We start from the raw sequence: 72089 nt of genomic DNA on the forward strand, positions 1-72089 counted from the left end.
TCATGGCCTGACGGCTAAAGTCCTCAACTTGAACATGCTGGGATCCTATATGAGTGCCAATTCTAATCCAGCAGCTCCATTTCCCATCCAGCTCCCTGCATGTGGTCTGGGAAAGCAGTTGAGGACCGCCCAATGCTTTGGGACCCTGAACCTGTGTAGGAGACCTGCAAGAAATGCCTGGCTCCTGGCTCCAGATCGACACAGCACCAGCCATTGCAGTCACTTGGGGAGTGAATCATCAGACGGAAGATCTTCCCCTCTGTCTCTGTGTATATATCTGACTTTGTAATAAAAATAAATAAATCTTTAAATAAAAAAGGAATAGAAGTTTAGAGTGACAGGCACATGTTTTGCACAGTCTTGTGCTAAAATAATTTTCTATGAAAATAAAAAATAGTAACTAGAGGAGCAATGGAACACTAAGTGACTTGTGCTGAGTGGGTTTCGTGACTGGCTGTCAAGGAGTTGGCTTGTTGACAAGGTCACCGTGTGCCTGCAGAACCACACTAGAGATAAGATGGGGGGAGGAAATTTAATCAGAGAGATGCAAGGGCTGAATGTGAGAGACAGGGGAGGAGCAGGATGCACAGTGTGTCACTCCAGGAACCAGTGGACCAGTGCTTCTCTTCTTTTCAGGTGAGATTGGGTGCATTCAGGGTGGTATGGCCATAGACAGTCCTCTTCTTTTCAAGGTCTTAGGCAATAGCTAGTTTTATATGTAGCTGAATATATATGTTTGTATATACATATGTATATACATACATATATATGCATATATATATACCACACCTTATGTAGCAAGAACTGAATGGAAAGCTTCAATTTAGGAAGAAGTCTGTGTATGTCAGGCTGGCTTCCAGGGGAAGAATGGAATGGTCTTTGGTGGGGTTCTGAAAATATCAGTGATGGAGAACTGAAGGACCTGGGGCACCTGTCCTGGAATATGTTGATTTGTTGATGTCTTCATACTTTGTGTACCTGTTACATCGTAATCACTGGAATCTCTTCAACATCACCTTCAGAATCTTGTGCTTCTATAACAGAGTTTCCCTGTCCTGTCTGTGTGTCCCAGGCTGTTTTGTGCCTTCACACCTTTATTCATGCTTGTGCTTGGGCTTCCTTTTTCTTTGCTTGTTTTTCTTGGAACAAGCATCTCTTTCCATGCTCTTCACCTGATTAACATCAAACTGTATCTGAACCTTACTTTATGGTCATATCCTTTTCTGTTCTTTAAGATTTATTTATTTATTTATTTATTTATTTATTTTGGAAAGGTAGATAAACAGAGAGAAGGAGATACGGAGGAAAAGGTCTTCCCTCAGCTGGTTCACTCCCCTGTGGTCACAACGAAGCAAGGTGCCAGGAGCTTTCATGCAGATCTGCCACACAGCTGCAGGGCCTACCCAAGGCTTTGGGCCTTCCTTGTCTGCTTTCCCAAGCCAAGGCCAGCTAGCTGTTTGGGAAGTTAAGCAGCTGGGATTAAGTCGTGCCCATATGGGCTCACAGCACGTGCAAAGTAAAAACTTAAGCCACTATGCTTTTGTGATGAGTCCCAAGGCCATATTTTTGAGGGAAAATTTTCTTTTTCATTAACTCTATTCATTCTTGCTACTAGTTGGTTGAATTGAAATGCAAGGAATAGCCATCTGGGTTTTCCTAATTATAGATTATTCAAAAAGCAGTATCATTAAATGAACTCTAGTTTCATGTGGTCAGTCTTTCTAGAGCTCTGAGGAGCCAGAAAGTCCCATCCCCATGGCCGAGCATTTAACCCTCCCCTTTCTCAGGTTCCTTGTTTGTCCTATAACCAGATGGCTTCCTTTCTTTCCTACAGCAAACCTAAAGTGTAGTCGGGATATAACATCTAACAACTTTGAAATACAGTGCAGCGTAAGATTATCAGCATATCAGAGATTCTTTCTTTTTTTGACTTTTCTTCCGTGTGTATTTTGTTGTTGCTAATGTTTGCTTTTCTGTAAAATGCCCCAGTTCTTCTATACCTTATAAACATAATTTATACTGAGGGATAGATGGGGGAGGGGGGCTGGGCAGGGAGGACTGATCAGGGACAGGAAAGCTCCTCTTGGTGCCCCCTGGGGTGGCCCAGCCAGGGTCTTCAGGGGACATTGCGTTGGTCAGGCAGCTGCTCCCCAAAGTGATGTCCAGGCTGCCGGTTCCTCCAGCGCTTGCCTCCAAAATCCCCTCTGGGATCACAGGCCAACTGAGTATACTACCCCACGGTCAGACCACCTACATAGCTGCCATTTATAAAGTCCCCTCTTCAGCAGCCAGCCTGGGCTAAGGGCACCTCCTTGCTGCAGCTGCCGACCCCAGGAGTGCAGGAAGAGAGCAGGCAGAGGTGGGGTCCAGTGCGTTCAGCCAGTGGTGAGGCCAAAGCTGCACTGCAACTTGTTCTTGTGCTGTTTCAGGAAGGCGCCCAGGGCCAGTGTCAGGGGCAATGGCGGGAGCTTCTTTTCCAGTGTGGCACCCACGATTCGGTTGCTGCTCACGGAGCCTCGGAAGACCAGGCCTTGGGCAGGTCCAGCTGGTATCCGAAGGAGACACCGGTTTCCTGCAGCTGTGGGCTGGCTTCAAACTCCACGCCCACCTGCAGCTGCTCGCTGGTTTTGTGGAATTGTGTTGTGTGCATGCCTGCCTGGTCCAGTGTGACTGTTGCCAAACAGTTATTCAGTGTGTATTTGCCGACCAGGGACATGATGGTGCCCCCCTCCCAAAGCTGCCTGTGGTAAACCAGTTCTCTGCCCAGGGCCAAAATCAGCGTGATGCTCTGCGGGTAGTGGGCACCGTGGATTCCTGAGACCGCCAAGACATCAGGGGGTACCTAAGGTCATACTCTGGTGGATTCAGACCCCCCGGTATTCCCCGTCTAATTGTCAATTCACAAACTTGGAGTGCTGGGTCTGGATGACCAACTTGGACCTGAGCCCCGGGCCCATCTGATGGATGACCTGAGCGTTGAGGCTGCCACTGTTGCCCATGTACCCTACTAGCACGGGGAACGCCTCCGTGGGCTCAGCTGCTTGGTCCCTGCGTACATGACCCCGAAGTGGCAGTTGCACTCCCCAAGTGTACTGAGAGCGACTGTGTGATTGACCTGGAAGTAGTTACCCAAACCTTTGTTGACTGAGCTTGACCCTCCAATCTGAATTGGAAACAGCTCATTGCACTTCCGGTGGCACTCTTTTAACATGCCGGGGTTGGGCAGGCAGCCGCAGGACCTGTCATCCTCAGCCCCAGGGTAGTGAGCTGGTGGCCAACACGTTGCCCATGGCGGCCTGCAAGGGGCGAGGGCAGACATCAGGGCTCAGCAGTCGGCCACATGCTCATTGACAGCTCAGCGCTCACCCCGTGTACACAATCATAGAAATTCTTTAAAAGTTTAACAAAATACCATATGTCAATTTTTGGATATTTACATTGGCTAGAATGTAGAGAGTAGCTTGATGAATGGAGGCAGGAAGTTCATTTCTTTCCTCTTCATATTCTTTAGTTGTGCATCCAACCACACACCCATTTATCCATCCAGTGTTTCTTCTATCTTCTTTGAAAATGTGCAGTTTTAAAAACAAACTCTAAAATCATGGTTGTAGTTTTAAATCCTATCCTAGCGTCCTGGCACAATAGCCTAGCAGCTAATGTCCTGGTCTTGATTGCACCAGGATCTCATGTGGGCATTGATTCTAATCCCAGGAGCCTCACTTCCTATCCAGCTAACTGCTTGTGGCCTGGGGTAGCAGTGGAGGAAGGCACAAACACATGGGACCCTGCACCCATGTGGGAGACCTGGAAGAAGCTCCTGGCTTCTGGCTTTGGATCAGCTTAGCTCCAGACATTGCAGCTGGTTGGTGAATGAATCAAGGGACAGAAGATATTCCTCTCTGTCTCTCCTCCTCTCTGTATTGCTATCTGCTTTTCCAAAATAAACAAACAAATAAGTAAATCCCACCATGTCACTCACACTGTTGACTAAAATCTCTCAATAATATAATTTAGTGATGTGAAAATAAGACACATATTCAAATTAATAAAGTGTTTGGAGAGGGTAAAGGCAATAATGCTTAATTACATGCTTAGCATCATGCCAATAGCTCAGAAACACTCAATAACTTGAAGCTATTTTTATAACTATTAACAGGTTAAAAGTTCAGTTTGGAGACCTGTGCTAATAATCCCTAGGAGATGAAACCGTGTGAGACCATTGCTTCCACATTCTCTCTCTCTTTCTCTCTCTTTCTCTCTCTCTCCATTTAAGTTAAAAGTGTAATTTACTGAAAGATATGTATCTTCACATAGGACAATAGCAAATAATCCAATAAAAGTTTAAATGAATGTAGATACTAGCCATAGATTTATGAAGTCACTGCTTTTTCATACACTGAATCCAATATTTTACATAGGACATTCATTCTTAAGGCAGAAAATGTGAATTTCTCATGGAATGACTTAGTTTTGACATCCAAGGGTCAAACTGGGAGTAGACTCAGGCAGACAGATTTTTTGCTAATGAGGATTTATCTGTGATGACAACTTCAAGAATCTTAGAGTATGCTGTGTAAGATACATATGTTTGGAAGAATATAAAAGATGGAATTTTTAAGGCATAATAGAATTTCCAAACAAAAGTCAATGAGACTAGCCATTCTCTTATGAGGTCAAACTACTTCCATAATAAAATAATCACCCTAAGCAAACACTTTCTGATATGGGACATAAAGGGCATGAAATATCAAAAAATAATCTTTTGGGGATATGATAGGTTAAGTTTCAAGGTCTAGTATAAAAGGTAGCCTGGGGCCTGGTGCAATAGCATAGCAGCTAAAGTGCTTGCCTTAAAATTGCCAGGATTCCATATGGACACCAGTTCTAATCCTGGCTGCTTCACTTCCCATCCAGCTCTCTGCTTGTGGCCTGGGAATGTAGTCGAGGATGCCCCAAAGCTTTGGGACCCTACACCCATGCGGGAGACCCAGAGGAAGTTCCTGGCTACTGGCATCAGATTGACTCAGCTCCAGCCATTGTGGGCACTTGGGAAGTGAGCCATAGGACAGAAGATCTTCCTCTCTATCTCTCCTCCTCTCTGTCTCTCTACCTTTCCAGCAAAAATAAACAATTTTTTTTTAATGTAGCCTTATAGTTAAAAGCAGTTGAATATCTACTCACACTGCTACTCAAAAGGCTACACTTGGGATATTCTACCCCATCAGCAGGGAAGAAAGAAGTGTGGATACAATTGAAGCTCCTCCATGCAAACATGTGCAAAAAACACTTGTCAGGGGCCCGGCGCGGTGGCACAAGTGGTTAAGGTCCTCGCCTTGCACGCCCGGGATCCCATATGGGCGCCGGTTCTAATCCCAGCAGCCCTGCTTCCCTTCCAGCTCCCTGCCTGTGGCCTGGGAAAGCAGTCAAGGACGGCCCAAAGCTTTGGGACCCTCCACCCGCATGGGAGACCGGGAAGAGGCTCCTGGCTTTGGATCGGCATAGTATTGGCCGTTGCACTCACTTGGGGAGTGAATCATCGGACAGAAGATCTTCCTCTCTGTCTCTCCTCTCTGTATATCTGCCTTTCCAATAAAAAAATAATAAAAATAAATCTTTAAAAAAAGACAAAAAACAAAAACACTTGTCAGTTACTGTAAGAACATCTTTAACAAAGAACAAATGAAGTATAGAATCTGTGGCACCTAAGCCACGCAGGCTACCCTAGCCTGCCTGTGTGGATGGACACTGGGGTGAAAGCAATCATTCTGCGTGCACCTCAGGAATGTGCTACTCTGAGGGGACAAAGTGCCTGGGGCACCAGGCTCAGGCTGCCAAGCTGTGCCCCCTCACCTCTGGCCGGTATGGTTCTCATCATCCTGGTGCCCACAATGTTAGGAAAATAAACAGACCTAACACACTCCATGAGCAGGGAACAAGGACTCTGACCACATGCATGAAAGATGCCTATTAAGTTTGCCATGGCTCTGGCAATTGTCAGAAGTGTGCCATGATCACCTGCCTAATTTTTGAAGACATGAAAAGTTTTATCTTTGTACTGTGGCAGGAGTCTACATAAGATTTATAAACAGTGATACAAAATACTGTAAATATAATTTAACAGAACTTGCGTAAAATGGAAATAAGTCCAAATTTACAAGTGGGTAAAAAACAAGCTAAAACAGACGTCAGCTTCATACAGAGATCTCCCTCCTGTGCCAAGTGTTTTATTATTATTATTATTATTATTATTATTACAAACATAATCCTGAGCTGAAAAACCAGGATTTGGGGACGAGCTACCTTTGCATATAAAATATCCAAAGGACACTTACTCTGCTAACTTCTCTAGAGATATTCATTTGCCAGAGACAGTTCTGAAGGTGTGACTTTGGAGGCAATCATAGTTTAGTGTGGAGCCCAGGTCTGGGGCCTTCTGCATTGCTGGCCACAGAAGCAGCTGCTTCAGTATCCTCTGCCCTTCTAGTTCATCCTGCAGCTCCTGGCTGACACTGCACTGCAGGGCTGCCGGTGTGAGACACCCCTTTGGGAGGCAACTCTGTAGACAGGATATGCAGGAGCTGAAGTAGGCAAGCTGATTAATCCAGCAAGAACTCTCTTTCATGCAAAGATTCTCTGCCAGTTTTACTATTCTAGGGATCTTAGGATAAATTCCACAACAGTGTAATACTGGAGTCAAGAGGGCTCAGGCCTTCTTGTCTGCCTCTGAAGGCTAACTAGGTAATTTCTGTGGTACTAAGCTATCCGAGAGACTAGGGGTGCTTGACAGTCTTATGAGCATACGAATTATCTGAAGGAGCTGGGTAAAATGAGGATTCAGATTCAATTCATCTCTGGTGGGGCAGAGATAATAGCATATCACAAATTCCTAGATGCTGCTAGTCCATGACACAGACCTTGAACCCCAATAAAGCTAAAGAGAAGTGATTGCAGTTTTATGCATCAAATCACAAACATTGCCTTTCTATTCTTTTCCAAGTTCCTCTACATTTTTTTTTCTATATCATCTTCTAGGAAGTCAGTGCTTCCTAAAACAACAGCTTTAAATGTAAATGATTCTCCTAGTTCAGAAGCATTTCCTGGTGAAATTTCAAATATTACATAAAAAGGGTAAGGCTGACCAACATAAACAAATTCTCTACTGAAAACTTCGATTCCTCCATGAAAAACTCTAATTCCAATAGATGAGGTGTATTCGTTCATCCAATACATGTGGTACAAGTTGAGCACCACTAACTGGTTAGCTGCCTTCCTACTTCTCCATGCCACTGCTGCCACCACCTCGTCTACCCCCCCATGGCGTGCTTCAGGGAGCCTGGGCTGGGTGCTAAAATCTTAGCCAGGGTGGGAAAACCAGGCAACCGCGTCGCTCCATGGGCACCACTGACAGAAGCCTGTGCGGAGCAAGGACAGTCCTGTGATAGGCCCCACTCGGGCACAGGTGCTTCTCCTCAGCAGCGCACACGTGGGCAAGATCTGCATTCCCTTTTTTCCTTCCTGTATGTTGGGAAGGGGTGAGAAAAGGGTAGTAACCATACCCAGTCTCTCAACCACCCCACTAATCTGGGATGGGGAACCAACATCCAATATCCAACCAGGGTCCCAATGTCACATACTGTGAGGATTCTGCCCAAATAATTTTGATAGTTATGAAGTATTCTCAATCTTGCCAATTCAAGGGTGAGGAAACACTTTCAATGTCCATTCAATGACATAGTCAACCTTCCACTCCTCATTCATCCAGATATTTGCTGTCATCATTTGCCTGGAGTAGTTGTCCATTTTGTTCTGTTCTTCCTCTGCTATGGACCCGGATGCCATCTCTAGGCCCAATGTGACTCAGTACCTGCTGTCCACTCCTCCATCTTTTCCAGTGAGGAGTAATAGTTCTCATAGGTGGGTACAAGGACCTGGGCACGAATGGACCCCTTGCCCAGGACTCATGAACACAACACCCACTGGAATGGGATTGACATTGGTGTCCACCCCCATGGGCAGCGGCAGAGCTGGAGTGGCTGTGCAGGCACATGTGAAGGCTTTGGCCCATCCAAAGCACTCAGCAGGCTGCCTGTCAGATCTCAGAAAAGGGTTGGTTGAGAGTTCATATTGCATTTTGACTTACAGTTAGAACAGCAGCTTTGCTTATGACACCAAACCACTTGCCCCACACTTATCTGTTTCAAAACTTTTAATGCTTAGAATTTTGTATTAAGGCACTTGTGGAAAAATTCAGAATCAACTAGCATGTATAAGAACAAATAATGACTTCAAGACAAGGCAGACCTAGAATTGATTAGCTGGGCCATTTGCCAGCTGTATGATCCTGGTGTGTTAGTTGAACTCTCCAAATCCCATAGTTGTGTCTGAAATATTTCTGACAAGTAAGCACCTGGTAGATGTTAGCTATATCTGCACTTTCTCTAAGCAAAGCTGTGTCTGATATGCTTTAGAAATGGACCATTCTTATTATCCACTTTCATGTAGCCCTTGAACCTTCTTACCCTAATTAACTATGTAAAGAATGTCAAAATAAAATTTTATAAAAATTAAAAAAAAAGAAAGAAATGGACCATTCTTTCATGCTGAAACTTATGCAGCTTGAAAGGGTACATAATACAACAGGTAAACCCATTTCAGATGCCCACATCTCACAGTGAAATGCCTCCTCATGTTGAAGTCTCCTCAATTTAAGTGCAGGCTGATTGTGACATATAATAGTGAGAAGACAAAGACTCTGTCATTAGAAAGAACACAGTGAGGCTACTTTTGCCACTTGTGGACCTTAAGTAAGTGAGTTAACTTCTTTGTACCCATTTGCTCAGCTGCAAATAGGAATAACAGTAATCACTATGTATACAAGAGGGGCAGGTGGGACAGCATATGATCCCTTCATTATATTATCTGATGTACAGCAGCATTTTTCTAAATTGAGTTCTGTTCTACCAGGGTTGTAATTTAAATTGGAATCTTAAACTGGAAGATGAAGCCAGTGAAACATTATGTAGCTTTGCAGCACTCTGAAGGGCTTTTCTGACTCTGATTGGACTCATCTCCCCATCATCTTTATCACATATCAGCACATGGTCATTCCTGAGAGGTTTCAAACTAATTGTGACTTCTCATCTCTTGTTCAAGTTTTCTAGAATGCTAGTCATCATTGCTGAAGGTGCGTACTAGATATGATTTCAATTAAAAAACAAACAAAATAAACTTGAGCCTACACATGCTGACCACCATCATCATGGGTCCTACACATGCTTCAGAAGAAGGCCTGTCCCGGTCAGCTCTACCCTTTTGCTGAAAGATCACCAGCCACAAAGGGCATGATTCACAAATGGGCCTAATGCTGATGGACCTGAACACAACCTTACACACACCATTTTGCAGTGGATAGTAAGATCTGAAGAATTTTTAAACCTAAAGATGTGTTCCTGGTCTTCCTGAGGATGTCTACCAGTATTAAGAAACAGTTGTTATTTGAAACCATATTGACAGGAACAGAAAGAATATGGGTGCTCAATGCCACCTGAGTCTGAATAGAAAACTGATTTTAAGAACTGGCTGGATAACATTTGTGATACATGTCAATTTTCTCCTAAAAGTTGGAGCTGTAAGTCATCAACAACCTTTGTCCTGGTGGCAAGATTTTCTCAATATATCCTTGCATGGAAATTATTGTTTAACTAAAGAAAAAAAATACATTTTCCTCTCTGCTACTTATGATACATATTAGCATTTTATGTGAATTTTATTTCAACTTGAAATTTTCTGAATTTTTTGTTGCATTTAGTCTTTTAAAAATTTATTTTAATTTTTATTGTAATGCAAGATATATAGAGAGGAGGAGAGACAGGGAAAAATCTTCCATCCATTGATTCACTCCCCAAGTGGTTGCAATGTCTGGAACTCTGCCAATCTGAAGCCAGGAGCCTGGAACTTCTTCTGGATCTCTCACACCTGTGCCAGTTCCCAAGGCTTTGGGCCATCCTTGACTGCTTTCCCAGGCCATAAACAGGGAGCTAGATGGGAAGCAGGGTGCCAGGATTAGAACCGATGCCCATATGAGATACTGGTATGTTCCAGGCAAGGAATTTAACCACTAGGCTACTGTGCCAGGTCCTCATTGCATTTAGTTTTAAGCTCTTTAATTTGTATTTACCAAAGCCAGAGATTCTTGTGGATAATGATTAGTTCAATGTTGAATATATTCTGTTACACTCACTCCCAGGTCTGCAAGCACATCAATGACCTTTATGAAGTCCTGCAGGATGGCACAGACCTGGTCTCTCTGCGCGAGGCCCTTTTGGGTGTGAAGCTGGTGAGCTTCCCTATCCTCCTGATGAGTGATCTAACAAGTTCATGTAACTGGCCCAGCAGCCCATCTTGTTGAGTGCTGGGGCAAGGAGTGGCCAACATTGCCAGCTCTTCCAGCTTGTTGTGAGGGGGATGCTTTGGGAGGGAGTAGAAAAGATAGCTCGTGGGCTTTATTCTAATTCATACATAGAGTTTACAAGGGATATAATTTTAGGTTGTATAATACATATTCTATTATCTTCACGAAATCAGGAATCTCATTTTCCCCTAATTCATGTGTTTTTGTTTCAACACGGAGTTAGAAAGATAAAAATGCATTAATAGAGAGTTCATTCTTCCATGGGTTCCCTCCAAATGGCTACAAATGCTGGGGCTATGCCAGACTGAAGCTCAGAGCCTGAATTGAATGTGAAGCAGGTTGGACTCAAACAGACTCTCATGGGACATTTTAGTTTAACAATTAGCAGCTTTGCCAACTGCACCACAGTGCCTGTTCCCCACTGCTTATTGTTAGTCATTCTTTACTCCTAGATTGTAGTGTTTCAGGAACATTAGATTGATATTTAAATATTTGTAAATAAGTTGAGTTCTTTTAACCATATTTTTATTTCTCATCTCTGTGGATTCCTCCCATTTCCCATTTGGTATGAATTTTTGCTATTTCTCTTTATTGGAAATTCGGGTATATGGAGGGGAGGAGAGACAGAGAGGAAAATCTTCCACTGGTTGGCTCACTATCCAAGTGGTCACAATGGCCAGAGCTAAGCCAATCAGAAGGCAGGAGCCAGCAGATTCTTCAGGGTTTCCAAATGCATGAAGGGTCCCAAGGCTTTGGGCTGTCCTTTATTGCTTTCTTGGACACAGGCATGGAGCTGGATGTGAATCAGGGTCCCTGGGTAGAACCAGTGTCCATATAGTTTACCGGTGCATGCAAGGCAAGGACTTCAGCCGCTAGGCTACCACACTGGCCTGGTTATACATATTTGAAATTCTTGGCTGATTTTCAGCTAGGGACCTGAAACTTACATTTAAAAGCTCATGGGTCTGGAGTTTCCCTTCTCACTTCCAATGGTCTTGCAGATTTGGGGAATGCTGAAATTGATGTCTGAGCCTAGACAGGTTTTTGCAAGACATGTGGCCTCCTTGCATGTGCCTGCCTCCTCCAGAAATGCACTTGCCATTGCTTGGAGAAAGCTCACATATCTAATGGCCAATCCTGTCTGAGACCACAGACTCTCAGACTGGTTTATTTTTGTTTGTTTGCTTGTTTCTTATTGTTTTTTTTAAAGATTTATATTATTTATTTATTGGAAAGTCAGATATACATAGAGGAGGAGAAACAGAGAGGAAGATCTTTCGTCTGATGATTCACTCCCCAAGTGATCGCAATGGCAGATGCTATGCAGATCCAAAGCCAGGATCCAGGAACTTCTTCTGGGTATCTCATACGGGTGCAGGGTCCATTTGAGCAGGACCCTAGGAGCATGCCCCACATCAGTGACCTGGGGTGGGTGGGAGAATGGGTGGAGCTTCTCCCTTAATATCCCCCTTTACATCACATACATGAAAAAAATAATATGGAAATGATGGTCTTACCCACTTTCATGTAGCCTTTGAACCTTTTTATCCTAATTAACTATGTAAAGACCATAAAAATAATATATAATTAAAATTTTTAAAAACCCTAATTGTGCCTCTTGTCAGTATGTGATGCTGCAGTAAGCAATTCTCTTTATCTAAAGAAGATTCACACCAAAAGAATAATGTTTGAATGTATCGAATCCCCTTGTGACTTTGAGACACGTGGCTTTCTAGTTGTCTTGCTGTCTTGTGTGATTCTAGACGACAGAATTTAGGGAAGGTTAAATGAACAATGTGACAGTTAATTGCTCAGAGCTTCACAGTCCAAACTAGCTGGCACTTCCACACCACCTGTTTGGCCACTAGAGCCCCACCACAAAAAATATTGTTTGTTTTCAAAATAGCCTGTTGTTTCCAAACTCACTGCCTGAAGTTTCTCTGGCCTTAGTTAATGCAATGTGTAGTAGGATAGAGATTTAACTTGCGTGTTTTCAGCCATTTCTTTTTCTTGGAAGGTGCACTAGAAGTAAAGATCAGAGTGTAAGAGGAACATTCTCTATGTACACGCCAATTATAGCCCAGAATCTTTTGGCAGAAAGCGATTAGGCCATATCCCTAGTTCTTCTCATTTCCTTGATTTCTCTTCAAATTGCCTTTGTATCCACCATCCTTTTGTGTGTGTGTGTGTTTGATTAATAGGCATAGTTACAGACCAGGTGTGATACAAAGAGAACAAGGACTTTAAACCCATTAGTCGCTTCCACAAACTGTTGCATTAGCTGGGGCTGAGCCAAAAACTTATTCCAGGTCTCCCATGTAGGATCAGGATCCAGATGCTTGAATTATCTTCCACTGCTTTCCCAGGTGCTGTAGAAGATAGCAGAATAGGAAGACAAACAGCCGGGTTTTGAACTAGTGCCTATGTGTGACACACTGTGTCACTGTACTGGAACTGTATTTCAAATACAATATTTTCTTTTAAAATATATTCTACCAAGGGTCATTTGGACATTTGTATGATTCAGAGGTCATAGAAGATCAAGAACATAAGAATTACCCTGGGTCCAGCGTGATAGCCTACTGGCTAAATTCTTACCTTGCATTCATGGGGTTTCCATAAGGCAGCCAATTCATACCTCTGATGCTCCATTTCCCTTTCAACTTTCTGCTTGGGGCCTAGGGAAGCAGTCCCCCCAAGGCTTAGGATCCTACATCCACATGGGATACCTGGGATACCTGGAAAAAACTCCTGGCTTCAGATTTGCTCAGATCTGGTTATTTTGGCTCTTTGGAGAGTGGATCAGTGGAAGGACAAAATCTTTTCTTACAGTATCTCCTTCTCTCTGTATACCTGCCTTTCCAATAAATAATACTAACACTACTAACAGTGATGCAGCATTTTTGAAAGAGCCTACTATTGAGTTATTGAACCTCAAGTCCATCCTGCAGTTGCTCTAGCAGGAGCATCACAAATGGTTTCACAGGCTCACACAACATCTGGACCAGGCATTCCCCATCCCTCTTCTAAGCCAAATTCATTATCAATTTAGCTAAATCATCATTTTTCAAAAAAATGTCCTCTAATATTTGGCTTAAAGTATCATGTTGTTCAGACAGGGATTGACACTATGTAAGATTATCCAGTCACGGATATGCTGTGGTTCCCAGAGACATGCCTCTGTCCCCATTGCTAAACATGGCAAACTACAATGTGCGAGCACCCACAGCACCATTGATTTACAATGGTAAAGCAAAACTTAATAACTGAAAAACACTAACGTTCTACTCAATTCCCATGTGAGATTTGCAAGCAAACTGACCATACTTTTTTTGCTAAGATTTATTTATTTTTATTGGAATATCAGATTTAGAGAGGGAAGGAGGGACAGAAAAACCTTCCATCTGCTGCTTCACTCACCAAGTGGACACAACAGGCAGCACTCAGCTGATCCAAAGCAAGTAGCCCTGAGATTTTTTCAGGTTGCCCACAATGGGGCTTTTGGATATGAGTTGCTGCTTTCCCAGGCCACAGGCAGGGAGCTGTAGGGAAGTGGAAGAAGCAGGACATGAATCGGCTGTCATGTGGATTCCAGTGAATGCAAAATGAGGACTTTAACCACTAGGCTACTGCACTGGATCTTGAACATATTCTAAAGAGAGTGGTGTTTCAATCCTAATTGTGGTAAAACTAACTGGAACAAATGGAAAACAAGCAGAAGAAAAATGAAGGAAGTAGTATTTCCTACAGAAACTATCTGGCCAATGTATGATACAAAATTACTGAGCCTTGGACAGGCACCAAAAGCACTGGGATTCTGTCCTTAGGGTTATATGATGCCCAGGACTGGGAGAGGGTAGAAAATAACTCTCTTTGGAGTATGTGTGTTAAACACTCCTATACCTCCAAGCTTTGGTTTGAATTGTGTACTTCATGCAGAACTGAAATAAAAGATAATTTTCCTGTAATACCAAGCTTCCTTTTAAGTAGGTTACATCTTAATTTTTATCTCTCATTTAATGTTTTTTTCTGTATATTGATTATATTTTCACCATGTATTTTTCAAAAGCAAACTTCACCATGACATGATAATCAAGCTCTCTCTTCAGTTGAACAAAAGGTAAAAAATCCTTAATGTGCATGTGGAAATATTAAGTGACCTACAATGTACCCCCAATCAAACTCATAGGTGACCTCTTAGAGGAAACACTAGAGGACAGAAGAGAATGGAATGACATATTCCAGATTCTAAGTGAAACTTTTTCAGCCCAGAATGTATGCTACAAAGCTATCTTTGTCTTTGAAAATGAAATAAATTTCTTTATCTGGACAATAAGATGCTGGAATCTATGCTTGCAATGAAGGAATCTTGACTGAGTTTGAACTATAATACTGTGCCAAGGTGTAGAAATCCACCGTGGGAGGAGGGTATGGGGAGGGATTGGGGAAATCCCAGAGCCTATGGAAGAGTGTCACATAGTGCAATGTAATTAATATATATATATATGTATATATATATATATATATGTATATGTATAAAGAAAATGATATAAAATTCTTCCACAATAAAGAAAAACTCCAAGAATGTGCCTCTTCTGCCCTACAAATGATACTCAAAGATATTCTCATGAGAGAAAAAAAGGAATAGAAAGTAAAACAAAACAAAAAAGTAAAGGCAAATGTGGAGAACATCCCAGTAAAATGCTAACAGAAGACTTAATCAAAGAAAAATAAAATGACAGGACAAAACTACCACCTGTCCATAACAACTTTGAAAGCAATGGCTTACACTCATCAGTCAAACACCATAGATTAGAAAACTGGAACAAAAAACAAAATCCACCTATCTGCTGTGTACAGGAGACACATCTCCCCAACAAATAACAGAGGAAAGAGAAAGTGGAAGAATGGTAAATGATATTCCAAGCAAATTATAAGAAAAAAAACTTGTGGAGGTTGTCATTCTTATAACAGAAAGAAACAGACTTTAATGTGAAAAACATTAATAGAGATGGAGAAGGACACCACATTGAATCAAGAAGCAATTAATAATCTAAATAGAACCAGAACATGCAATGAGATTGAGTTAATAATTGCCTCTCCCACCTCTTGCAAACAAGAAATGTACTGGACCAGATGGCTTCGCTGCTGAATTCTACCAAATGTTTCAAGAGAAAATTAGCCCAATCTCCACAAGGTTTTCTAAACAACAGAAAGGGCGGCAATCCTTCCAAACTCTTTCTATGAAGCCAATATACCCTTAATACCAAAGCCAGATAGAGGCACAACAGAAAAGAGAACTACAGACTGATATCCTTGATGAACATAGATGCAAAGATCCTCAACAAAATATTAACCAATAGGATCCAACTATACATGAGACAAATTATTCCCCCAGACCAGTGGTCTGCAGGAACCAGGCATGCAGGAACGGTTGAACATTCACAAATCAATAAATGTGATACATCACATTAATGGAATGAAAAATAAAAACTCTATGGCCATCTCAATAGATGCAGAGAATGCATTTGACAAAATCAAACACCACTTCCTGTTTAAAACCCTAAACAAATAGGCCTAGAAGGAACATTCTACAAAACAATCAAAGCAATTTATAAAAAACCCAACGCCAGCATCATTCTAATTGGGAAAGGTTGGAAGTCTTTCCACTAAAAGCTGGAACTAGACATGGATACCCACTGTCACCACTACTCTTCCATATAGTATTGGAAGTCGTTGACAGAGCTATTAGGCAAGAAAAATCAATTAAAAGAATACAATTTGGAAATGAGGAATTGAAATTACCTCTATTTGCAGATGAAATGATTCTCTACCTAGGATAACAAAAACACTCAGTCAAGAGACTATTGGAACTCATAACAATCTTTGGCAGACTAGAAGGATACAAAATTAATTAAAACAAGTCAATGGCACTAGTGTATACAAATAATTCCATTGCCAAGAAATTGTAAGTACAGTCCCCTTTATAATAACAGAAAGGAATCTTAAATACCTAGGAATTAAGCTAACAAAATATGTGGAAGACGTCTATGATGAAAACTTATAGTTTAAAAAGGAATTAGAAGAAGATACTAAAAAATGGAGAAACCTACCATGTTCCTTCATTGGCACGATAAGCATAATCAAAATGACCATATTACCAAAAGTAATATACAAGTTCAATGCAATCCGAATCACAATCCAAACAGCATTCTTCTCAGAAATAGAAAAGATGATACAAAAATTTATCTGGAATTGCAAGAGACCACAAATAGCCAAAGCTATGCCAAAGAATAAAAAGCAAGCTGGAAAAATCAAAATTCCAGAGCTCAAGACATGCTACAGAGCAGTGTTCATAAAAAAAAAAAAAATCTGATAGATCAGTGGAACAGAGCAGAAATACCAGAAGGGAACCCACACATGTATAGCCATCTAATATTTGACCAAAAAACTGAAAACACACCAGAGAAAAATCCTGGTCTATTCAACAAATGCTGCTTGGACAACTGGATAGCAGCTTGCAGATTTAAGAAGCAAGACCTGCACCTGTCACAGGATACAAAAATCAGCTCTAAGTGATTCAAGGACCTAATTTTTTTTAAGATTTATTTTTTAATTTTTCTTACAAAGTCAGATATACTGAGAGGAGAAGAGACAGAGAAGAAGATCTCTTCGATGATTCTCTCCCCAAGTGAGTGCAATGGCCTATATTATGCCAATCTGAAGCCAGGAGCATGGAACTCTTCCAGTTCTCCCATGCGGGTGCAGGGTCCCAAAGCATTGGGCCACCCTCAACTGCTTTCCCAGGCCACAAGCAGGGAGCTGGATGGGAAGTGGAGCTACAAGGATTAGAACCAGTGCCCATATGGGATTCTGGCGTGTTCAAGGCGATGACTTTAGCCACTAGGCCATGGCTCCGGGCCTCTCAAGGACCTAATTCTACATCCAGGAATCATGAAACTATTAAAGGAAAGCATCAGAATCACTGTCCAATAAATTGGAATTGGAAGACTAGTTAGAAAAGACCCCAAAAGCACAAGTGGGACTACATCAATCTAAAAAGCTTCTGTAAGGCAAAGAAAACAATTGACAAAGTGAAGAAGCAATCAACAGAATGGAAGAAAATTTTTGCACACTGCACAATGATAGGAGACTAATATCCAGGATTTACACACAGCTTCAGAAGCCCAGGGACAGTGAAAGAAAAACAAACAAACAAAAAGAAAAACCAAAACAAAACAAAACAAAAACCCTGTAAGAATGGGCAATGGAAAGGAACAGACTATTTTTTCAGACAGAAAAGTTTATTTGTGAAGGGACCAGGTGAGCAGGGAAGGCAGAGGGAAGGAGAAGCACCTCCGGGGAGAAGGCTAGGAGGTGGGGTGCCTCTCAAAAGAGGAGGGAGAGAGTGTCACCTGACATTTTTCAAAAGAACACATTCAAATGGCTAAGAGACATATAAGAAGATACTCAGGCTTGCTTGCCTTCAGGGATATATAAAAGAAAACCACACTGGGGAGCCCTCTAACTTCAGTGAGACTTACCTTCACTCAAACTCAACAAACAATATTTGCTTGTGTAAATGTGGTGAGAAAGGTACCCTTGTTCAAATTCATACCTTATTTCAAGGCTTTCATTTGTGGGATGTATAGTGATGGAGACTACCATATCCAGATGTGGAGATTCAGTGCAGTATGCATCCCTACTTCCTGATCAAAGATGGACACTCAGTGAAACTTGGAAATCTGTAGATGATGGGATGTTTGACTATCTGACATTTTCTGTACCAGCAATGTTGGGGCACACTTAAATAGCAGACTGATTTAATCATGAATCCTTATTGTAGCACTTGGGGTAAAACTGTCCGGGAATGGGCCCGGCACAATGGCACAGTGGTTAAGGTCCTTGCCTTGCATGCCTGGCATCCCGTATGGGCGCCGGTTCTTATAACAGCAGCCCTGCTTCCCTTCCAGCTCCCTGCTTGTGGCCCGGGAAAGCAGTTGAGGATGGCCCAAGGCTTTGGGACCCTGCACCCACATGGGAGACCCACAAGAGGCTCCTGGCTTCGGATCGGCATAACATCGGACATTGCGCTCACTTGAGGAGTGAATCATCAGACGGAAGATCTTTCTCTCTGTCCCTCCTCCTCTGTGTATATCTGTCTTTCCAATAAAAATTTAAAAAAATGAATCTTTAAAACTGTCCAGGATTGGGAGCTTGGGTGGGGAGGCATGTTGAAAGAAATTCAACTCTTTAAGAAATTTTACCATAAAATTCAAAAATTCAAAATATAAATTAAAAGAAAACTATAAAAAATAATTTTAGGACTAGATGTGGTGGCCTAGCAACTTAAGTCCTTGCCTTAAAGGCACCGGGATCTGATATAGACATTGGTTCTATTCCAAGCAGCCCTGCTTTTCATCAAGGTCCCTGCTTTTCATCTGGGAAATCAGTCGAGGATGGCCCAAAGCCTTGGTAACCTGCACCCGCATAGGAGACCTGGAAGAGGTTCATGGCTCCTGGCTTTGGACTGGCACAGCTTCAGCCATTGCAGTCACTTGGGGGATGGAATCATTAGATGGAAGATCTTCATCTCTGCCTCTCCTACTCTCTATATATCTTACTTTACAATGAAAACCATTACCTTTTTAAAAATACGATCATTTTAATCGCCTTGCTGTGTTAGAAAGAAAGAAAAGTGAAAAGAGACTCTTGAATGGAGAAACCAGGTTCTGGGAACTGAGCCTCATAAAAAAATGCAAAAATGGACCCAACATTGCAAACAGTACGTAAACAAATTATGTGGCTAGCTTAGAATCCTCCCTAAACTCCTTGGCCCAGGTGGCACTCCTACACAGTTGGGGACTTGTACTTTAAATAAGGAGGCCTTTGAATGACTCTGAGAAAAACCTGCTGTTTCTGTGCAAATCCATATGGAATAACTAAACATAGTCTGTCTCTAGACAGAAATCATCTCAACGAAAGAGCAAAGTGAAGAGAAGATCAAAAAAACTGATTTGAGTGTTTCTCCTACTCACCTTGCTCATCACAACTGATTACGGCCTTAAGCTTTGGTTTTGGATTGCTAGTAGGATGTATTGTTAATTGACTGGTTAAATATGTAAAAAAAGAATTAATACTGCTAAATTTATGATCACCAGGTCTCATCATAACTCCAATTCTTTGAATGACAATGTGTCAAAGGTTTGACTCTAGTTACTAGAAAAGGGGCAAATGTGATATCCTCTCACAAAATGGAGTCACTTTTGTTCAGGTCTGCACAAGTTTCCAAACCTGTACTTAATGCTTCGCCACAAGATGCTTTTCCAGTTTCCTGCTTTTTGGGCCAGATCACTAGGCTAACATGCCCTACAGCCCTCAGTTCCAGAAATCAATTTTGTAGGGTTGATTCATTCATTGTTCCTATGGCTGCCTCCTGTGGCTGTCCCAGCCTACCCATTGTCCCCATGGCAGCCTTCTCTGTTGTTGAACCATTGTCTCCATGGCAGTCTCCTGTAGTTGCCCAATTCCTATGGTTCCTATGGCTGTATAAATTTCTTTTTATAAAAACTCCACCAAGTTGCACCTCAGGGTAACTCTTTGAAGGAAAGGAGAACTGAATCCAGCCAATTATTTTACCTGTCTCCTCAATACACTTTGCTGCTTAGCAAAGTAGTTTGGGGTGCACTTCTTTGGGAGAGGCTCAGTTTGGATGCAACAAAATAAGCCTAAAACATAGAACTCAAGTAACACAGGATTACTGAGAGTATTTCCTTTGGGATCAGATGCAGATTGGGTTACATCTTCTCTTGACCAGGCTCCATGTTATACTGTAAATGTGGACATAGAGACAGTCACCAATAGAAAACACAAGATCTGAGACTCCACCTTGTGGCAGCAATATATAAATCAAGAAGCACATAAACCATTCAAGCAGTAAAGGGAAGAGTTTCCTACAAAATCCAAACCCATCTTTCACACATCAGCATTAGGTCCAGATCCCACAAATGGAAAACAACAGCCTAAGAATCTCTTTTGAAACAAAACAAATAAATTAATAACTTCTTGAGTACAGTCCCATAACCATAGAGAAAATACATTAAGTAGAATAAAATTTTTAAACCTTAACCATGTTAATCTCATCCAGGTTGTCACAAATAAGCCTACAACATAAACCACAAGTAACACAGCAAAACCCTGGGATTGGATGCAACAAGGTTGCCTTCTCTCCTGAACAGGATCCAGGTATACAATGGGAATGTGCTGATGGAACCAATCATGAAGCAAAAAACATAAGTTCTAAGTATATTTTTGAAGCATAAACAAAATGATTAATTAATTAAGCAAAGGATATCTTGCACAACCCAAACTATAGAATAACCAATTCACATGATGACTGGATTCAAAGGAGAAAAAATTACAATTTATGGAATAATGCAATGGCACCAACTACAAACACAAAATGCAACTCATTCAAAAAAAAAAAAAAAAGAAGACAGAAGATGGTAGGGCAGGAGAGACTACCAAGGACAACTTACTCAAAGTGAAACACAACAAAATAGCATATATGTATGTAAGATCTGTAAGCCTTCTTTGCAACAAGCATGGAAATAATACCCATGGCATAATGGGTGGAGAGTATGATGAGTATGAAGAGAAGTTCCAAGACAACGGTGTGGAGGATGTTTGTGAAAGTTTGATACAGATAGGATTGTAACCCAGCTGCCACAGGTTTTGTTAAGCTCCAGATCACAGTGACATTATAGGCACTTGCATGGATGAGCTAAACCAACAAGGTGACAGCACAACAACTTCGGTGGGAGATGACCAAGTTAAATGTCAAAGCTCTGAACTCGAGCTGCATTCTCAGCTGTCACTCTTGCTTCAGTCACATAATCCGGTGTGGCTGTCCTGGTGACAGGGAGCATTCTAATTGGCTGCATCCCTGAACTCACAGGGCTCTGTGGCCATATAACGTGTTCAATCAGTAGCTGCCTTGTCATAACAACCCAGAATTATGCAGTCTCAGCATTCTAGAAAAGGCATGGTGAAATAGGCTCCTCATCCTAGTCATACCTTTTTTCAAGGCTTTTCATTTGTGGGATGTATAGTGATAGAATAATAGAGACTACCATATCCAGATGTGGATAGGTGGTGAGTGTCTCAAGCTCTGCTTTTTGTTGTTTTTCTCACCACACATATCGTGACAGGGAGCATGTTTAGCCTCCGTGAAAGTCAACAGATCACGGTGTAAGGGGCTGGGTGTCCCCTAAGTGTGAGTGTGCAAACCTGCTGAAAATGCAGTGAAGCCTATGGCTTTTTTGACACTTGTACTATGAAAGTATTTCACTTTTCCTTCGATGAGGATCTCCAAGGAACCAACTTGATCCTAATTCTCCATTAGAATTTCACATCCAAGCTGAGACTCTCTCCAAGAAGTGCAGCACAGACTACTCCACTAAGCAGCAAAGTTTATTCAGTAGGCAGGTGAACTATCTGAATCACACCAGTAGCCAGAACTACACCAGCAACCAGTTGGGAAGGTACTTTCACTGGGAGCCCAGGACTTGAACCCAAAGAGCTGCCCATCCTGCTGGTCTGTTTGATTTGACTAGCATCAAGACACAGTTGCAGATCCCAGGCATCGGATCGGCATAGCATCAGCCGTTGCGCTCACTTGGGGAGTGAATCATCGGACGGAAGATCTTCCTCTCTGTCTCTCCTCTCTGTATATCTGCCTTTCCAATAAAATAAATAAATGTTTAAAAATAATTTATATATTTTTTAAAGATTTATTTGTATTATTTTTTTATTGGAAAGGCATATGTACAGAGAGGAGGAGAGAAAGAGAGGAAGATCTTCCATCTGAAGAATCACTCCACAAGTGGCCGTTATGGCCGGTGTTGCACTGATCTGAAGCCAGGAGCCAGGAATTTCTTTTCAGGTCTCCCACGAGGGTGCAGGGTCCCCATTCTTTGGGCCATCCTTGAATGCTTTCCCAAGTCACAAGCAGGGAGCTGGATGGGAAGTGGAGCTGCCAAGATCAGATCCATCGCCCTTATGGGATTCCGGCGAATTCAAAGTGAGGACCTTAACCATTACACTATCCTGCCAGGCCTAGATGTAAATTCTTGATAGTGAGAATTCTACTAAATTAGTCTTCCAACGCTTACACATTTGTGAAATACCAGTGTATGCCCAACATTCTGAAGCTCAGATACATGGTGTGTAGAGTAAAAACTGGCTATGTCTGAGGTTTACATTTTGGCATTTAGTAATTCTTAGTACCTGCCATGTAGAGGAGATGCCAGTTCATGCAGTGGAATGGATAAATGAATTATTTCTTTGCTAGAGTCTTTTATTCTATTTGTCTCTGTGCAGAACAATGGACATTTAAAAACAAGAAAGGCAGGAAGAATAGGTGGGTTCCAAAAGCCTGTCTTCCTAAGAGGCAGCAGGCCACATGCTTAGAACCCAGTCATGTGAGTTCTTCATTGTAGAAGCAATCCCTAAGACTTTGGACCTTGGAATAATTCAATTTTCCTTAGCTTCTGCTCAACAAAAGTGATATAGGTGGATACTGCAACAGTGTTTGTGAAGGTGATTATAAGTCAGTTTGCACTTTAAATTCATACATATGAGGAGTCCCCAAAATTTTTGGGAATTGGGCATTATGAAATGCTACATGGATTTCAATTTTTCTAAAAGAGGCATTTGTTCAAAATATAGCTTACATGATTTGAATTTTTAAAAAATTCAAATTTATTTTGTACTTGAAAAGTAGAAGAAAGGATAAAGAAAGTTGTCTTCCATATATTGATTCATTCCCCACAGATCTGCCATGTATGAAGCAGGCCTGATGCAGCACCAAGTTTCAGGAGCTTCTTCTGGGCCTTCCACATGGGTGCAGGGGCCAAGCTCTTGAATATTCTCCACTGCTTTCTCAGGCACCTCAGCGGAGTGCTGCATCAGATGTAGACCATCCAGGACTTGAACCAGTGCTCATATGAGAAGTGGGTGCCACAAGCAACCAACAGCATTATGTGGTGTGCACAGTGCCTGTCCCTGGAAACACAAACAATAAGTTAGTGGTAAAAGGACTTATTGCAAATCAGGTAGCAAGCCAAATATTCTATTAGTGTTATTTAGATAACTCTGTCAATACCCACTGAAATATTTGATGGCATCCCTAATTTATAATTAAAGAAACAGAATTGCCTAGTAAAGTAGAACATTTATTTGTAAAATTATTGTAATAATTTATTTGAAAATTATTGTACATTATAAGAGCTGGGGATTTGAACCTCAGGGTACCTAACTGAAATCTTTGTCCCTCCCTTTGGTTTAGTTTTTCTCTGGAGCAGGAGGAAGTGAAGCCTCACTTATTCTGCACATGCAAAAGTTTTGCAAAGATTGGGTTTATGAAAGCAAACATGCAAAGTCCTATCTGACTTCTTAGAGAAACTTTGTAGCAGCAGCAGTCCTGTTAAGTAGTTGTCTCTTCTCTCCTCAACAAGTTTAAGGAGTTAGGTTTGCTTTTTTTGTTCAGTCCAGGCCTTAGAGTGTGTAGCTTAGTTCATTACAGTTTTCTTCACTGAGGGAGTGGAGCCTGATGCTTACCTAGAGTACAGTGTATTGTAACATTAGATATTTTGCTGATTAAATGATTTGCCACAGTCTGAGATTCTCTCCCATAATCCTCTCCTCTTCCTCCTTGCTGTGGCTTACAATGGCCACAGGATGGCGCTGCATCTTTGCAGTCAGCCTTAAGGAATTAGAGGAGCACACCAGCTGCAGTGGTGAGGCTGGTGCAGGATTAGTGAAGACTCAGAAATGATTGCACAGAAGCTGATGTATCAGCACTTGTGTTAAAGTCTCCAGTCATGGTGGGTAGTGCTGTGCCAGTGCGAGAAGGGCCAACACAGAGCCTGATGGGCCACTTGGTGCTGTCCAGTCTGGATCTCTGTGATGTGCACATCTACAGCAGGGAAGAAATACAAGTAACTGTTCTCGCATTCCACTCGAGCCCTTTGGATCAAAGTGCTTTCTTATCTGTCAAACTGTCTAGTAAATAAATAAGTAAATGTATATATATTTGGGGATTACATATACATAATATAAAATAATATATTTCTATATTAAATAATATATAACAGATATTTTATATAATCCACATAATCTGTATTCATGTTTATATTCAAATCTACAGTATTATATATATTTTTTATATATAGGTTATGTATATAGAGGGAGAATGGGTGTGCATGTACATAAATGTGTCTGTGTGTGTGTGTGTGTTATTGGTCTCCCACAAGGGTGCAAATTTTCAGGGCTTTCACCTCTCCTCTATTGTTTTCCCAGACCACAAACAGGAAGCATGAATGGAAGTGGGGCTGCTGGGACACTAACTGGCATACATGTTGAATCCCAGACAAACCAGACGAGGATTTAGTCTCTAGGCTATTATGCGGGGCCTAAGCTGGTGTCTTTGACTCAGGTTCTTTACTATGTCAATCAGTTTAATGTTTATTCCACCATGACGATTCTCCAGAATCTTAACTTTCATTTTATCTTTTGTTTTTAAACTGCATTAGGAATTTTTACAACCACTTTCTCATTGTTAATGATGTTAAGGGCCTCAATACTTTGCTGTACACCTCCAAGGTTTTGAAACTGTTGATAATCATTTGGTTACCCCTGAGTGTTCTCACTCTCTCACTCTCTCTTTCTCTCTCTTCTTCTCTTTCTCTATGTCTCTTCTCTTTCTCATTTCACACACACACACACACACACACACACACACACACACACTACCATTAGGCTCTCATTCCATTGAAGTGATGTAGCCAAAGGAACCTTGGGAAAAGTTGGCACCACGCTGTTAGTATTTTCTGACCCTCAAACTGCTTATGTCTTACCCATCATCCAATATTTCAATTCAGTAAGAATATACAGTGGCTGGCATCATGGCATAATGTGTAAGGCACCATTTGCAGCACCAGTGTTCTATATGAGATGCTCCACTTATGATTCAGCTCCCTGCTAAGGTATTGGGATAGCAGCACATCATGGCTCAAGGGAGACCTGGAAGGACCTGTGGACTTCAGGCTTAGGGCCAGCCCAGTTCTAGACATTGTGACAGTATAATGGGGAATGCAACAGGGGATGGAAGATTCTCTCCCTCTGTATGGCTCTCTTTGTAACTTGATTTCAAATTAAATACTTTTTTTTTTAATCTCGAATAGTTTTGGAGAATTTTTGTTTCACCCAATCCTGCAGTAAACAAACTCAATGCAAATTATTTGGGCCTTGCCCAATGACTCAGTGACCAAATCTTTACCTCGCATGAACTGGTATCCCATAGGAGTGCCAGTATATGTCCTGTTTGCTTCACTTTCCTTCCAGCTCCTAGACTGTTGCTTGGGAAAGCAGAAGAGGAGGGCCGAAATCCTTGGTGGACTGCAGCCACAGGGGTGTTGCCGAGAAGGCTCCTGGCTTTCGATCAGCTCAGCTCCAGCCACTGTGGCCACCTGGGGAGTGAGCCAGTGGATGGAAGACCTTTTTCTCTGTTTCTTTTCCTCTCTGTATATTTCTGAAAAAGATATTTTATTCACTGGTTCACCACCAAGTGACCACAATGTTTGGAGCAGAGCTGATCTGAAGTCAAGAGCCAATTCTTACTGGAAGTGAGATGTATAGAGAGGAAGAGAGACAGAGAAAAACATCTACCATCCACTGATCCACTCCCAAAGCAGCCACAAAGGCAGGAACTGAGCTGATCCAAAGCCAGGAGCCTTAACTTTTTTCAGGTCTCCCAACTGGGTGCAGGATCCCAAGGCTTTGTGCCATCCTTGACTGCTTTCCTAGGCTATGTTGTCAGCTGGTGGGAAAATGGAGCAGCTGTGGCAAGAATTTGTGCCCATATGGGATCCCTGCACATGCAAGGCCAGGACTTTAGCCACTAGGCTTCCATGCAGGGCTCTAAACAGTAAATCTTGAAGAAAAAGAAAATTAATTATTTGAGGAAGCACACATAGAAGTGGTCCACTGCAAGTTAGAAAGTGCCCTGATTGTGTTTTGGGAGATGTCAGCTCATTCTTACCTCCCAGATAAGAGACTAGAAAATTTTACACCAATAGTTCTCAAAGTTTCCCTTACATTGAAAAAATAATAAATTGAATTCAAACAAACAAAATCCAAATGCTTTTTGAATTAAGATGTAAAGTGTAATTATTGCAATTTGAGAAACTATAAAAAATGATTTTGAAAAATAACTCATTTTCACTCCACTCAGAAATTGTGCTAGATTTCTGGCACCCTGGTTCAAGCTGATGCCTACAACACGGCCACCCCACATCAGAGCACCGTTTGAGTCCTGGCTGCTCCACTTCCCATTCCAACTCTCTGGTAATACACCTGGGAATTGTCCCTGTATGCACATAAGAGACCTGGATGAAGTACATGGTTCCTAACTCTGGCCTAGCCTTACCTGACTGTTCTGGTCAACCAGGGTGTAAAACCTGTTGATTGAAGTTCTCTTTCCCTCTGTTACTATGATATTCAAATCAATCAATCTTCCATGCCTTCAGTGGAGGATTCCTTGTCCCCTCTAGTGTGGCTTCCAGGAGGGCACAGGTGCCTGACAGCAAGGCCTGAGACAGGCAAAGAGGAGTGCACAGCTGACCCTGGGTCAAACTCTGTGCTGCGTCACAGACAGCTGTGAGATGAAGTCACACTAGAAATAGCTCCAGGAGTCACTCTTGCAACCAATTAGCAGAGTAAGGATGAGAAATCTCCACATCCAGCCATGCACAGAGGCAACAAAGGCAGCGGCAACAGAACAAAACCAGGAGAAACTCCCCAGAGGCAAGCTAGACCCACCTAGTAGATCATAGCAATGATGGGTGGGACATGAGTGGACAGGGAAGAAGGGAAGCGGCTGTGCCCCTAGAAGGGTTCCAGCCCCTGACCCTGGGACATGGGGACTAGAAAAGAATACAACCCTCAACTTGGCCTTGGTGTGAGCAGCAGGGGCATTAGAGATGCACAGTGGTCATATGGTGAGCACACCTGGATCTGGAGCAGCAGGCAGGAGAGCAGCCTGCTGCATACGCCATGTTGCTAGTGAGCCTTCCTGGTCTTGGAGCAATTGGTATGTTGGTAGAATGTCTAGAGGCCCAGGAACTCTGGCCAAGCCTCCTGTGTAAGATCTGGCAACAAGGTGGCCACTTGGAAACAAATGCAGCCACTTTGGTTCAGGCCTACATAAGTTTGCTAACCTGCTCTTTATGCTTTTCCACAAAATGCTTTTCCAGTTTATTTTTTTGGTCACATCATTAGGCTATCATGCCCTGCTAGAGTCGCTAAGTTTGAGGAATCAATAGTGTATGATTGACTCAGTCATTGTTCCTATGGCTGCCTCCTGTGGCTTCCTGAACCTACCCATTGTTACCATGGTGCTCGCCTGTGGTTCCTATAGCCTACCCAGTGACCCCCATGGCAGAATTTTGTGGCTTTCCACTCACCTGGTTCTTATGCCTGAATAACTCACTCTTTCTATTAAAAAAAAATCATTTAACACATACATCAGGGTCATTCTCTGAAGGAAGGATAGCTGACCCCAGCTTTTTAAATAATCTGCCTTCGCAATAAATTTCACTGCTTAGCAGAGTTGTCTGTGCTGCACTTCTTGGGGAGAGGCTTGGGTTGGAGGAAACATTTGGTGCATGGGCTGGGGATTTTTCTCTGCTGCACCAGCCTCTCTCTCACTTGGAAGTGTGAAATGGGAGATTGAATCACTGCAGGAAATGAGCTCGAGGTCCCTTGAGGAGCTGCTGGTCATCTGTCTGGGTGCACCACTGGGACTCAGAGAGCCAAGCTGGACACAGCGCATTAGTCCCAGTCAGGACTCCTGCCAGGACATTGGTAGACTTCTCTGGTCTGGATCAGGAAACTTCAGGTAAGAACTCTACAAATTGTATTGAGTTTAGTTGGCCACCAAGTCATTAGAGCCTTGAGATCTTGACTTGAGTTATGTCCATTTCCTGTCTTCTCTGTGTGTTTTTCTTCTTGTTTAGCTCCGAGGGACAAACAAAATCTATCCCTAGCCCTCTGGAATGGGTGAAACAATACTTTAAGGACTTCAAAGACAAGTAAGCTGAATCCAGAGACTGTTTTTTATTTATTTAGTTAGTTATTTAGTTAGTTAGTTTTTAAAAATATTTTGACAATCTTCACATAGTTAATTAGGGTAAAAAGGTTCAAGGGCTATAGGAGAGTGTGTGAGTCTATTATTTTTCCAATATAGTTTCGTTCATGTTTCAAGGGTGGTATTAAGGGAGAAGGCCCACCCAATTTCCCACTCTACCCAGGTCCCGGATGTAGGGTATGCTTTGAGGTCCTTGCTCAAGTGGATTTGATATTGCAACAGTTATGAATTGCTGCCAATCTTGCCACTCCAAGCACTGTGAGGTCGTTGAAGAATCCATTGATTGACATAGTCCATCACCAAGTCTCTGTTTGCCCTGTATTTCGTTGCAAAGATATAGTTGAGATGGTTCATTGACCTGTTCTGTCTTCTCTCTTTTCTTGGTTAGGGTTCTGATTCCAGCATTTTGATTGGGGAGATCTCAAAAGAAACTTTGGGGTGTTCTCAAACCAGATTCTTGCATGTGCTAGCAATTACAGGGCCCAGCACAGTCCATCACCCTGATCAGCTGGCGGTAGCAATTGATAGGTTGATTCTGTTTTCACTCCCAACTTCCACTGGAACCAGTGGATGTTGCAGTCCAGCCTGGTTCTGCCCAGCACATACTTGGCCCTCGCATAAACAAGTGGGAGCTACAGCCTAGTTGGAGTGACCCACAATAACCCCCACCAGGCCAGCCCATACCCTGGTTTGCCAGTATGTGTAGCAGTAATCCAGTCTGTCCCACATCCCATTCCACCCCAGCCGCAGTCCTAGTTTTATGCCCTCCTGTGGAAGTGGTAACCCAAGAGGGATGAGCCTACTATTTCCCTCCCAGTCCTCTCCCACTTCCGGATTATGCACTCTCCAGGTAGTTCTGTGTTTTGACTTGACAGAACTAGCCCCCAGTGACAGCTTCTGCCAGCTGATACTGTGGCTACACCCAAATAACTCTCACCCACTCTAATTTTGTTTGCACCAGTAGGAATAATCAGCCCAGCCTGGCTTTTCCCTGATCTAGTCCACATGAGGCGCACAGGTGTTATAGCCCTGCCTAGTCTGGTCTGCCCCCACCCCAGCCCACGCTCTCCAGTGGGAGTATCTGTGCAGCAAAGGAGCCCTCCCTTATTCCCCTGCCAGCTCTGCTCACTTCCTTTCTTAATCTCAGGCTGGTTGGGTGCTGCGGTCCCTTCCGGTACAGGCAACTTCACCTTGGCATTTCATATTGTGCACTAGTCTTTGTTGCGACCGAACCTGGCTTTACCCACACTGCTCTGGTGCTTGGATTTGCCAGTGGATGACTTGGACAGATTCAGCCTGGTCTTCCCCCAACCCCTGCCAATTGTATGCCAGTGGGTAACTTTCCAACTTTCCATGGTCTGTTCTGGGCTGTTTCCATTCATGTTTCTTGCGCTTACCTGCCAGGTCTGTGTCCTGCCAGAGGAGTTGCTCAGGCTGCTCTATCAGAACCTCTCCCAATGCCAGGTTTCATGCTTACCAGTGGGTCCATGAGCCAGCCCTACTCAGTCCACTTCCTGTCATAGCAGTAACAGTGGCTTTCCTTTGACTGGCCTTCAACCCAAACTTGTTCTTGCTGTTGCATATTTCAGCCCAGCCATGGTTTGTCCATACCCAAATATGGCTCACATCTGGTTCCGTACGGGGTTGAGACCTTGCCTAGGCCATCACACATCTATCCCTGTTCCTCCAGGACACCAGAGAGAGTTGGGGTCTGGCCTGGCTTGGTGCATCCAATCCCAGTCCACATTTGTGCCAAGGGAGACTACAACCATTTCCAGATCAGAATGCTGCCCCCATTCCAGATCACATGCCCCTTGGTGGGAACCTCAACCCAGCTAGTGTTGTACCCTTCGCTCCCCAACCAGGCCCATACCCAGCCTTAGATCACTTGCATGCCAGTGGTTGCTCTGACTCAGCATGGCACAGCCCTTCACCTGTCCTGACCTCTGCCTTGGACACTGTGACTTGGTGTTCCTGGCTCACGCAGACCAGTAGATTTTTTGAGCCTAGCTCAGCATGACCTATGCTCCGTCCTGGTCTCTAGTTTTGTTTGTGGGCTAATGTTTGCTCAGTCCTGCCCGGTTCACCCTGTTCCATTACCAATTGACACATTTGCCAGCTGTTGGAGCTACTTTTCTCAGCTTGTCCAACCCCCAGGTCTGGACCACATGATCACCAGCAGAAGCTATGACTCGCCAAGGGAGTTTCCCAAGTTCCTCCACTTAATCCCCCACCAGAGCCAGTTCTCATACATGGCAGTGAGTTTAGGCTAGTGCCTGGCACAGTCTGGCCTTCCATTTAGCTCTGTAGGAGCTGGTGAACGTTGCAGCCCAGCCCACCCCACACCCTATTCAGGATGCACATTCAGGTGCTGCTGCCCTGACCAATCCAGACTATTGGGGGTTCTTTTACTTGTGATTGATGGCAGGTTCCTTGGTCACACTAGCTTAGTCCATCACTATCCCAACTCTTGAGTTAACTAGTGGGGCTAGAATTTTCACAGGATGTGGCCCACACATCCCTCACAGAATTTACCCCCCAGTTATGGTTCTTGAGTGCTAGTTAATGTAATGGCTTACTTAATGTGACTTTTCTCCTGATCCATCATCATGTCAGGTAACATGATATAATTCTGCAGGACAAGCCCCAAGCCATAGCTTCTGCGTGGACTGGTATTTGGTGGTCAGTATTGTTCAGTTATTACAAGTTTTACAAAGAAAGAGTTACTGCCAATGGGAATCTTTGCGAATGCTTCACATCCTAGAAGCACAATGGGTTAAACCTGGAGCTAACTAAGCAGCGACTCAAAAAACCAAAACCCCAGAGCTCCCTGGCCAGGTGGCAAGCATGCAGAGCCTGGCACCAAATGGCTCACTGGCAGGCCCTGGGACAGCTCACCACGTGCACATGGTGGCTGTCTTCTGGGATCCAGGCATGAGACGCCCCGTCCTGAGACCCACAGAGACTGTTTTTAAAGACCATCACTTCTGTTCCATCGAGTGGTCATCAATTCAGCGTGATTAGGCTAACCTTCTTATTGAGTTGCACTCATTTGGGAATCTCACCAGTGAATGGAAATTGGCTCTTGCTGATTTAGTTGTTTGGAGTCAGTTCATCTGGGGTTGTCAGAAATCTGGGCGCAATTTCCACAACGAAGTCTCGAGGTGAGATGTCACCTCAGACTTCCAGTTATCTGTCATCAGTATTTAAGAGACATTTTGCTGTTTCTGTGTAGCAGAATCTGTGTTCCCTTTATCTTTGGCACCTGTTTCTCTTTTGTCATCATCTGAGACAAAGTGTATCATCTCTTCCAGCTGACCCTTCCCTTGGCTGTTTTTTCAGGAACTTCAGTGAAGTCAAGCAGTGCACAGGAATTGACTTTACTATTAATGTTTTTGACTTTCAGAAATTTTGTGACTGAGAGTGACTGGCTTGCAATTTGTTGTTGTAAGTATGTTTTGTTCTGAGTTTTATTTTGTCCTGAAATCTGAACATACAACTATGTGAAAGTACGGCTTGTCAGGTTTTAAGTTCTCGTTAGTTTTCTGAATTGTGAGATTGTGGTGGTGACTGTCTTAATGTCTGCCTTTTTGTTCAAAACATTCAGTTCAACACTTCTGGTACCAAAGTAGCAACTCTAGTCTGAGCTCTGTTCCAATAGTCTCCTAAGGTATATGTGCATTTGGCAAAATAAAAGGTTTTGGCTTACAATAACACAGCTTAGCTTCAGCATTTCTTGAGATTAAATGAAAATGGCCTGGTAATGAAACTTAGTTTTATGCCAAATTTTCCAACTAATGTTGGAAAGAAAAAATTCAAAACTGTCAGCACTAAAAGTGTAAATGTGCGTGACTGATGTACATTTCCTAAGTCATCTAAGGCATAGTTAATAGGTACAAATTGGGCAAAGATAAAAGACTACAGTTCTAAATATGATGTTAAATTTTGCATGTTCTTTTATTTAAAATGATTGTTATTCCTCAATAATGAAAAGGGGTCAGAAAAAAAAATGTTGACTTTCTTGTGAAATATTTTTTTCTTGCAAGAGACTGTCCACATTGCCCTGGAATGGAAAAAATTCAAAATATTCACAAATATAAGAAATTAGTCATTATTATGAAAATATCTGAATCAGTTAATACAAATTTATTGTATTATTAAAATTAATTTTTAAAAAACTGTCCAGTTCTAGTTGAGAAAACCTGATTTTTAAAGGAGTAAATGTTGCCTCTGCATATAAACATTTACTTTGAGGTATTTGAGTGGATCACTTTATAAGCATAAATATCTGATATGTAATCTGTAAACTGTAACTGTAATCTATAATCTGATTAAATGGATAAATGTTATTTTGTGCTCCTTTGCATATTTGTTACGTTTGTTTTCTCTGACTTTGGTATTTCCAGATAGGCCTCTGGAGATCTCAAAATGTAAAACAAAATAAGTCAGAATACTGAAAGGGGAAGTCAAGATGGCTGCCGGGGTTAGACGGACATAGCTGAGGTTCCCGGAAAATAGGGACGCGAGTAGGCTGCAGTGAGCCCGAGAGGAAAAGAATCACAGGAAACACTGTGGGAAACTCTCCAGTTCCACCAGGACTGAGAGAAATGGCATACAGTAGAGCAATCACGAAATACTGGGATTGAAAGCGGGAAAGTGGCAGGGAGAGAGCCCTGGACTGCAGACTTATGTGAGTAGCTAGTATAAGCTGTGGTGAATTGTGAATTGTTAAAGAGGGGAAGTGCCTTCCCTTTGGACAAGTGGAAAGTGGCAGAGAGGGAGCCTTAGACTGCAGAAACTTTGGTGGTCTGTTATCGCAATGGAGAACCCGGGTGAATCTCTATAACGGGAAAGTGACTGCACTTGGCAGGAGCCAAAACCAGCCAAGCGGTTGGGAAGCTGTCCTCCCTCAGTGAAAGGCAAACAAAGAGAACCCTCCCCTCCCCCTCCAGCAGGAGGCCAAACCTGGCTAACACAGACTAGCACAATTAGGTTGAGCCACAAGCACAGAGAAGAACAGGTCAGTAGCAGGAGGAACCTGAGACCAAAAAAAAAAAAAAAAACCCAAAAACAAACAACAACAACAACAACAAACAAAAACAAAAAAACAAAGAACCCAAAAACACTAGACCAGCAATACTTCAGGTCACCCACTAGGTGGCAGCAGAAAAGCATGGGATGTAGGAAGAATAATGATCCAGAATAAGGAGCCAGTGCTGCCGCAAAAATTCACCAAAAGGCCCGGTCAGTCACAGAGATCACAGATGAAGAAATTGAAGACGTATCAGACAAGGAGTTCAGAAAAATAATTATGATACTCTTCAGAGACAACGAAAAAGAATGGGAAGACCTTAAGAAATTCAAAAATCACATAATTACAGAAACAAAATTACTCAAAACCAAAATTCAACACCTCAAAAACACAGTTGAAAGCTTATCCAACAGTATTACTGCAACAAAAGATAGGATATCCAAATTGGAAGACTCCCAAAATGAAAGCAGACATATCATTAACCAACTGGAGACAGAATTACACAAGGCATCCAAGACATTCCAAGAGCTGAACAACCACATGAAAAAGTCAAATATCAGAATTATGGGGCTCCCAGAAGGAGTGGTAGAGAGATAGTCATACAACCAGTGCTTGACGAAATTATACAGGAGAACTTCCAAAATGCCTAGAACATGAGCCCAGTCCCAATCCAGGAAGGCCAGAGAACACCCCACAGGATTAACCCAAAAAGATCTTCTCCCAGACAGGTGGTAATCAAGCTCCCTTCCAATGAATACAAAGAAAGAATCCTGAGGCTAGCACAAAGTAAAGATAAGCTTACATGTAGAGGCAGGTCCATCACCACTGACTTCTCAGAACAGACGCTCCAGGCAAGAAGGGAATGGAATAAAATCTTTCAAATACTGAAACAGAACAACTGTCAAACAAGAATATTGTATCCAGCAAAGATCTCATTCATATTCGAGAATGAAATTAAATGCTTCCATAACAAAGAGAAATTAGAAGAATATGCCAGCACAAAACCAGCTCTACAGAATCTCCTCAGAAATGCACTACTTCCAGAGGAAAAAGAACCAAACCACAAGCAAGGATGGCAAGGATGGCAAGTGGGAAGACTACCACATTAAAGCTCATGCAAGGAAAGACACTCAGAAACCAGCATCCTCAGACACACGTGTATGGCAGGACAAAATCACAACCTCTCAATAATAACTCTTAACACAAATGGCCTCAATTCATCAGTCAAAAAACACAGATTAGCAGACTGGATTAACAAACAGGACCCAACTATCTGCTGCCTACAAGAGACGCATCTAAGCAGAAAAGACGCTAAGAAACTGAAAGTGAAGGGATGGAAAAAGATAGTTCATGCCAATGGACAGGGGAAAAAGGCTGGTGTAGCGATTCTAATTTCAGACGAAACAAACTTCAATGTAACAAACATCAAAAAGGACAGGCAAGGGCGGTATATATTGTTGAAAAGCAAGATCCATCAGGAAGAAATTACCCATCTTAACATTTATGCTCCAAATCCAGATGCACCCAGCTATGTGAAACAACTACTTATGGACTTAAAGGGAGATACAGATGAACACATGATAATTCTCAGAGATCTGAATACTACATTAACACCAAGAGATAGATCAATGAGACAAAAGCTCAACAGAGAAGCTACAGAGCTCACACAAACAATAGAACAACTGGACTTGGTAGACATACATAGAACATTTCATGCTAAGGCCGCAGATTATACATTTTTTTCCGCAGTGCATGGCACCTTCTCTAGGATAGACCACGTGATAGGACACAAATCCAGCTTAAATAACTACAAAAACTCAGAATCATACCATGTGTCTTCTCAGACCATCATGGAATAAAACTGGAAATCAACAACTCAGAATGCCCCAGGAAATATGTAAACTCTTGGAGGTTGAACAATATGCTATTAAACGAGCAATGGGTTAGAGAAGAAATCAAAAATGAGATAAAAAAAAATTTATGGAAACCAAAGAAAACTCAGATACAATGGTCCAAAACTTGTGGGACACCGCCAAAGCAGTGTTACGTGGTAAGCTTATTGCAATTAGTGCTCATGTCAAGGCACAAGAAAGAAATCAAATACAGGAATTAAACACGCACCTCCAGGAATTGGATAAACAGCAACAGAATGACCCCACAAACAAGAGGAAACAGGAAATTATCAAAACAAGGGAACAAATAAATCAAATACAAACCAAAAGGACTATACACAAAATCAATGAATCAAAAAGCTGGTTTCTTGAGAAGATAAATAAAATAGACACCCCACTGGCCCGATTAACAAAGAAAAAACGAGAATTAGCAGCATCAAAGATGACAAAGGAAACATAACAACAGACACTGCAACCATTAAGAAAATAATCAGAAATTATTACAAAGAAATGTACTCCAACAAATCAGATAACCATGTGGAAATGGAAAGATTCCTAGACTCCCACCACTTACCAAAATTCACCTCAGAAGCTTCAGAAGGACTGAATAAACCCATAACTGAAGCAAAGATTGAATCAGTGTTTAAGGATCTCTCAACAAAGTAAAGCCCAGGCCCAGATGGCTTTACACTACAGAATTCTACAAAACATTTCAAGCAGAGCTAACCCCAAACTTATACAAGCTTTTCAAAACAATAGAAAAGGAAGCAACCCTTCAAAACTCATTCTATGAAGCCAATATCACTTTAATCCCCAAACCGGATAGAGAATTAACAGAGAAGGAGAATTACAGACCAATCTCCCTGATGGACATGGACACTAAGATTCTCAATAAAATCCTAGCCAATAGAATTAAAAAAAAAAAAAAAAACATCACAGATCATACGCCCAAACCAAGTAAGATTCATCCAGGGAATGCAGGGATGGTTCAACATACAGAAATCCATAAACGTGATACACTCACATCCAAAACCTGAAGAACAAAAACCATATAATAGTATCAATAGATGCAGAAAAAGTCTTCGACAAGATCCAACATAACTTTATGTTAAAAACCCCAACCAAGTTTGACATAGAAGGAACAATCCATAACATAATTAAAGCGATATACAAAAAAGCCAGTGCCAGCATCATACTGAATGGAGAAAAACTGGATCCCTTTTCACTGAGATCCGCTATCCCTGCTGCTATTCAACATAGTCCTAGAAGTGCTTGCAGAGGCCATAAGACAAGACAAAGAAATCAAAGGAATCCAAATGGGAAATGAAGAAGTCAAGCTTTCACTATTTGCAGATGACATGATCCTTGACATAGAAGAACCAAGAGACTCAATACAGAGACTGCTAGAACTTATACAAGAATTTGGAAAAGTGGCAGCATACAAAATTAATGAACAAAAATCAACAGCCATAGTGTACACAAACAGCCCCAAGATGGGAGAAGATCTAACCAGCAAGTTACCATTCAAAATAACAGAGAAAAGCATGATGTATCTAGGAATAAATTTAACCAAAAGCGTAGGAGACCTTTTCAAAGAAATTTACAAAACACTTAAAAAACAAATTGAACAAGACCTCAAAAGATGGAGCAACATCCCATGCTCCTGGATAGGCAAAGTTAATATCATTAAAATGTCTATACTACCAAAAGGAATAAACACTTTCAATGCAATCCCAATCAAATTACCCAAAACATTCTTCATTGAATTGGAAAAAATGATACATAGGTTCATCTGGAAACACAAAAAACCATGAATACAAAAAACCTATTCTGAAGAATAGGAACGTATCAGGGGGAATCACAGTTCCAGACCTCTGGACATACTATAGGGCAGTGGTTATCAAAACAGCCTGGTACTGGCACAAAGATAGAGAAGAGGATCAATGGAACAGAATAGAAACAACAGAAGGAAACCCACATAGATACAGTCAATTAATTTTTGACAAAAAGACAGATGACAACTCAAGCAAATGGGAAGGTCTATTCAACAAATGCTGTTGGGACAACTGGATGATAGCCTGTAGAAACAAGAAGATAGACCCATACCTCTCACCATATACTAAGATCAAATCTAAATGGATAAAAGACTTAAACCTACACTCAGAAACCTTCAAACACTTGGAAGAAAATGTAGGAAACACACTACAAGATTTAGGTGTAGGCCCTGACTTCCTAAAAAGGACTCCAAAGGCAATAGCAATCAAGACCAAAATAAACAAATGGGACTTAATCAAACTGAGAAGCTTTTGTACAGCAAGGGAAACAATCGACAAAGTAAAAAAGCAACCCACAGAATGGGAGATTTTTGCACACTACATAGGTGATAGGGGGCTAATCTCCAGGATATACAAAGAACTACAGAACAACCAAAACACAAAAACAAACAAACTACTCAAGAAATGGACACAGGAAGTGGGCAGACATTTCACAAAAGAACAAACCCAAATGGCAAACAAACATGAAAAAATGCTCAAGTTCCCTGGCAATGAGGGAAATCCAAATGAAGACAACAATGATGTACCACCTAACGCCAGAAAGGATGTCACACATACAAAAAACCACCAACAACACTTGCTTGCGAGGATGAGGGGAAAAGAGAACCCTATTCCACTGTTGGTGGGACTGCAAACTTTACAGCCTCTATGGAAATCAGTATGGAGGATACTGAAACAATTGAAAATCAACATACCATATGACCCAGCAATAGCACTCCAAGGAATATACATAAAACACCTGTTTTATGAGAAACCAAAATGCACCCCTATGTTTATAGCAGCACAATCAGTAATTGCAAAAATATGAAAGCCATCGAAATGCCCATCAACAGAGGACTTGATAAGAAAGCTTTGGTTCATCTACTCCATGGAATACTACTCAGCTATCAAAAAAATGAAATACAGTTCTTTATGGCCAAATGCAACCAATTGGAATCCATTATGCTAAGAGAAATGAATCAATCCCAAAAGGTTAAATACCATATGTTTGCCTTAATTTGAGATGAAAATTTGTTAATCTGAAAAAACCATACCTATGTGTTGTAATATTATTAGAATCTCTGACAACATGTATCCAATGCAATAAGATAATGCGTTGTAACCTATCAAACAACAATTCATGTGAGTCGGAATGCTTACAATCTACATCAAAGAACTGTAAAACCTGAAACACTCTTAATACCCTATGTTACTCCGTAATGGGGAGGGAATGCAGAGAAATCTTTCATCTCGCTAAAAAGGGAGAGGAAGATATGAAATATAGCCTATCAGGATCAAATCTGATAACCCATAGACAACAGACTCGAGTTGGCACTAGACAATAGTAAAGCTACACAGGAATAAGGGGGAATTTGGGAGTGACCCTGAAAGCTTCTTAACAGAAGGTCATGTGTATGGAGCAGCGGGGAGACCACAGAGTGGAGCGGGAGGTCAGGAGGAGGCTCATATCCCAACCCTGATAACTCCCAGATCCTCACCAAGGACCATTAACATGGACACTAAGAACTACATCCCAACCGCTAAGGAGACCATGGGGAATAGGAACGCATTTGGATGTCAAGAACTCTGAGGTCACCCACCACCATCAGGAGCCTCCACATTGGATGGAAGAAGTCCAAACTCTGCAGTGCAGAAACCAGCGTCATCAGAACGATGGCCAGGAGCCCTGAGTGATCTGCAGAAACAGAAGAATAACAAACTTCCTTTGGGATTAGGGAGGCAAGCTCTCTCTGGTCCTTGCCTGGCTCTGGCTCTGGGTCCCCACCCTCCATCATGGTGACCATTAGGATCACTTTAGCAACCCCTCAAAACAAGCAAACAAATATAGAAACATACAAAAAATTCTAGAATGGACACACAACAAGAAAAGCTTAGAATCAGACAGGAAATGGCCATCGTGGACCCAAACATGCCTCACTAGGTGGGACACAAAAATTAGTTACACCTCACTGGGGTATTGGGGATTGCTCTGCACACCCATTCTAAAAAATGTACTGTACCTAAAGTGATAACTGTACGGAATCAGGTTGAATATAAACCAAAATTGAAATGTCTATAAAGAAGTCACAGGATGTACTTAAGAAACTGCATGTTCCTATCAACATATTATTAATCAATACCATGTAAATTAATGCCATAAGGTTGTAATTGTTGATGTTATGTCACGACATTTAATTGATTGGGATGATGCTTTGCTGGCTTTACCAGAGATGGTCTCACCAAGAAATCATTGAACCCACTAGGATAATGAGACACTGGACTTTATGCTTGGTAAATACTTCCAATGAAAGAACCTCAACTGAATTTGAACTGTGGTAACAGAGCAAGATGGAGAAATCAACCATGGGAAGAGGGTTCAGGGAGGGGTGGGGGGAATCAGAGTGCCCATAACACTGTGTTACATAATGCAATGCAATTAATAATTTTTTTTTTAAAAAGTCAGAATACTTTTTTTTTTTTTTAAATGAAGGCATTGGCTGTTTGGATTGTATGCAAAGGATTACCAAGATGTGAAAGTATGCTATGTCATTCAGACTAAAAATAATTTCAATGGTTCTGTTGTAACAATTGTTACCTTACTGAAAAGGAACAAATGTTTTGTAACAAGCCAATTCACTTCTGAGGAGCAAAATTATCTTCTTTTTAAATTTTTTTTTAATTGGAAAGTAAGATATACAGAGAGGAGGAGCAGGAGGAGAGAGAGAGAGAGAGAGAGAGAGAAAGCTCTTCAATCTGATGATTCACTCCCCAAGAGAGCACAGCGGTCGAAGCCAAGATCTAGAAAATTATCCCAGGCCTCCCACATGGATGCAGGGTCCCAAGGCTTCGGGCCATCCTCGACTGCTTTCCCAGCCCAAAAGCAGGGAGCTGGATGGAAAGTGGAGCTGCCGGGATTAGAACCGGAGCCCATATGGGATCCTGGCATGTTCAAGGCGAGGACTTTTGCCACTAAGCCACTCCACCAGGCACAGGAGCAGAATTATTTTCAAAGAAACACTCCAAAGTTAATCCTGCAGCAGAGTAGTGGGCCCACTACTGAACTGGCCTGGCTCCAAGCTGCCCTTGCCATTACCCTCTCGACTGGAAACTAAATGCCAATTGGGGTGATGTGGCTCTTAATAAGTATTGCCAGATTCTTCTGAGAGAGGCCCAAATGGCAGCTAGAAAGTCATCCAAACTTTCCAAGGTAAGAAAGATGCTCAGAGGCCCAATAAACACCCTGTGGTGTTTCTTACGTGTCTCCTAGTGGCATACCACTTTGTACATCCTGATAGATTCTGAGGTGCCTGAGAACAGCTGCACTATAAATGTAGCCTTTGTATTCCAGTTGAACCCTGATGTTTAATATGTTACAAAAGTTAAAAGAATTCAAGAAAAAGCTGTTCTCTGAGTTGATAGAGGTAGCCCAAAAGACCCACCCTTAAAGTAAAACCAGAATAATGAACTTTGGAAAAGGATCTATTGTTCATCCTTTTCCTGTGATGCTGGAGTACACATAGAATCTCCGCCATCTGAGCCAACACATGATTGCCAAGACAGCCTAAATTCTCTCACAGACAGGGGGGCTAACTTGGTGGACATTCCATGGCCTGACCTGGATAAAATCCTGTTTACAGATGGAAGCAGTTACATCATCGACAGGATCAGGTATGTGGTGTAGTGGTCATTTTACATGATCAAATCATATGGGCCCGAGCAATACAACATGAGACAGTTACCCAGAAGGATGAATTAATTGCCCTGACCCAGTTCCTGAGATCAGGCAAAGAAAAAAAGTATAAATAGATATATGGACTGCAGATGTGCCTTTGCCACTGCCCATGTCCATGGGGCAATTTATCAAGAAAGGAGACTTACCAAGCAACAAAAGAAGTTGCATAAACACCAGTGGGGCCCCTTTCAGATGCTCCTATTTCTGCAGGAATGAACACTGCCACAGACTCCCCAGTATGTGAGTGAACAAATGGATCTCAAATGAACTCACAGGACAGAGACTGACTTGAAAGGATGGAGACACATAGCTGATGAAAAATTATATTGCTGGAAGCATCGTAACTGAGTTTGTACAATTACCATTACATCACTGGACTTAAAAAAAGCCTCAACAAAGTCTCACTTCGATGTCACAACTCCATCCAGATAAAACCAGGACCATGAGGTGAGTCAACTCCAGAAACTGGATTACGAGGAAGCCCTCCAGAAAAATAGTGGGAAATTGATTTCACTAAAATTCTACTGGGAAAATATGGCTATCAGTATCTCCTTGAGCTAAGATACCTTCTCTGGATCAGTAGAATCATTCTCCATCAACACAGAAACACCTCAGTAGTAGCCAAGAAGTGAGTTGAAACTGCCCTGCCATTTGCTCTCCCTCTAACCATGGGGTTTGACAATGGCCTGACATTCATCATTCAAATCACACAATTTTTAGCCAAGGCCTTAAATATTAATCTGAATTTACACTGTGCACATATGCCTTAGGGTTCAGAAAATAAAGGATAAATATATGCTTAATGGAAACTTTAACTAAATTAGAATTAGAAACTGGCAAAAGTGAATGAGCCTCCTTCCCCTTTGCCCTCCTGTGAGCCCATTGTATCCCCTATGTACAAGACTGCACTCTGTATGATATCATGTCTGGAAGGCAACCATGTGTAGTCCCGAAGCATAAAGATGAGAAATTGACTGAGTTAAGTAATGATTCCCTCCTGAAGTCATTACAGACTCTATAACTTGTACTTCAACAGACTCACAGCAGCATATCCAGGAACATAAGGAGAGTATCTCACTCCATTTCTTGTGAATTCCAACCTGTGGACTTGGTGTGGATTAAGAAACAAAAGCCTGACACCATTGAGCCACACTGGACTGGACCCCTGCCTGTAATTTTGACTTATACTCCAACTGTAGCAAAATTTGCAGAAAAATGTCACTGGATTCACATCACATAGACTCAATGCTAGAAAAATGGGCTGTAAAGACCACGGATGACCTGCTAAAGATAAGGCTTTCTTGAGAGACTTTCTAATGCTTGCAATTGTGTAAATCCTAACTTATCATTGGGCAAAGAGAATGGGCTCTTCCTGCACCAATTAGTTGTTTATACTTAAGGACTAAGACTTCTATGCCTTTGTGTGGAGCCCTTAAGTGAAATTTACCATGGCTTCCTACTTTCCTCTGCCTTGGCTAGCCCTTTAATATTTTTTTTAATAAAATTTTATTTTGACATTCTTTACATAGTTAATTAGGGTAAGAAGGCTCAACGGCTACAGGAAAGTGGATAATACTAGTGTGTTTTCCATATTGTTACCTTCATGTTTAAAGGGGGGTATTAAGGGAGAAGGCCCACCCAATATCCCACCCTCCCCAGGTCCCGGATGCAGGGCATGCTCTGAGGTTCTTGCTCAAGTGGTTTTTGATATTACAACAGTTATGAATTGCTGTCAATCTTGCCACTCCAAGCACCATGCGGTCTTTGAAAAATCCACTGATTGACATAGTCCACCATAGCGGAGATGGTTGGTTGACCTGTTCTGTCTTCTCTCTTTTCTTCATCAGGGTTCTGAGTCCAGCATTTAATTAGGAAGATCTCCAAAGAAACTTCTTGTATGTGATAATAAGTACAGGCCTGGCACCATCCATCGCTCCAATCAGCTGGTGGTTGCAATTGCTGGAATGGTTCTGTTCTCACTCTGACTTCCACTGGAACCAATGGGTGTTGCAGTCCAGCCTGGTTCTGCCCAGCACATACTTGGCCCTCACATAAACCAGTGGGAGCTGCAGCCTAGTTGGACAGACCCACAATAACCCCCACCAGGCCCACCCCCTACCCTGGTTTGCCAGTAAGTGTAGCAGTAATCCAGTCTGTCCCACACCCCATTCAACCCCAGCCGCTATCTTAGTTTTATGTCCTCCTGTGGAAGTGGTGACCCAAGAGGGATGAGCCCACTATTTCCCTCCCAGTCCTCTCCCACTCCCAGATTCCAGCTAATGCTGCGTCTAAGCCCAAACAACCCTAGGCCCACTTTAATTTTGTTTGCATCAGTAGGAATAATCCGCCCAGCCTGGCTTTTCCCTGATCTAGTCCACATGAGGTGCACAGGTGTGGTAGCTCTGCCTAGTCTGGTCTGCCCCCATCCCAGCTCATGCTCTCCTGTGGGAGTAGCTGTCCAGCAAAGGAACACTCCCTTATTCCCCTACCAGCTCTGCCCACTTCCTTTCTTGATCTCAGGCTGGTTGGGTACTGCGGTCCCTTCCGGTACAGGCAACTTCACCTTGGCATTCCATATTGTGCACTAGTCTTTGTTGCGACCGAACCTGGCCCAACCCACACTGGTGCCTGGATTTGCCAGTGGATGACGTGGACAGCTTCAGCCTGGTCTTGCCCCCATGTCTGCCAATTGTATGCCAGTGTGTAGCTTTCCATGGCCTTTTCTGGGCTGTTACCTATCATGTTGCTTGCGCTTACCTGCCGGGTCTGTGTCCTGCCAGAGGAGTTGCCCAGGCTCCTCCATCAGAACCTCTCCCAATGCCAGGTTTCACGCTTACCAGTGTGTCCATGAGCCAACCCTACTCAGTCCACCTCCTGTCATAGCAGTAACAGTGGCTTTTCCTGACAGGCCTTCCACCCAATCTGGTTTTTGCTGTTGGATGTTCCAGCCCAGCCATGGTTTGTCCATACCCACGTATGGCTCACACATGGCTCAGTAGGGGTTTGAGACCTTGCCTAGTCCATCCCACATCTGCCCTGGTCCTCCAGAACACCAGGGGGAGTCAGGGTCCGGCCCGGTTCTGTGCATCCAATCCCAGTCCACACTTGTGCCAAGGGAGACTACAACTGTTTCCAGATCAGAACACAGCCCCCCTTCCAGGCCACTCACCTCTTGGTGGGAACCTCAGCCCAGCTAGGGTTGCCCCCTTTGCTCCCCAACTGGGCCTGTTCCCAGCCATAGATCACTTGCCTACCAATGGATGTTCTGACTCAGCTTGGCACAGCCCCTCCCCTGTCCCGAACGCTGCCTTAGAGACTATGGCTTAGCGTCCCTAGCTCCCGCAGACCAGTAGGTACAAGAGCCTAGCTCGGCATGACCTCTGCTCCCTCCTTGTTTCTAGTTTTACTTGTGGGCTAAGGTTTGCTCAGTTCTGCCTGATCTACTCTGTTCCATTACCTGCTGACACATTAGCCAGCTGTTGGAGCTACTTTTGCAGGACAAGCCCCGAGCCATAGCTTCTGCATGGACTGGTATTTGGTGCTCAGCATTATTAGTGATTTAAAGTTTTGCAAAGGAAGCGTTACTGCCTGTTTCAGGTCCAAGAAGCACAATGGGTACAACCTGGGGCTAATTAAGCAGAACCTCAAAGAACCAAATCCCCAGAGCTCCCCAGCCGGGCGGCCAGCAGGCGGAGCCTGGTACCAAATGGCGCAATGGCCGCCCGGGGAACAGCTCACCATATGCACATGGCGGCTGTCCGGGACCCAGGCATGAGATGCCCCGTCTTGAGACCCACCAGCAGCTGGGTGGGTCAAACACAGCCTGAGACCCAACCTATTGTACTTTAAACAAGGAGGCCATTGAATGACTCTGAGAAAAACCTGCTGTTTATATGCAAAACACACTGGAATAACTAAAAGTAGTCTCTCTCTAGACAGAAATCACCTCAAAAAAACAACAACAACAACAAAAAAGCAAAGAGAAGATCAAAAAAACTGCTTTGAGTGTTTCTTCTCCTAGTCACCTTGGCTTACCATGGTAATTACAGCCTTATGATTTTGCTCTTAGGATTGCTAGTAGGTTATAGTATAATTAATTGCAGGATAAAATCTATGAAAAAAACATTAATATTGCTAAACTTATGGTCCCCAGGTCTCATCATAACTCCATTTCTGTGAATGACAATGAGTCAAAGGTTTGACTCTAGTCACTAGGAAAGAGTGAGAATGTGAAATCCTGTCACTAAATGGAGTCACTTTGTTTCAGCCCTACATAAGTTTTTTAACCTGCTCTTTTTGTTTCTTCACAAAATGCTTTTCCAGTTTTCTGCTTTTTTGGGTTAGATCACTAGGCCAACATGTCCTGCTAGCCATCTTTAGTTCCAGAAATCTATATTGTATGATTGAATCACTCATTTTTGCCATGGCTGCCTGTTGTCACAACCAATGCCCACCCTTTTTCCCCATGGAAGACCCTGTGATTGCTACAGCCTACATATTGTCCATCCATTGTCCCCATGGCAGCCTCCTGTAGCTGCCCAAATCGCATGGTTCCCATGGCTGTATAACTCTTTCTATAAAATTCACCTAACTCCCACCTTGAAAGGAATGCTGATGGCAGCCAGTCTATTTACCTGTCTGCTCAATAAATTTTGCTGCTGATCAGAGTTGTATGGGTTGCACTTCTTGGCAAAGAGACTCAGTCTAGATGCAACAAAATAAACATATAACATATAACCCTAGTAATGCAGGATTATTGAGAATGTTTTTCCTGGGATTAGATGCAGACTTGGTTGCATCTTGTCACAACCACACTCCATATTACAGTGTAAATGTGGACATGAAGACAGTCAATAAACAGAAAACACAAGGCCTGAGACTCCACCTGAAGCAGCACTAGAGAAATCAATCAACAAGGCAAAGAGTATCCTACAAAATCAAAACAAATCTTCCACAAATTGGCAATTGCAACAGATCCAACAAACGGAAAACAGAAACCTAAGAATGTCTTTTGAACAAAATGCAAATAATGAAATAACTTCTTGAATCCATTTTTACAATCATACCAAAAATACATTGAATAGAATAAAATTTGAAAGCTTGGCGTTGTTAATCTCATCCAGATTGTCACAAATAAGCCTACAACATACAACACAAGTAACATAGCATTATTGAAAATGTTTACAAAGTGATTGCATGCAAATAAGGTTGCCTCTTCTCCTGAACAGGATCCAGGCATGCAGTGCAAATGTCACCATGGAAACAACCAAGAAGCAGAAAACACAAGGCCTAAGTATCTACTAGAAGCATAACTAAATCAATCAGTCAATCTAACAAACAAAAGATATGTAATGAAAAGGATACCTTACATAATCCGAGGCATGAATTAATCAATTCACATGATGACTGGATGAAAAGGAGGAAGAATTACAATTTTTGGAATAACACAATGCACCAGGTGAAAACACAAAATGCTATTCCATTAAAAAGGGGGGAGGTTGTATATAGGCAAGAGACTAGAGGAGTAGGAAAGGAGACTAACTAAAAGTGAAATGCAACCAAAGAAGAAATATGTATGTAAGATCTGTAACATCCATGGCAAAATGAACCAAATGGCTAGAGAACATAAGAAGCGTGGGGGGATGGTTGTGGATGTTTGACACTCATAGGATTGCCTCTCAGCTGCCACAGGTTGCATTAAGCTCCAGATCACAGTGACATCACAGACACTTGCATGGATGAGTTGAACCAACAAGAAGGTGATAGCACACCAACTTTGGTGGGCCATTATCAAGTGAGATGTCAAAGCTCTAAACTTGAGCTGCAGCCTCGGACGTCACTCTTGCTTCAGTCACATAACCCATTGTGCTGTTCTGGTGACAGGGAGCATTCTGATTGGCTGCATCTCTGAAGTCACAGGGCTCTATGATCATACAAGCTGTCCAATCAGCAACTGCCTGGTCACAACAACCCAGAATCCTGCAGCCTCAGCATTCTAGAAATGCCATGGTGAGACAGGCTCCTCTGCCTGCCCGAGACAGATAATAAGTGGCTCAAGTTCTGTTTTCTGTGGTCTTTCTCCCTACATACCATGACAAGGAGGATGTTGAGCTTCCCTGGAAGTCAGCAGATCGTGAGTGTAAGGGGCTGAGTGTCCCATAAGTGTGAGTGTGCAAATCTGCTGAAAATGCAATGAAGCCTAGGATTTTTTCAACACTGGTACTATGAAAGCGTTTCATTTTTCCATCAATGAGGATCTCCAAGGATCCAAATTGATCCTAGTTCTCAATTCGAGTCTTACATCCAGCTGAGCTTCTCCCCAAAAGTGCAGTCCAGACTACTTTGCTAATCAGTACAGTTTATTCAGTAGGCAGGTAAACTAACCAGCTGGGGTCAACTCTTCTTTCCTTTAGAGAGTGACCCGAATGTGAGAGTTAGAATGGCTTTTATGAAAAGTGTTATACAGTCATGGGAAGCAAGTAAGTTGGGAAGTCACAGGAGGCTGTCTTGGGAACAATGGGTGGGCCTAGGTAGCCACAGAAGGCCTCCATAGGAATAATGGGTGAATAAATCATTCCTTGAAACCAGCAACTTCTGGCAGGGCATGTTGCTACTTGTGATCTGGCCCAAAAATCAGGCAGCTGGCAAAGCATTTTGTACAGAAGTGCAGAGAGCAGGTTAGCAATCTTGTGCAGGCCTGAACCAAAATGACTCCAGTTGGTGATTGGATTTTACATTTCCCCCTATTCTAGTAAATAAAGTCAAACACATCATTATCATTAACAAAAATTGGGTTATACTGAGATCTGAATACCATTAGTCTAACTACTGAATCTGTTTTATAGAGTCAGCCAAGCAATTAACAATATACAAGGAACTATCATTTGTCCTAAAACAAAGGCAGAAAGTGGCCAGAGATGGTCATAATCGAAGTGGTGAACCAAGGTGACCAAGAGAATAGGCTCTCAAATCCATTTTGTTGATTTTCTCTTAGCTCTTTTCTTTCCTTGAGACAGTTTCTGACTAGGGATCATCTTTTCAACTTATTCCAGAGTAATGTGAATAGAAGTAGCTGGTTGGTCCCAGGGCCATACAAAGGCCTTCTTGTTTTAAAAACAGATCTAGTCTTCATCTGTTTTGGAGGACCACCTTGGCCAAAAAGTTTAAGGAGGATTTTAGTTGGACTTTGGAGTTTCTTATTCAGAGAGATCCATACCCACTTATTTACCTAATATGTGGAAGTTTTAGCTCCTAGGTATGAGGGCAGCTGTGGATCCCTCCCAGAGCTGTGGATCCAGCTATTCCCAATATAAGCATAACTGGTCCTAGGGCAGTGGCAGCCCTCTTTTTTCTCTGGGCCAGTTCCCAGTGTATTCTTCTTCCTTCCCCCAATAGTGTATTTGGGGAATTATGTGGACAACGGTACCCATTCTTGTGTTATGTGTGATAATCCCATCCGTGAAAGGCAGGAGGTGATTCCTACAGTACAATCAAACTATGATACTTCTGGAGCTACTAAGCAACTATTTTCTTGAAGGTCCCCAAGGATGAGTTTGTACAGTTGGCTCCTTGAATTTTGGTAGGGGCTGCTACCAATATTAAGCTCAGTATTTAAGAAACAGGTAACTCATCCTTCAAGATCCCCAAGAGTGAACTTGGGTTCCTTACCCCACCAGCAAAGCTCCCGGGCATGGGCTTGTTCAACACTTATATTGTGGATATGTTGAGGTAGTTGTTCTACAGTGCTGTTGGTGACAATGCCTGCATAATATGGTAGTTCAGGGTTGACACATGGCCAAAAATCCTGGGTGTCACTGGAATTTGTAGCATTAAGAAAAACAAAAACGGAGTCTAACATATTTAAGAGAGATCTATGTGGGTAATTGAGTTACCGTCTAAGGGTGACCCGTTGCTTCCAGTGCTGTAATTTGCCCTATGGAAGAGTTAACTGAAGCCTGCAGCTGCACCAGCAGTAAATGAGGTATAATGTATCTATTGGGGCCAATTGAGTTGGTTGGCATTTTAGGACAGTAACATTGTATGATAAATATTGCCTCTAGGTCCCAACAGTAATACATAGTTAGAAACCACACATGAATCCTGTGTTCCAGATGCAGTCTTGTAGTTTTTGTTGTTGTTGTTGTTGTATTTTGTTTGTTTGTTTTGTTTTTGTTAACCTGAATAACTATAGGGTTACATTTACCTACTTTACAAGGTCCCAGAGTTGTTTCTCTTCTGAAGGCAATATAAGTGTCTGGGATTCAAGATGCCAGGAAGCTATTACTTTGCAGCCCCTTGCACAGCAGTAATAGTCCCCAGTACCTCCACAGTATGCGTATTCATTATCAGGGCATACGTAGAACTGGGCATTAAAAAAATTGTTGCTCCATGCCTTGCATCCCACACGCATAGAAGATTATTTGTGGACTATTCCAATAGTTTCCAAATAGTTGACAGAGAACTGACCGATATGTGCGGGCCCCATAGGTGCTTAACTGCAGTGCCATCCTCTGTTTTTCTTACCTCCCAAATACGGTTAATCAATTGATGTAGGGAATGCGATATAGACCTATCTATCCTATTTCTATTTCAAATCAACAACATTAATATTACAAACATAGGTGCTAAAGAGTTTCTTTGATAAGTCTTATCTTTAGTGGGTCCCAAGTGTGTCTGATGATTCTCCATTTCTTACCTGATGTTTGAGGATCTGCAACCATCACCATATGCCAAAGTGGGCTTAGTGTCCTGTGGATTGGTGGCCATTGCTAGCTGCTCCCTGAAGCTGGTGTCCTTTTAGACCTGGGAGTGATGAATCCATACTTTGTTCCCATCTACCATAATGGCTGTTGCAGTGGTTAGGATCATAGCACATAGTCCTTTCCAGAATGGCTGCAGGGCTTCAGTTTGATGTCTCTTGATCCAAACCTGGTCAACTCATCAGAAATAAGGTAGTTGGACTGGAGGTGGCCGGAAAGCTCCCTCCAGGTCAGACATCAGTTCCTTTTGGATTTTCTTGAAAGCCTACAAGGAACTTAAAAGCTGATCATGGCAGGTAATTTGCAGGGTTTTTTCTCCTATCTCGGGCAAAACAGGTGGGGTCTCCCAAACATGGTCTCAAAAGGAGTGAACCGTTTAATGCTGGAGTTATATCTTGTTCCAAGTAGGACAAAAGCCAGCATGCTCACCCAATTTTCACCAGTCTCTAGGGATAATTTTACCAAGGTCTTCTTTAGGGGCTGATTTACTCTCTACCAGGCCAGACCTTTGGGGTCTATAGGCACAATGTAATTTCCAGTTTATCCCCAAAGCTTGGGCTATTCCTTGTGACACCTGGGCAATAAAGTCAGGGCTATGAACTGTGCCTTTATCAAAAGGCAGGCCACACCTAGCAATAATCTCATGTAATAATTTTTCAGCAATCATGCTTGCAATTTCAGTCTTAGTAGGGAAAACTTCTTCCCATCCTGGGAAAGTATCTATAAACACAATAAGTTTATATCCATAGTTTTGGCTTAATTTCAGTGAAATCAACTTCCCAAAACCTCCCTGGCTCCGTTCCCCGATTATTTATTGCAGTTTTGTTTTTGGTCATGGCCCTGGGTTAACCTGGAAACAAATCAAACAATGTTCTATCACTCCTTCTATCGATGCATTTAGTCCTCACACCCTAAATCTTTTTCTGAGGAGCTCTGCAAGCTTTGTTTTTCCTTAGCATGTGCTTTGATGGTGTTGCTGAGCCAGATGTTGCCCCAGGGCTTTGGGAAGAAACACCCTACTGTCTGGGTCATGGTACCAGTTCTGTTCTTGTTTCCTGGTTCCCCTCTTTTCTTGTATCTGTAGCAAAGCATTGGAAGAATATGGATCTGAGGGAATAACTTAGTAAACAAAGGGAGTATGGCAGTTGCCCTAGTGGCCACTTCTTGTTAGCTGTGTCCAGTACAGTATTATCACAAATGCAGTGGGAACCAACTATCAGCTAATAGGTTGTGAGAATTTTGTCTTTGTTTTTGTTTGCCTTCATCTGTAAGGAGGCCTAATTGTCAGTAGATGGCACCATATACATGAGCTGTAGCAAAGGCACACATACAGACATGTACTATGGGAAGCCACGATGTATGAAATCAGTGTGAATCTGAGCAGTAGTGGTGACAGCTGACACATAAACTCCACCTGAAAGAGGAACTCCAAGAGTCTGATTTTAGACAATTCTTTTGTCTTTGAGAAATGCCTAACACAGTTTTGGGTGTTTTTTGAGTAGCAGTCCCCGAGACTCCTCAGGGCCAAGACATTGGTGTAGCTTGGCTGAAAAAGCACCAGAGACAAACTTGTGAGGGATGTCCATTTATTGGAAACATCGTTCAAGCACATGTACAGTGGAGGGGGAAGGTAGAAAGGTGTTCTCAATAGTACTCCCACCCCACACTGTTATTGTACCTGGACAGTAGGCATGCCTATCTCTCTGGACATTCTAATCAAGTCCCCACTTACATTCTGTAAGCAGGGTTGGGAGCTTAATGTTTTAGGCCATGTGCAGGTAGACCAAGGTAAGCTAGCACCTGGGCTGAAAGCTATGCCTTTGGGTATGATCATTACATGTGATTGGTAAACAGAATGAAGGTTACATTTCACTTCTCATAGTTGCTTATCAGGGAAATTGTAGCACAGCTTGGAAGGGACAAAGAAATTGGCATACAGCCTGCTACTCTGGATGTATGCCCAGTGAACAGGCCAAGAGGCAGTCTTTGTTAGTTGAGGCCACTGCCAGGGCTTTGCCTTGGAGACACAGTATGCCATGTGCTTATGGCATCCTGCATGGAAGAAGCAGGCAGAGATGCAGGAGCAATCGGCCATACTTATTATTCAAGGAGAGACAGTGGCCAAATAGGATCCATATTTGGCCAGATATCACAAGAGAATCTTGCCTCTGCACAAGATTCATCCTTCAAATCTGGGTCTTTATCACTACAACTGCCACATGCATCAGTCCATATCTGTGATTCCAATACAATTCTGTAATAAGATGAGGAATTTTGAGATTCTAAAAAGGATAAATGTGTAAATGAGAAAGATGGTATCTCAACCCAGTGTTATACACTGAGCATTTAGTATCAAATTAAATCTGAAAGCAGCATTCACATTTACCACCTCACAACAAAGGGAGATGACATACAAATTGCATCTTAATTAATTTAAAAACAAATAACTTTGCTTCTGAAACAAAATGATACTCCTCATGTTTATTAAACACTTGCTGAGACTTTCAAAGTATGTTTCCACATCCATTGCCCTTTCACAATGTTCTGTATTTGCACTCTTGCTAATGGTTCCTTTCATTCAATTTATAAGCTCTGATAGACAATCATAGCAGGTTTATGGCAGCTACTCTTTCTGTTTACATGCTTTTGTAGTGCTGAGGTCTGTGAATCTGTTAACGATTGACTTCAGAAACATGATTTTGCAGTCAATGCAGTAGGTTTGCCCATTTCTGTGAATATGCTAATTACTGAAGCATATATGATTGGGTGAATTTTAACACACACATAATACATTCATACTTTCCTATGTGGATTCTGATGTTTAACAAACTTGACTGCTTGCAACAGCATTTTGACTCATTAAATTCACGCACTTCTCATCCTGTATGGATTCCCTGATGTCAAATGAAACCTGTTTGGTAAGTAAAGGCTTTAAGATACACACTACACTCGTAAGTTTTCTCCCCTATGTGGGTGTTCTAATCTATGATTAGGTGTGCCTTATGAGAAAAAGCTTTTCCACACTCACTACATTCATAAGGATTTTTCTCCACTGTGGCTTCTCTGATGTCTAATAAGGTGTGCCGTATGAAAAAACCTTTTCCACACTCGCTACATTCATAAGGTTTTTCCCCAGTGTGGATTCTCTGGTGTCTAATGAAGATATTATATATTATATTATATTATATTATATTATATTATTACCTTTTTTGTATGACTTACAAATAAGATTTATTCCAATCACTACATTCATAAGGATTTCACCTGTGTGCATTTTCTGATGTGATGTGATCAAATATTGACTTATCAGAAAATTCTATTCCACACTCACTACATTCTTAAAATTTCTCCCCTGTGTGGGTCCTCCGATATCTAAAGAGGTATGTGTCAGGAAAAAGGCCTTTTCCCCACACACTACATTAATAACCTTTTTGACCCATGTGGATTCTCTGATGCCTAATGAGGTGTGACATACTTGATCCACACTTGATATATTCACCTGTGTTCCTTTTCTGATGATGAATGAAACCTGAGTGAGTACAAAAGATTACCAACACTCACTACATTCATAAGGTTTTTCCCGACCTTGGATTCTCTGATGACGAATGAATTCTGACTTGCTGGAAAAAGCTTTTCTACAATCACTACATTCAAAAGGTTTTTTCTGCTGTGTGCACTCTCTGATGCCTAATGAGGTGAGACTTACGAATAAAAGCTTTTCCACACTCACTACACTCATAAGGTTTTTGCCCAGTGTGGATTCTCTGATGTGATCTAACGCTTGACTTACAAGAAAAAGCTTTTCCACACTCACTACATTCATAAGGTTTTTCCCCAGTGTGGATTCTCTGATGATGAACAAATTTTGACTTGCTGGCAAAAGCTTTTCCACAATCCCTACATTCAAAAGGTTTTTCTCCAGTGTGGATTCTCTGATGCCTAACGAGGTGAGACTTATGAATAAAAGCTTTTCCACACTCACTACACTCATAAGGTTTTTCCCCAGTATGGTTTCTCTGATGGTATCTAAGGCTTGCCTTAGAAGAAAAAGCTTTTCCACACTCACTACATTCATAAGTTTTTCCCCAGTATGGTTTCTCTGATGGTATCTAAGGTTTGATTTACAAGAAAAGCTTTTCCACACTCACTACATTCATAAGGTTTTTCTCCTGTGTGCTTTCTCTGATGATCAACAAGTTGTGACTTTCTGGCAAAAGCTTTTCCACACTCACTACATTCAAAAGGTTTTTCTCCAGTGTGGATTCTCTGATGCCTAACGAGGTGAGACTTACAAATAAAAGCTTTTCCACACTCACTACACTCATAAGGTTTTTCCCCAGTATGGTTTCTCTGATGGTATCTAAGGCTTGCCTTACAAGAAAAAGCTTTTCCACACTCACTACACTCATAAGGTTTTTCCCCAGTATGGTTTCTCTGATGGTATCTAAGGCTTGCCTTACAAGAAAAAGCTTTTCCACACTCACTACATTCATAAGGTTTTTCTCCTGTGTGCTTTCTCTGATGATCAACAAGTTGTGACTTTCTGGCAAAAGCTTTTCCACACTCACTACATTCATAAGGTTTTTCCCCAGTGTGGATTCTCTGATGCCTAACTAGCTGAGACTTACTAATAAAAGCTTTTCCACACTCACTACACTCATAAGGCTTTTCCCCAGTATGGTTTTTCCTGATGGCATCTAAGGCTTGCCTTACAAGAAAAAGCTTTTCCACACTCACTACACTCATAAGGTTTTTCCCCAGTGTGGATTCTCTGATGTCTAATGAGATTTGACTTACGAATAAAAGCTTTTCCACACTCACTGCATTCATAAGGTTTTTTTCCTGTGTGGTTTCTCTGATGCCTAATGAGCGATAATTGCTGCTGAATGACTTTTCCTTGCTCAGTGCATTCATACAGATTCTCTACACTTTGAAGGATCTGATCTCTAATGAGTTCTGATTTCTGGTTCATGTCTTCTTTACATTCATTTGACACATACAGATTTTCTCCTGACTCAGTTCTCTGCTTGGGGGTAAGGAATGATTTATAGTAGCCAACATGAATTGCTTCTCCCACGCTGACAGGTTTCTGATTACATGGGTCTTTGGTATAAACATGCTCACTTGTACAGACTCTCCTCTGCCCGCTGAAAGCTTTCACTTTTCCATTGTGTTCAAAGGACTGCTGACAAATATGGATCTTGTCAAGATGACTGAAATTTTTCTCACTCTCATGGTTGTTCTCAGGAACATTAGAGGTATGCCTCCTTTCACATGGCATTTCATCAGACTTCCTGTGGGATAAGAGGATTTAAAATAAACTATGATGACATTTCCTCTCTCCTTTCAAAAGGCATCAAATCTCTGAGCCCCTCCTGGGAGTTGCTTTCCTCCTCCTCTCTTCCAAGTTCAACCGGTCAATTAACAAGTAAAAATTTGACTAGTTTCCATTTTCTGTTTCTATACTATGTTAAAGGAAAGATTCACTGAGCTTTCCTAGTAACATTTCGTTTGGTACACACTATGGGATTTGAAAAAGAATTTTGGCTCTTATACAAGACCTATGAGGGTAGACTTAGGAAAGAGACGACCCCACCTGGTTTGTACTGAACCTGTGTAAATGACCTTCGGTACAACATGCCTCTTCACAAACATGAACACACCCACCTACACACATACCCCCAGCCACTTCCTAGCTCCGGCTAAAGCTCCAGATGGGTTGTTCTTGAATAGGCCACAGCACACATCAACATGAAGTGGAATTGGGGGAAGACTAGACTGAGCCAGGCTGCAACACATGCTGGTGGAAAATGAATCAAGGTAAGCCATGGCAGTCAGGGCGATGTTGGTGCTGGACTCATAATGCCTGCGTGCAGGAGATCCAGTGGGGCCCTGGTAGTCTTGTTGGGCCCTTAGGCACCGCTGTGAGACAAACCCAGTTTATGACCCCTAGTTTCTTCATGTGTGTGGTGGTTTCTGTTGCCTGGCCTGAATCCACCTGGAGATGACAGCCCACTGAGGCCTGGAAGGCACATCTGGACCATCCATGAGAAAGGAGGAGAAAACAGACTGAATAACTACCCCAGCCAAATGATGATAGCAAATATTTGATGGAAAGGAGACCCTAAGGTGAACCACCATATCAGCCAGTGAATATCGAAAGGGTTCCCTCTTGCTTGAATCAGTGAGATAGACATCATTTCAGAACTATCAGAAACACCTGGAAAGAAACTTTTGGAGGGTGTGCCACATTGACACCCTGATTTGGTATCAGGGGTCCAGGACCCATCCTTAAGTACTAGGATGGTTGGGAAGCCTGGTATACCTTCTCTGAATATCATTTAGCCTTGACCTAAAACAGAAAGGAAAAATAGAAAATTTGGAAATGGTAACACCAATTTCTCTTTAATGATCTAATACATGGACACACACACATTGAGTACAATCACACACACACACACACACACACACACACACACACACACATAATACACAGAAACCCAAATCATGAAAAAAATGATTAAGTTGCATTCCCCTAGTCCCACCGACCTCATGATGTTGGAGGTGGGTGGATCCTAGGCCTGCCTTGTACCCAATGTATCCACTCCCATTGTACTCACCAGAAAGCCTTTAGAGCCCAGGCAGGCCAAGACTCAGCTCATCACATAGTCATAGTGGTTGGACATAGAGCTATGTGGCTGGACTTAGCAAAGATTCCACAAGATTTCTACTGATCCATTGAAAATGACCCTTGGCAACCCATGCCTCTGCACAAACATGAACACATCCACCAACTGTCTAGCTCCAGCTAAACCTCCAGACTGATTGTGCTTTTAGGATGTGCTGGTGGGGGAGGAGATAAGAAGTATAACAGTTTAGGATTTTTGAGGCTTTAATCACCAACTATCTATTTTCACTTTTGATATCACGTCAATTTTCATTTTATAAGCAAGTCTCTGGGTCCTAATACTTGGGAAACTGTTGGAGGATTGACACAAGAGGCCACTTTTCTGCATGACTTGAAACTCCTTCAGTGGATCCTGAATCTCAGCTACCTGACATGGGACCAAAGCTCTGGGCTCCTTTTTCACACTTCACATTGGCTTATTGAAGGAGGGATGAGAGTCCAGACATCACTAAATATTCACTTTGGCTTGAGTTTTTATTGTTAAGATGTGTTTATATTTAGTGGAAATTCAGATATACAGAGAGCATGTGAGACACACAAGAAGATCATCCATATGCTGATTCACATTCCAAAAATACACAACTGCCAGCTGAGCTGTTTCAAAGCCAAATACTAGGAGCTTCTTCTGCATCTCCCACACAGATGTATAGTCATAAGCACATAAGGTGTCCTCAACAGCTTTCCCAGACCACAAGCTGCTGAGGTCTATGCAGTGGATGTGAAAGACATGAAGGTTTTAAGAGAACTTTTCCATTGCAGGCAAGGCCACAAGGAATTTTCCACTGCATGGCAAGGCCCAGTGAATGTCTCTGCAACCACCTGAAAAGCAGTTCCACTTCCCTTTGCATAGACATTGGACAACCCCACAGAGATTTCTATATTTAGGTATTGTCTAACACTGTGGAGTTGAATTTATGATTAGTGAGAGCTTGGAAGATGATGTTGGTAATAACATTTAGCAAAAGGGTCTTTTACTATTCCTGCTCTCCCAGCTGCCCCTCTGATCATATGCAAACCAAGGGTGTTAAGTCCCTACACCTAGCAGGAACCTAGGCTTAGGGTTGTCCTCCAACATTGGCCAGATGCTAATCAAGGATGTTAAGTCCCTAGGTCCTAGGTGTAGTGGAAATCTATTCTTTCCCTCTTTCTTTAATATTTAGGTCCCTCCTTCTGTGATGCACTTCCTCCTTAAACTGAATCAAGAATAAGTTGGAGCATCCGAATTGTAATAGGAATGTGTTACTGATTGACATGTACCATCTATTGAGGACTTCCTGACCACAGGATTAGGACAGCTGATATCCTGCCTCAAGGTGAAACAATTAGTAGAACTATCCTTAGGAATGCCTGCTTGACCAGGTGTGAAAAGTGGGTGTCAGAGTTTGTGAAGGCTTCTGTACAAAGAAAGAGGACAGCATTCTTGCATTGTCCATTATGATCCTGAAACTATAGTGGTCCATTTATTTCCTAAGCCTACTCCACGCGTCCTTCTTAAGTTCTGAACTTGGCTAATCTGGACACCTGCAATGGGCAGAGAGCTGGATATTTAGTGTGGCTGCCAGGGCACAAACCAGTATCCATATATTATCCCAGTGCATGCAAGGTGAAGGAGAGCCATTACGCTATCATGCCATGCCCTCGGGTTTGATCTTTAGTAATGACTTATGTGGACAACCTCCTCTACACTTTATACATGAGTTGAGAAAAAGCCAGTTCCTTCAACTTTGTCACTCATGTGGCTTCCTACCTCTGAGAGCTGAACAGTTATAGAATGGCAGGTGTTTGAAGCTGTGTAGTAGCAGCTATTTCCTTGCTGGTTTTGAGACAACCAATGGCAAGTGTCTTACCCACAGGTTCCTGCACAGACAAGGAATGCTCAGGGGACACTTAAAAATCTGAGACCCTTCTGAAAATTTTTGCTGTCTCCATTCAAGAGGCACACCATCTCCTGGCTCTTCCCAAAGAAAGGCTATTTGATTCCCTCTGTTTTCTACATTCCCCTGGTCACTTTCCAAATAAAACTTCTGTCTGCAAATGAAAAAAAAAAAAATGAGAGAAAGAAAAAGGAGAAAGAATGAAATCCTATTTCTCAAGTTTCATTTTTGTACAATTTCCCTTTCATATCGTGTTTCAATTATTGCCAGAGCAAATGCTAAGCATCTTTGTGGCAATGCAGCTCTCTTTTTGGTTATCATATAATTTTTGTGATTAAAACGTACCTGAAGATTATTTCTTGACCTTTCTGGTTAGCTCCAAGCAGCTTGTTCTTTCCATGGGGATCTGAAATGAGGAAAAGAGAAATCATATATATGAATCACATTTAAATTTTTTTTTCACATACTCAAGTGAAGTTAATGAAATTTATTGCCATTCTAGATACAACATAATTTAGTATTATTAAAATGTGGACATTTATAAGCATTATTAACTAGGCAATATATCTCATCTATGAATGCCTTAACATAATATCCATCTTTTTAAATAAAAATTTCAATTGCGTGACATTGTGTATTTAACTTAAAGTGGGATATGAGAGAAAATATGGTATAAAAATATAAAATAAATCTTGGGGTATCTTACATCCAATCTCAACACTAGTTTGTCTTTTCCTGGCCACTCTGCTTCAAATACAACTTCCTGACAATATACCTTGGGAGGTGGTAGATGTGATTCAAGTGTTTGGGATCATGAAAAGACCCATTTATACTTCTAGATTTATGGTGACAGGCTGGCAATTTGCTAGAATAAACCTATACATGGAGACTATATTTCACCAGGTGTCCTCCTGGAAGAAACTCAAAGTAAAAATCAAATATAATTCCAGTCAACATTTACTGAAAGAAGCATCAGCTTCCCTGCTGTCCTACCTGGAAGTCTCTGCTTCACAGATTTCTCCACTGTCCATGGTGCTGATTCTTGCTCCAACTTGAAGATCAAATCAGGCTTTGTCATGGAGTACCCTGTTAATGGAGAATGATGCAGATTTTCAGAAATCAGCACTAGTCCTACCAACTACTACACTTTATAAACTCCTCTTTCATTAGCAAACCATACAGAAGTGTTCTTTAAGGCATGACAGAACTTCACTCACCCACAGACAGCAGATTGTTATAGGTCTCAAGCATCACCTCCCTGTACAGGGTCCGCTGAGAATTGTCCATTGTCTGCCATTCTTCCTGGGCAAAGTCCACAGCCACATCTTCAAAGGACACCAACACCTGTAACAGCACATGTCTCCTCAGCTCTGGATCATTCAATAGAAACACTGACAGTTCATTCTCTGTATATTTAATTTGCAACTTCTATGAATATAGTTTAATTTACAATTCATGCAGCATCATAGTCAAATGAAAATAGCTTGTGCTGTATTACTTTTGCAATTCCAGTATTACAAAAGAATATTCCTTATTCTCTTATTTTCATTCTAATGAACTGTGGAAGGCATTGCTAGAATAGCTCTCCAAGTTGAAGATATGTCTCTGTGTGTCCGTTATTGCCACTCTACTTTTCAACTAAATTATAAATAATCATATTGACATGGAGCCAAAATATTAACTCAGGACCTGTAATACTAAGCTGAGTTTAATTCTTCTGTGTGTGTTCAATTTGCATCTTCTAGGAATGCAGCTTAATTTACAATCTATATGACAACATAAGGTAAAAACAAAATAAAACATGTTGTCCTGTATCATGTTTGTAATTTTGAAGCTGGGCCTGGTGCAGTGGCGCAAGTGGTTAAGGTCCTCGCCTTGTACACCCGGGATCCCATATGGGCGCCGGTTCTAATCCCTGCAGCCCCACTTCCCTTCCAGCTCCTGCCTGTGGCCTGGGAAAGCAGTCGAGGATGGCCCAAAGCTTTGGGATCCTGCACCCGCGTGGGAGACCCGGAAGAGGCTCCTGGCTTCGGATCGGCATAGGATCGGCCCGTTGCGCTCACTTGGGGAGTGAATCATCGGATGGAAGATCTTCCTCTCTGTCTCTCCTCTTTGTATATCCGCCTTTCCAATAAAAAAAAAATAATAATAAAAATAAATCTTTAAAAAAAATTTTGAAGCTGCAGTCTCATTATTATTCTGCATCAGATTGTTTTTTATAATAAGCATAAAATGAGTTCACTATACAATCTTTAGATACACATGAGCTAAATATCATGCTACATTAGATAATTAAGATAAATGCTTACTATTGTATGATAATGAGAAAATTGAGTAGCTTACTAATTTCCTCAAACATACTGAGATACTTAAAATTATAAAGCAATAATAAAATTCAGTTTTCCTGTTTCAAAGTGATATAATGAAATACTGAATACATTTTCAAACTGTACTTGCATGAGTAAATATTTTCTTCAGCTTATACTGGAATTAAATATAGATAATATATGATCATATATATCAATAATACATATATGCATGTACAGACTCAAAACTCAAAAAATATGGAATGCATATACATGTAATTCTAGTGTATAAATATAAAACACTATATTTCTTCTTTTTTTCACTTTTGAGTATTCACATATTAAAACTTTCTACTTTGTTTTTGCTTTACTTTTTATGGAATAACATAATTAAACTGAAGTTTTAATTTCTACGAGGTAAACTAGGGCTTAGAGGGAAACAAATGATAGTCTCAAACAGAACTATCTTCTGACAATTAGTTCATACCAGCCAGTGAAAGCCTGACAGCTGAACAGAAAATATACATATAAGATAAATGCCATGCTGCAACAAACCTAATTCTTTTTTTTTTTTTTTAATGTTCTGGAAGCCGTTTAGCATCTACTAGTTTTCTGGGTTTGCCTTTTGTTGCAGTAATTTATTTACTAATTTTAACATAAAAACAGCTAATGTAGCAGATACACATACATTTAACAATATGATACTTCTTTTGAGTCCTCCCTTTTCCACTGTTACTCTTTTTCTTTTTTTTAAGATTTATTTATTTATTAGAAAGTCAGATATACTGAGAGAATAAGAGACAGAGAGGAAGATCTTCCGTCCAATGATTCACTCCCCAAGTGTGCGCAACGGCTGATGCTATGCCGATCCGAAGCCAGCACCAGGAATTTCTTCCAGGTATCCCACATGGATGCAGGGTCCCAAGGCTTTGGGCCATCCTTGAATGCTTTCCCAGGTCACAAAGAGGGAGCTGGATGGGAAGTGGGGCTGCCAGGATTAGAACTGGCGCCCATATGGGATCCCAGCATGTTTAAGGAGAGGACTTTATCCACTAGGCCACACCACCAAGCCCTGTATTTCGCTTATTTCACTTAATATCTTGTACTCTAGTTACACTCATTTTGATATAATACACAGAATTTTGCTTACACATATGCCACATGTTCCTTATTTAATTATCTAATGATGGATACATCAATTCATTCCACATCTTGCGCATTATGAATAGTGCTGCTATAAAAAAGATTGTATCTCTTTCATACGACATGTTCATAACTCAGAAAATACAACTAGTAGTGAAAATGTAAACTTATAGTAGTCTTATTGAAGTTTAATCTTTTTTATTTAATTTAAGGTTTTTCTTAAAGGTTTATTTATTTTTATTGCCAAGTCACATATACAGAGACAAAGAGTAACTGAGAGGAAGGTCTTTCATCCAATGATTCACTGCCCAAAGGGCCTCAATGGCTAGTGCTCTGCGGATCCAAAGCCAAGAACCACCACGAGTTCTTCCAGGTCTCCCATGTAGGTGCAGGGACCCAAGACTACTTTTTCAGGCCACTGGCATGGAGCTGGATGGGGAGCAGGGCTGTTGGGGTTAGAACCGGTGCCCATATGGTATCCCAGCACATTCAAGGCAAGGAATTTGCTTGCTAGTTTACCATTTTGAGCCCAGCAATCTTATTTTTAAACCTTTAAGAAATTTGATACTATTTTTCACGTGTTGACTTAATCTATAACTCCATCAGCAATGTATAAAAGTTCCCATTTTTTAAGTCCTCACCAGTATTTGTTACCAATTCCTTCCAAATAATAATAGCCATTCTGACAGGGTTGAGATATCTCATTGTGATTTTGATTTACATTTCCCAAATGGCTACATTTTGAGAACTACCTACTGAGGTCCTTTGATCATTTCTTTACTGAACACAGGACGTATATGTCATTAAGGTCATATGGAGCTTGAAAGATAAAAGTTGCCAAATTGAACAACACATATGAAAGTAACTTCCTGTGTCCTGGTATTTGACAAATTATTAAAAGTAACACAGAGGGCCAGGTGTGGCAGCCTAGCCACCTTGCCTTGAACATTCTGGGATTCCACATGATGCCAGTTATAATCTCGGCATCTCCACTTCTCTTCCAGCATAGATATGCCTTCTCATCAATTACACTGTCACTGTTGCGTGGGAGGGGTGTCCAGGACTGCCCTTCTGCTGTCTCCTTTCCTAGTGCATATGAGTTGTGCTCACTTTACAATAAATGGACATGCTCCCTCAGACTGTCCCCAGTGGTTCTTGCAGCCCAAGAACACTGACACCTCATCCCTTGGTGGTCTCAGGAATGTTTGCAGAAAAATCCTGAGACTCAAAAGCAATAAAAACGGATACCAAAATGGACAAAGGACTAAATAAATTTCTACAAAGAAGATAACCAAAAGGCTAATTAATTAGCACAAAAAGATTTTCAGCATGATTGATCATTTTAAGTGAATGAAAATGGCAACCACAATAATATACCACTTTATATCCATTGCAATGTCCTTCATTAAAACAACCCAGGCAAGGATGGCCAAAGCTGCCTTCATGCAGCCAGACCCTGTTCTGTCCTTCCCCCAACCAGCCAGCCAAAAGCGACCAGTGGGACTAGAGTTCCTTTGGCACACACGCCAAGGCCAGGATGGCTCAAGCTGCCTTTAAGCAACAAGACCACGCTGTGCCCTTCACCTCAGCCATAGTTGGCCAGTGTGGTCCAGGGTCCACTTTGGCACCTAGCCCAGGGCAGAGTGGCTCAAGCTGCCTTTTAGTAGCCAGGCTGAGCTATGGCCTTCCCACCACCAGCCAAGTGCTGACACTGAATCCAGGGTCACATTTACACTCATCCCAGGTCAGAATATCTGAGGATGCATTCAAGCAGCCAGGCTGGGCTGCTTGACTCCCAGAAGTAGGAACTGTGGATTGCTCAGGAGAAGGGGTAGGGGGATGTGTGGGAGGCAGGACCATTGTAGCAGTATGTCGCAGCTGAGGAATAACTTCTGAAGGACTTCTACTGACAAATGCCACTTTAATTGAAGGGGACTAACATCTAGTGGTTTGGAAGGTAGAACTGCGGAAATTTCTGGGTCAGACGAGTACACATGCCCACATGGGAGACCTGAGCTGGGATGGTTAACATGGGTTACCACCACCCACCAATGCACACTTAAGGTAGGGCTGGCGGCCTGTCTGTCAGGGAAAGATTACACTACTGCCAATGAGATTTATAGAAGGGGCAGATAATGTTAAGTTGGGCCATGATACCAACAAGCATGCATAAGAACCAGGTCTGGGGGTCGATCCTGTGGGGAATATGTGAGCTCAACCTGTGGAACTGCAATTTCTGCTGGTTGGCTCCAGAGCTGAGATTTGTAAAGAGCTGAGCTACACAGGAACCCTCAGACAGTCACAAATATTAGGGTTGAGAACAGGAAACAATGGTCCAGGATGCAGCAAAGAGCAGTCTGGGACTCAAAACAACATGCAAAGGAAACAGCTGGGGCAGGCTTAGTATGGGTTATAGAGTGTCACTGTGACTGCGATGCAGTTCCCAACTGGTGTACACGAGAGTTGAATGTGGGATGGACATGGCTGGGCTCCACACAGCATCCACTGGTTTGTATAAGAGATGGGACTAGAGACAAAACTTATCCAGCTACTGCAACCACCAGTGTGTGGTAGGCTGATGTGGGTGACAGAGCTGAACTCGACCCTGCACTGGCAAGTAAACAAAAATGTCTGTGATTTCTTCAGGGATTCTCATCACTGAGCCAATGGACGCAGAACTCCAAAAACGTGGATAAATGTGGAATCTGTGCATTAATCTTGGGGTGCATCTGTCAGAACTGGGCCTCCTCATTTGCTGAATGAACATGCTCAGATACACATAGGGGATATGGCAATCTAAAGAGTCTGAAGATGAAGGAGGGCAGAACAGATTGGACAACTGTCCCAGGCAGGTAATGACATCCAATATCTGGCTGAATGGAAACTCTAGTTGGAATGTCAACCAATCGACCTTGAAAGGATTTCTTATGTAAATCACTTGAACAGAAACCTCAGAGCATGCTGTATCCCAGGGTTCTAATGGGGGGATTCTAGCAGTGGCTTCTCTCCTTCTCTCCACCATCCCCCAGACACAGGAAGAACAACATTTGGAAACAATGGTCTCATCTACTTCCCCCTAATTTTCAAACCTTCCTACCTTAAACAGTATCCACATGTGCATGCATGCTCCCTTCTCAAATGTGTAAAAATCATCAAAATAAAATTTTAAAAAGAACCGTAAGAAATGAATTATTGTGATTCAAGACACACATTCTATAGTATATAATTGTGGCAACCAAAGCACACTCTTATTTGTAGCTATACTTCCTATTGCTAATGAGAAAGAACCGACTATCATCAGAGAAATGTAGAAATCAAAAGTTTTCACTTTACATGGTCAACACCTGGAGTATAACAACAAAAATATGAAATAGGCATCCAAAATACTGATCTCCAAGTCTCACACAAATAAGAAGCAAAATCTAGGAGTAGAAAAAGGAAATTCAAAATAGAGATTAACAAATACATGAATAAAAACTATATTCAGCAATACTGAAGACAAAGGAAGCATTTATTCTTCTTAAAAGGAGAACAAAGTCAATAAAACTTTTGCTAGATTAAGCAAAAAGTAGGCTCAAGTACATAACATCAAAAAGAAGAGAGACATATTACAATTGATATCACAGAAGTACAGTGGATCAGGGCTGTCTGCACAAAGTGGGTTCTGCCACTGCTTGTGATATGTTCTCCCATGTAGTTCCCACCTTAAGTCCTGGCTACTGCATTTTTTACCTCTTTTTTAAAATAAATATTTATCTACTTTTAATGGAAAGCCTGATATTAAAAAAAAAAAAAAAACAAAAACAAAAAAAAAGAAGCAGCAGAAGTAGAGACAGATAGGATGATCATGCATTTGCTGATTCATGCCCCAGGTGGCCACAATTGCCCCAGCTGAGCCAAATTGAAGCCAGGAGCCTGAAGCTTATTTCTGGTCTCACACACATGTGCAGGGTCCCAAGTGTCTGGGCCATCCTCCACTGATTTCCCATGCCACAATCAGGGAGCTGGATGGCAAGTGGGGCCACCAGGATTAAAACCAACACCCATATGGGATCCCAGCATGTGCAAGGCAAAGACTTTATTCACTAGGTCACTGCAAAGGCCTAGCTGCTTTATTTCTGATGCAGCTCCCTTCTAGAGGATGTCCCAAGTGCTTGATTCCCTGTACTGATCTGGGAGAACTGGGAAGAAGCTTCAGTCTTGTCCTGCTTTAACCATTGTTGTCACTTGCAGAGGGTTTAAAGCAGAAGGAAGATCTCTCTAACTCTCCCTCTTTTTCTATAGTTCTGCCTTGCATATCAATAAATTAATTTTTAAACATTTTTTTATTAATTGCAAAGTCCCCACATACAGAGGGGAAGAGACAGGAAGATATCCGTCCAAAGATTCACTCCCCACGTGGTCGCAATAGCTGGCACTGCAACAATCGGGAGCTAGGAGACATGAATCTCCTCCAGGAATTCCACACAGGTGCAGGGTCCCAAGGCTTTTAGCCATCCTTGAATGCATTCTCAGGCCATGAGCAGGGAGCTGGATGGGTTGTGTCTTTGACGAGATTAGAACCATTGCCCTATGGGATCCCGGCATGCACAAGGTGCGGATTTTACCTGCTAGGCCACCATGCCAGGCCTGATAAAATAAATCTTCGCTGGAAAAATAGATGTGCAATGGATCCCTAGGGACTGTCAATAGTAGTTATAAACAAATAAATCATAAAAAAGGCTTAATTTCTGGATGCTTAACATTAGGCTACAAACTGAATGAGACATCAAAAAATTTGACAAAACCAACAGGCAGTTAACAGAGAATCAGGAATAAATCTCTTCAAACCCAAGGTCAATATTAGGTGTCTTCACTACTAGATTCTTCCAAATTTTCTAGAATTATGTTTAAAAACTAAAATGAAGAAAATCATTCCAAAATTATGCTGAGCCTAACAATACTTGGATTCCTAAACTAGACTGACTCAGCAGTAGGAAGATTTTCAACTACGATTGACTATTTAAAATAGGATTAAAAAAAAGATGGAATGCTCGGTAAAAATGCAATCTCCATTGCTGTACAATCAGTTCTCTATATATTTACTTAATGCTTCTTCTGAAATAATTGTTCATAGTCCAGAATCTAGCTTAAAATCATTAAAAAGTTACAGACCAATACACCTGATACAATAGATGTAAAATTCTTATCATAGGGCCCAAGGCGGTGGCCTTGTGGCTAAAGTCCTCATCTTGCATGCCCTGGGATCCCATGTGGTCACCGGTGCTAACCCAAGCAGCCCACGCTTCCCCACTTGGGGAGGGAAACAATCAGGCCTAAGATTTTCCTCTAAGACTCTCTTCCTTTCTATATGTCTGATTTTGCACTAAATAAAATCTTTAATAAAAACATTCCTATAACACATGTAAAATAAATGAAACATCACAACAATAAGCTCACATGTGCTAGCCAAGGTGCACCTAACTAGAGAATGTAGAAAATGGGCCAATAAATGAAAATCAATCAACCAAATATTTCACATAAACAGGATGAAGGACAAGCATTGTTGAAATTATCTTGTAGAAAGCACTCAATGAATTTCTACATTTATTTTGTAATAAGATATATAGGTAAGTTGAGGAAATCTACAAATATATAAATATACCCAAATCTACCTGAGTTGAGGTACATAGAAATAAAATAATATCTACAGATAACAAACCTATAGCCATCACACAACTGCATGCCAAAAAACCAAAAGCATTTCCTCTGAGATACATAACCCAATTGTAATGACTACTTTTCATTGTTATGTAATTTAATATTCACCCAAATAAAGTAGACAAGGTAAGGAAATAAAAGGTACAGAAATTAAAATGTACTAAATTAGTATACTAAAAGATACTAAATTAATTTTGATTCTAGATTCCATTTGTTCCCCCGATGTTATTAACAGTGAAACCTAATGAATGTTAAGAGACTGCATTCAGTCATTAAAAACAACAAATTCTTATATCTTACAAAATAGATCAAAATTGATGTAGTGGGATAAAATAAGGCAAATGTAGAAACAGCTAACATGTTATTATATATAAATGTTAAAAAAAAGAATAGCTGCAAACTTAGAATTGTGATTGCTACAGGTTTGTAAGATTGAAGATCAGGGATAGGAAGGAGGTAGAAAGGTAGCAAAGAGAGAAGGAACAAGATCCAGTGTTCCATCCCAGTGTGTGGTGACTACAGTTTACAATGATAAGGCAACGGGAACAGAGGACTCTGTGTGCTGTAAAAAAAAGAAAAAACAACATGAAAAGACTGGGCACCTGGCTTACTCAGCTGATACTGTGCATATACTTAAATAAAACACAGTACCCTATATTAATCAAATACATGTTGATCAAAATTCACTGTTTTTTTTTTTTTTTTTTTTTAGAAATCAGAATCATCATTTTACACTAAAATAATCTATTTAGAAGACATTAAACATCCCAGCTCTAGGTAGTTGCCTAGTTTGCATTGTACCCAGGTAAGTGTTACACAGGTGGGAGAAAAGTAGCTAAGAGCTGGTGGGCATCCTGGGCCTCATTAATGCCAAATATGTGTTACCTATACCAGTGTGTCAGCATAGCTGCATATACTTTTTCTCCTTTTCTTTTTTTAAGATACGTGGGAGGGACCTCAGGGCTCCCTCCCACATATCTTAAAAAAAAGATGCTCCAGCATTTGAAAGCTGGCAGTGTTGATGGAGCTGCCTGCAGTGTGGCAGCTGCCAGGGGTACCTGAGTCAGCTTGGACTCAATGCTTGGAGCACTAGCTACAGCCATTCATGCCAAGTGCTGAGTGAATCCTGGGCTTGTGGGCAGCCAGAGCACCAACTGGCACCAGGATTCACCTGCTGGCTTCACCCAGAGGCGAGCTTTAGAGTCTTGGGGTGTGGAATTGTTACCTAAGGACATTCATGGATAAGGCCACCTTATATGTAGGTTAAGAAATTAATCCTGAGGGACGTCCAGTGACAGGGCCACTGCACTTGCAGGAAAATGAGGGGACTGAGACATGGTGGTTTGGAGGGGAGGGACCAGAAGCATGGTATGGGTCAGACTGATACACCAGCCCACATGGGAATCCTGAGTAGGAATTTTTAGTAAGGAAAATTGCTGACCACCACATGCTAGTCCATGCAAAAGTTAGGGCTGGGGATCTGTCTGACAAAGGCTAGATTCCACTGCCTGACTGAATGTCTGAACAAGGATGGGTCATATTGGGCAGGGCAATGACATCAAAATGTGAGAGAACCAGATCCAGGAGTAGATTCTGTGGGAGATATGTGAGCCTAAACCAGTGGAAATACAAGTCACACTGGTTTGCTCAGGAGCTGGGAGGGTGATTGGTTGAGCTAGGTGTGACCATAGAACCTGTCATCACTCGTGGTTACAGACACTGAGAATAATCCGGGCAGGTCCAGGCTGCAGCACCAGCATGTGCATCCTAAAAGAGGGTTTGCAGCAGGCCAGGCCACAACATTAATAAGCTCACACAAGGTCAAGATGGAAATACAGGGAATGCCGGGCAAGGGCCTAGCAACCACTGACATGAGTGAAATTCAGGGTGGCAGTAGGCAGAGTGGGAGAATGTCGGAAACGCTGCTGGGTCATAACTCCTGGTGGTAAGCACATGATCCAAGTCTGGGGGTCTGGCAAGGTGGACAAGTTAGTTCCACCTGTTGGCAAATGTGAGGGTTGGTTGTGCAAGTGGCAGACCGTGTAAGGCCAAAAAACTTTAGCTCACAAGCAAGTAAAGAAACCGGGAAGGAGCACAGGTCATTCCAGGCTAGGCTGTCGCAGCTACCAGTTTTCATGGGCCAGGGATAGGTAGACTGAGCGAGTCTAGGTTACAGTACCCACCAGCAAGAGTTGGGGCAGGTGCAAGCTGGGTCCACCCAGGCTCCAGCATTTGAAAGCAAAGGTCAAGACAGGTGAGGGACTTTGCCAAGCTGGGTCAGAGAAACCATTGGCACAAGCAATATCTATGGCTTGGAACAGGCCTGGCTCGGGAGCTAAGGGTATACCTTGACTGGGTTATGGTTCCTACTCATAAGTGTGAGGGCCTGAGTAAGGGCTGTTATCTGGTCTTGACATGGCTGTCGCTCATCTTTTGGCACAAGTGTTGACTAGGTCTGGTGTGTCAGACTGAGCTAGATTCCAGCACACACTGGTGCTCATGAGAACAGGGCTTAATGTAGGATGGACTAGGCTACATTTCTCCCTGTTGAGCTATGTATGAGCTACGTCTGGGTGTGGACCATCCTGAGCTGGGTTGTAATACCCAACAGAAAAAAATAAGAATGGATTAAAGGCCAGTCAAGAAAGGCCACTGTTGCTGCTAAGACAGGAGATAGACAACGTAGGGCTGCACCATGGACGCACTGATCTGTCATTGGGACAAGTTCTCATGGAGGAGTTTGTGGAAGTCTCTTTAGGTGAGCATATGAACCATGACAGGGAGGAGCCTAGACCGGGCCAGGTTATGGTACCCAAGGGCATACTTTTGGCTCAGGTCTGGGGCAAACTGGGTTGGCCGGTTCATATCACTTGCTGGCAAATCTGAGAGCCAGAATGGTATGTGGATCATGCTGAGTTGCGCTGCAACACTACACAACTAATATTAGGTATGGGACAGGCAGTTGTTTGGACTGTCTAAGCTGTAGTCCCCACCTATGTGAGCTTGAACTCTGAGCAAGCTGGGCCGGGCCAGTCTGTAGGACTCAATGACAAATGCCAAGGTGAACTATGCTATGCCAGACTGCACTACACCACATAACCATGGTAAGTGAGACCCATGGGAAAGCAGTGGAACCCAGTAGGGGGGTGGCAGGGAGCTCCTCCACTGAGCCACTACTAATACTGGTGAATGTGAGAGCTGGTATTTGGGCAGAGTAGTCCGGGCAGGGCTATAACATCTGTTGACCTGCATGTTTAATGCAACAAGGAAAATCCAAGGTGGGCAGACTGTACTTATGGGTATATATATAAGCCAGATTGGGTGAGCATTGGGTGAGGGTTGGGTTCGCTGGGCCTTTGGCACAGCATCACCTAGCAGATGATGGATCCAGGAGGAAGATGGGGGGTGGGGCAGATACTCTTTCAAGCTAAATGGCAGAAACACCTGGAGAGTGCAAGATCCAGGAATGGGAGAGAGCCCATGAGGGAAACAGTAAGCACCTCTCTGATACACACTCATTGGGCTGGAGGCAGATCTGATTCAACAATATCAACCACCAACATGTGCTTAAGCTGACTTGGGTGATGGAATGTACTAGACCTTCTACTGGCATGCACACACAAGAATCAGGTCTGGGATCACATCAGATCAAGTTTCTTTGGGAATCCCCCGAACTGAATCACTGGATTCAGAACTCCAACCATGGAGAGAACTGCAGGTTCCATGACTGACCATGGAGGGCATTTGTCAGAGCCAGGCCTCAGTGGCTTTGAGGGAGCAGTGAACAGCATATTCAGGTACACATGCAGGATATAGCAATATATTGGAGCATGCAGAGGACACATGGTACCATAACAAAGCACAAAGAATCGAACAAACCAGAATCAAGATGGCAGAGTAGGGTAAGGACACATTTAAATGGAAGGTAAAACATTTAAACAGGATGAAGCAGAGAGGACATATTCCTGGAAATAGGAAAGGACAGAACAACAGCAGAGGGGTACCAGCAGACAGACAGACACAAGAAAGCAGCAGACACAATGGTGTGGTGTTGCAGTGACTGATACTCCAGCAGCATTCAGCTAATGGCTATCTGAACTCCACCAACTGCTGGAACTCCACCAGCAACCAGGTGGGAAGGGACCTTCACTGGGAGCTTGGGAGGTGAACCCAGACGGAGAACTGTCCATTCTGCTGGTTCATTTAATTTGACCAGAAGCCTCAGGAGATAGAGCAGCAGATCCCAAACGAGAAGTGCGAGAACAGGGTGGATTTCACAGCCCAGTCAGACCCCTAGAGCTGAACTGGAT

General features: G+C 42.2%; 2 pseudogenes; both read right to left on the bottom strand.

The window, feature by feature from the left end:
* Window positions 1-2375: 2375 nt before the first annotated feature.
* Window positions 2376-3319, bottom strand: LOC121155210 (annotated as a pseudogene).
* Window positions 3320-6398: 3079 nt separating this feature from the next.
* On the bottom strand, window positions 6399-59036 carry LOC121155209 (annotated as a pseudogene).
* Window positions 59037-72089: the final 13053 nt, after the last annotated feature.

This window comes from Ochotona curzoniae, unplaced genomic scaffold, assembly GCF_017591425.1.
Source record: "Ochotona curzoniae isolate NIBS_2020 unplaced genomic scaffold, NIBS_Ocur_1.0 contig_289, whole genome shotgun sequence".
NCBI classification, from domain to species: Eukaryota; Metazoa; Chordata; class Mammalia; order Lagomorpha; family Ochotonidae; genus Ochotona; species Ochotona curzoniae.